This window comes from Prunus avium, chromosome 5 (genome assembly GCF_965620075.1).
Source record: "Prunus avium chromosome 5, drPruAviu1.hap1.1, whole genome shotgun sequence".
Lineage (NCBI taxonomy): Eukaryota > Viridiplantae > Streptophyta > Magnoliopsida > Rosales > Rosaceae > Prunus > Prunus avium.
The window spans coordinates 19,828,317-19,896,963 of NC_142288.1; the positions used below are offsets into that span (position 1 = coordinate 19,828,317).

At 36.9% G+C, this 68,647-nt stretch overlaps 10 protein-coding genes across 11 annotated transcripts in view; 8 read left to right on the forward strand and 2 right to left on the reverse strand.

Annotated features, from left to right (window-relative positions):
- Positions 1–4,643: 4,643 nt before the first annotated feature.
- Positions 4,644–7,996, forward strand: LOC110753659 (flavin-containing monooxygenase FMO GS-OX-like 4). The gene is made up of 7 exons (XM_021954599.2): positions 4,644–5,500; positions 5,879–5,949; positions 6,064–6,216; positions 6,358–6,440; positions 6,571–6,706; positions 6,806–6,979; positions 7,485–7,996. The coding sequence occupies exons 1-7, from the start codon at positions 4,951–4,953 to the stop codon at positions 7,719–7,721; spliced, it is 1,404 nt and encodes a 467-aa protein (XP_021810291.1). The 5' UTR covers positions 4,644–4,950; the 3' UTR covers positions 7,722–7,996.
- Positions 7,997–8,466: 470 nt separating this feature from the next.
- Positions 8,467–11,456, forward strand: LOC110753662 (flavin-containing monooxygenase FMO GS-OX-like 4). The gene is made up of 7 exons (XM_021954604.2): positions 8,467–9,044; positions 9,601–9,671; positions 9,806–9,958; positions 10,088–10,170; positions 10,295–10,430; positions 10,514–10,687; positions 11,061–11,456. The coding sequence occupies exons 1-7, from the start codon at positions 8,495–8,497 to the stop codon at positions 11,259–11,261; spliced, it is 1,368 nt and encodes a 455-aa protein (XP_021810296.2). The 5' UTR covers positions 8,467–8,494; the 3' UTR covers positions 11,262–11,456.
- Positions 11,457–11,646: 190 nt separating this feature from the next.
- LOC110753660 (PPR containing-like protein) lies at positions 11,647–14,599 on the reverse strand. 2 transcript variants are annotated; one of them, XM_021954602.2, is made up of 6 exons: positions 14,395–14,599; positions 13,703–13,822; positions 13,274–13,381; positions 12,968–13,111; positions 12,273–12,485; positions 11,647–12,120 (listed from the first exon to the last, which is right to left on the reverse strand). In XM_021954602.2, the coding sequence occupies exons 1-6, from the start codon at positions 14,512–14,514 to the stop codon at positions 11,920–11,922; spliced, it is 906 nt and encodes a 301-aa protein (XP_021810294.1). In that variant the 5' UTR covers positions 14,515–14,599; the 3' UTR covers positions 11,647–11,919. The 2 variants fall into 2 exon arrangements, with proteins under 2 accessions (XP_021810294.1, XP_021810292.1); XM_021954600.2 differs by having other exon boundaries at positions 13,265–13,381; positions 14,395–14,598.
- Positions 14,600–19,247: 4,648 nt separating this feature from the next.
- LOC110753665 (3-ketoacyl-acyl carrier protein synthase III) lies at positions 19,248–25,688 on the forward strand. Its single transcript, XM_021954607.2, has 8 exons — positions 19,248–19,905; positions 22,048–22,196; positions 22,727–22,863; positions 23,741–23,846; positions 23,930–24,048; positions 24,306–24,370; positions 24,526–24,745; positions 25,145–25,688. Exons 1-8 carry the CDS (start codon positions 19,709–19,711, stop codon positions 25,364–25,366), a joined length of 1,215 nt encoding a protein of 404 aa, XP_021810299.1. The 5' UTR covers positions 19,248–19,708; the 3' UTR covers positions 25,367–25,688.
- Positions 25,671–27,259, reverse strand: LOC110753664 (Exostosin family protein). Its single transcript, XM_021954606.2, has one exon. It carries the CDS (start codon positions 27,189–27,191, stop codon positions 25,803–25,805), a length of 1,389 nt encoding a protein of 462 aa, XP_021810298.1. The 5' UTR covers positions 27,192–27,259; the 3' UTR covers positions 25,671–25,802.
- Positions 27,260–28,648: 1,389 nt separating this feature from the next.
- On the forward strand, positions 28,649–30,039 carry INP1 (transcription factor). The gene is made up of 2 exons (XM_021954654.2): positions 28,649–28,840; positions 28,948–30,039. The coding sequence occupies exons 1-2, from the start codon at positions 28,825–28,827 to the stop codon at positions 29,772–29,774; spliced, it is 843 nt and encodes a 280-aa protein (XP_021810346.1). The 5' UTR covers positions 28,649–28,824; the 3' UTR covers positions 29,775–30,039.
- Positions 30,040–43,134: 13,095 nt separating this feature from the next.
- Positions 43,135–48,684, forward strand: TPPG (Haloacid dehalogenase-like hydrolase (HAD) superfamily protein). Its single transcript, XM_088252884.1, has 13 exons — positions 43,135–43,244; positions 43,385–43,423; positions 45,868–45,993; positions 46,093–46,607; positions 46,705–46,845; positions 46,933–47,004; positions 47,138–47,263; positions 47,353–47,511; positions 47,614–47,691; positions 47,811–47,880; positions 47,984–48,054; positions 48,146–48,241; positions 48,345–48,684. The coding sequence occupies exons 4-13, from the start codon at positions 46,314–46,316 to the stop codon at positions 48,402–48,404; spliced, it is 1,167 nt and encodes a 388-aa protein (XP_088109010.1). The 5' UTR covers positions 43,135–43,244; positions 43,385–43,423; positions 45,868–45,993; positions 46,093–46,313; the 3' UTR covers positions 48,405–48,684.
- A 917-nt stretch (positions 48,685–49,601) lies between these two features.
- Positions 49,602–55,070, forward strand: LOC110753706 (Aldolase superfamily protein). The gene is made up of 13 exons (XM_021954652.2): positions 49,602–49,761; positions 49,896–49,995; positions 50,108–50,186; positions 50,500–50,575; positions 50,700–50,783; positions 50,870–50,974; positions 51,513–51,593; positions 51,723–51,787; positions 52,423–52,492; positions 52,583–52,660; positions 53,043–53,140; positions 53,246–53,381; positions 54,721–55,070. Exons 1-13 carry the CDS (start codon positions 49,711–49,713, stop codon positions 54,865–54,867), a joined length of 1,170 nt encoding a protein of 389 aa, XP_021810344.2. The 5' UTR covers positions 49,602–49,710; the 3' UTR covers positions 54,868–55,070.
- A 2,310-nt stretch (positions 55,071–57,380) lies between these two features.
- Positions 57,381–61,237, forward strand: LOC110753678 (acid beta-fructofuranosidase 2, vacuolar-like). The gene is made up of 6 exons (XM_021954620.2): positions 57,381–58,011; positions 58,773–58,781; positions 59,180–60,036; positions 60,207–60,368; positions 60,464–60,699; positions 60,780–61,237. Exons 1-6 carry the CDS (start codon positions 57,588–57,590, stop codon positions 61,147–61,149), a joined length of 2,058 nt encoding a protein of 685 aa, XP_021810312.2. The 5' UTR covers positions 57,381–57,587; the 3' UTR covers positions 61,150–61,237.
- Positions 61,238–66,161: 4,924 nt separating this feature from the next.
- LOC110753683 (monocopper oxidase-like protein SKU5) overlaps positions 66,162–68,647 on the forward strand; it is a 4,314-nt gene continuing 1,828 nt past the window's right edge. Inside the window, exons 1-5 of the mRNA XM_021954626.2 lie at positions 66,162–66,645; positions 66,951–67,060; positions 67,150–67,420; positions 67,519–67,657; positions 68,265–68,631. Of these exons, the coding sequence (XP_021810318.2) occupies positions 66,505–66,645; positions 66,951–67,060; positions 67,150–67,420; positions 67,519–67,657; positions 68,265–68,631 (1,028 nt within the window). The 5' untranslated portion in view covers positions 66,162–66,504. The remainder of the gene's footprint in view (positions 66,646–66,950; positions 67,061–67,149; positions 67,421–67,518; positions 67,658–68,264; positions 68,632–68,647) is intronic.

The following is a 68,647-nucleotide window of genomic DNA, read 5'->3' on the forward strand; positions in this document are numbered from 1 at the left end:
TCTTGTCAAATGCCTCGCTAGCCGGCCGCATAGCGAATGTCATACGTTGACCTCACTCTTTACAACGATGCACAATACGAACGGCCCCGCGTGTTCGTACTGTCCTCGGGAAATCCTTGCCCTCGGAGACATAGATTATCCTTCAACAATCTTATGCCCGCCCTTATGACTACCTCCAATGTCATAATGATGCTCGCTTAGTGCCACAAGGGTGTAAGCACCAAGGGTGGTGGAGAGCATGACACCATGTCACCCCCTATATAGCATTTTATGTATTTAGCCTTCTGTGAGGAGGGAACATCACATATGGACGAGAAGTCATAATTGAGCATAACTAATTCATACGAACTCCGAATGGCGAACCGTCAGTTGAGTTACGTGTATCTTGACATCACGAACGTCCCAGTATTTTTAGCTTCCTCAGATTCCTCTCGTAACCTTCAAAAATCCCAAAAATACCCTTCAACCATGCAACCGGACCAACACAAACCATTCCAGCTCTTAAGCTCTCGCCCTTCCACACTTAGACTACCTCATAAGCGCATGGATGTCCCAATGGAGTCACGATAGCACACGCTCAAGTGCGATCCTTGACATTCTCCCTCACTAATAGTGTCGACGTCCTCGTCGCTGTGTGTTGCATTCCTAAGAGGACACAAATTAATGTGCAAACAACCAATTAAAAATACCCGCAAGTGCACGAATCTATTGAAGTATAGATTATGTAAGTACGGGGTCGATCCCACGAAGAACTTGTCGGCTTCCTATAAGTTCTAATTTGAGTACGTAAAGAACACTTAATTGACACACCACAAATGCACAAATGCAAAATGGAAACTAAAAATGAGTAAAGAAGTGTAAAAGAAATGAAACAACACAAGAAAACTAAACAAAAACACAAACAGCATTTTCTATCGCCATTTTATCACCACTTTATCACCTGTGCCGTGAACAGTGTTCACGACCGGTCGTTTTGGGCAGATTCGTTTCTCTGTTTTTCCAGTTTCGACCTTTGTCCAGTGTTTTGCCTATAACTTTCCAACCGCTTATCCAAATTTCACGTTCTTTATACGGTTGGATTCAGCACACAAAAACGAAGAACACAACGCGGACCAAAAGTCCAAAACAATTATGGAAACAAATAAAATCAGTGACAAAGACACATAACGTGTCAAACACGCACACACACACACACATTTGGGGGGGGGGAGGGGGGTTTGGTCTTGGTTCAAGTGACCTAATTCTAATGCATGAAAGTAAATGGACTTTGAAATTGAATAAGAAAGGCATAGATGAATTATCAAAGAGTGGAATCAAGATGTAACAAACACTAGGGTTTCGGAATCCACCCTAAACAATTCTACCAATGTTCATGGATACTCAAGTGATGAACTCTAAACGTGTTGTTGAAGATGTTCGCAATCAAGACCAGTACGAGTGGCTCAAGACGCATTGATTCTCTCTAATGTACGTAAAGTGCAGTACGAGTGCTACAATACTTGTGCCTTCCCTATAATCGAATCTAGGTGTGCTTAGTACTTTGATTCAATTACAAGAAAAACCCATTAAGTTCAAAGAGAATATGAACATCACAAGAACCCTAATAGCATGGTGTTTACATTAGGTATTCAAGAAACCAATTCACATGGATGATTCTTACTTCATCCATTTATTGCTTAGGATAACATGAAGATACACATAATCCCAACAATCTCAAGAAGCATGCTTTCAAAGGTGATCAATCAAAGAAGAACATACATCAAGGATAGATTAATTTGGTGAATTGGAATTCATCAACAATATCTAGAAATTCATACACTCAAGCATCAAAACAATAAGGTAATCATGTTTAGGCCTTCAACCTAAGCCCTAGCTATGGAGTTTAGTTCCTCATACTTATTTCAAATACAAACTCAAAACAAAACTAGAAAGAAGTTACAGATTTTGTGAACATGGGAGCTCAAGGTCTTCAATGGTGGAAATCTCTTCCACTTCTTGCTTTGTTGCCCTTGTCTTCCTCCTTGAGCTCCCTAGCTCCAAGCTTCATCTCCAGCTCCAAAATCTCTGCAAATTGTGGAATAAATAGAATGCCTTCAATGGCTGATGCTCTTTTCACTCCTCTCTCCTCCTTTCCAGCTTTTCCAAAATATCTTTTAATATAAAACAATTACTTTTGTTAAAGCCTTAAGCCTTGTCTCCTTGCCATGATGGGCTCTTTTGTTATTGTCTTCACCAAGATGCTCTTTGTTTCAGATAATATCTCTCAACCAAAGTAATTTCTTGTTACCAAGTGTTATGGTAACAAGAAGAATCAAGATAACATTATTGAGGTAAAAAACTGGCCTACTTCGGATTTCCAGAGCTGCTGTAACATATAGGATCAGTTGGATAGGCTAAACTTGTCCAATGGAGCTCAAATTTGGATATGTTGTAGTTAACATCCATTGGAACAAGTTTCATGAAGATCTTCACCTCATCCGAGCATTGGAGCATGCTGATCCAAGGCCAAGAAGTTGACCTACGAAAATGAACAAAAACAAAGTTTATAACCAATAATGCACTTTTAGCTCATTTTCATTCCAACCAAGGTAAAATCTAAGAAAACACAAAAAGGAAGTAAAAAGCTATAAAATGTCAAGAACTAACTCAAAATAGTGGGTGAATAACATGAAAAATCATGTGTAAAAATGAACCGAACACTGTGCCCACTGCACTGCCGCATAACAACACCATATAGGAATATCTTCTTTTCCTCGCTCCATGGACCACAATGCACCACTGTGTTCACCCTTTTCAACTTCTTTTCAAAGTTCCACATGTTTCCCTCTTTGGGCCGAGACCTCCGTCTCTTGTTGCACTCAACCATTGAACAGCCACATAGCTCGCTGGTCAAGTACTTCCACATTTTCCACATTGAAAGAGATGCACCTCACCTGGGTGTGACTCGTAAGCCAACCGTGTGTCCTCCACGGCACCTCCATTTGTTTGTGCATCTGCACTGCCAGACCTCCATGGCATTCGTAGGTTCTCCCCCCCTTATCTTGTCGACACATCCTCACATCAGTGTACCTTCAAGCAAAGTTCCCATGGAAGGTATTTCTCTTCTTTATATTATATGCCATATTTTTGTTGCATCTTTAGGTTCATTGTTTTTTTATGGTTGAAGTAAATCTTTGAATATCTCTGTGCCAGGTTGCTCCTTTCCCCATGTTTGAATTTAAAAGCAACTGGATAGCAGGTATTTTGTCTAACCGAATCACACTTCCATTGCGAGAGGAGATGCTGGAGGACATCAAAGCTTTCTACTCTTTACTCGAAGCTTCTGGCACCCCCAAGAGATACACTCATTTGTGAGAATGAGAAGGTAAAAAGTCCCACATTGGAAACTTGAGAAACCCAATAAAGGCTTATAAAGAGTTGGGCTACTCTCCTCATTACCAATTGGTTTTTGGGGTGAAACCTCAACTTCCTTCATGGTATCAGAGCCACGTTAGCCTACGTGTGAAAGCCACACGTGCTACACGTCACCCAAAATGTGTTGTCCACGTGTTAGTCTTGAAAATTCGCCACACGTGCAGGGGCGTGTGAGAATGTGAAGGGAAAAAGTCCTACATTGGAAAGTTGAGAAATAAGGAGTTGAGAGCACATATATCATGTCTAAACATCATATTTTAGGTCTTTAAAAACCAATCAATGTGATTCTTGGCCGTGGACAGAATGCCGTTTCATCTCTCTCTATTCTGTTGGGAGCCTTCAGTTGCATTAATTAAATCTGCATGTATATTCATTTTGGATATAAATGAAAATCCTAATGGGAAGAATAATATGATATTGGTTGCTGACGGTTCTCTTTATGGTTATTATCATCATCTCTTTCCTCTCACCATAAATTTTACTGATCTTCATACTTGTGTTTATGATGAACGAGATAAATATTGAAGTGTTGTTATTCTGCAGTCTGGATATGAGGATTGGCTTGCAACTGAGTGTGGCTGTCCAGCCCTTGAAGAATGGAGAAAGCAAATGTACTTTGCAGCTATAGAGAACTTGTTTGCGCGACCGGAGACATACCGGGACGAGTGGGAATATCACCATTTAGTATTGCAAGCTCATGAGGACTTCAGAAAATACACCTTAAATGGAGTTCAAGGTGAAACAAGCGACCACCTTGTTTCCTTTGAAGTTCATCTTAAATATCCCAGGAAATCTTGATGTGTTCCTGTCCCTTAGTAAGGGGATGTTTAAGTGGTTGGGAAATTTATTTTTTTGGTCAGAAGGGTTTGGGGTCTGGTTCGAATAACAAATGTATGTAATTTAGTAAGCAAATAAAAAATAATAATCTTATTGTGTTTTTATAAATAAGATGTGTAAAGTCGGTGTTTCATCCAAAACTAAAAGTGTAGTTAACTTGTCAATATAATTCAGCTCAATTCAAGTCTCAGTGTAGTTTGATTGTTGAATCTAACACAGTGAGTTTGGCATGTTATGTAAACTAGCTTTTTTTCGTACGCGTTTCTGTGCATGTGAGAGGCTTTTTTAAAAAATAAATTAAAAATAAATTATCGGTTGAAATTTGATAATATATTATCGGTTGAAAATAAATGAGATGCAAAGTGTTATATAGTTCGAAGAAAGTCCAAGTGTGAAATAGTCCCTTTTTTTTTCCTTGTTATTTCCCCTCTATCAATAAAACACTATCACCCTTTGAAATAGTCTGTTTACTAGTTTAGTCGCCGCCACCGCCCACCGGAAATGACGCGACGCACATCCTTCATAAGCTAACAAATGAGACAGCAATGTCACCAAACCAGTAGACTCAGTCTTGGTTTCCACTCTCAGTCTTAGTTTCCACTCTCACACTATTTTGTTTAGTGGTAAAAATGAATTTTCCATTTTTATTATTTAAATCCTCCACATTGTCTACACTTCAGACCCGTAACGCCAAATCCAATGCAACCCACACATCACCAACCGGCCTCTCGTAACGTGGCAGTGATCGGTGCCGGCGGCGGCGGCCTGGTCGCCGCACGTGAGCTCCGGAGAGAGGGTCACAAAGTCGTAGTCTTCGAGCGAGGAGACCAAGTAGGCGGCACGTGGGTCTACACTCCGAATGTGGAGTCTGACCCAATTGGGCTCGACCCGAATCGGACCAAGGTCCACTCGAGCATGTACCAGTCGCTCAGGACCAACCTCCCAAGAGAGGCCATGGGGTTTCGGGACTACCCATTTGTGGCCATAGAAGAAGATGAAGAGAGAGACCCGAGAAGGTATCCGAGTCACAGAGAGGTGTTGATGTATTTGAAGGACTTTGCGATTGAGTTTGGGGTCTCTGAGATTGTGAGGTTCGAGACTGAGGTGGTGTTTGTGGGTTTGGTGGAGGGTGGCAAGTGGAAGGTGAAGTCCAAGAGTAAGAGAGGTGAGGTTGTGGAGGATGAGATTTTTGATGCTGTGGTTGTGTGTAATGGGCATCATACTGAGCCCCGTGTTGCCCAAACTCCAGGTATCAATGCTAAAGCTCTGAACTTTGTATTGGGTTCTTTGAGATTTGTTCATGAGGAATTTGAATCGAATTGGGTTGTGATCCTTTGGATCTTTTTTATTTATTTAAGGCACAAAGTTTGGACCTTTAATATTGGTTTAGGTACCTGATTGATTCTGCCTTGTGTGAGTGTACAATTGTATTGGTTGAAGGAAGAAAATTACTTTTGGTAGAGTGCAATTTGAGAAGATCTTCATAAAAGGAACTTTTGAGGTTACGGAGTTGAACTTCTCAGCTAAAATTTATGGAATGAGATATTTTTCTTAATGCTGAGTTCAGGCTTGTGTTTTGGTTTTTACTTTTCTTCTTCCGCTTTATGCAATGTACACTGTTTTTCAGGCATCAATACATGGAAAGGGAAGCAAATCCACAGCCACAATTATCGTACCCCTGAGCCATTTCGAGATCAGGTCTGTGTTGCCACTTTCTGCATCCTGTAGGAATTTATAACCTACTTGTGTTTTTGTTTTCTTTTTACTCTATATAGTATGTAGCTTATTTTATCCATTTCTTGCTTTGCATAGGTAGTAATTTTGATAGGGAGCGCCACTAGTGCTATTGATATTTCACGAGACATAGCTGGAGTTGCAAAAGAAGTCCACATTGCATCTAGATCTGTTGCTGATGAAACCATTGAAAAGCAGCCGGGCTATAATAACATGTGGCTTCATTCTATGGTAAAAGACTTCAGCCATGGTTAAGAATTGGGTGGCTTTGATGGGAAGTTCATCCAGAGAATGTTCAACTTTGTTTGAGCCTGATGCTCGAAGGATGGTTGATCCAAAGTACTGATAATTTTTAAAGTTTAAACCATGCAGATCAAAAGTGTCCAGGAAGATGGTAGTGTTGTATTCCGAAATGGGAGTGTTGTCCTTGCGGATGTCATTCTTCACTGCACAGGGTATACTTGCTTTGGCTTGTTTTGGACTTCATGCTATGTTATAGTGTTCCATATTGACTGTCAAGTAATGGAAAGTGCCACAAAAATGAAAGAGCAAATTGGAATCCTTTTTTTTTTTTCCTATTTCAAGGTACAAATTTCATTTCCCTTTCCTTGAGACCAATGGCATCGTGACTGTGGATGACAACCGTGTTGGGCCTCTGTACAAGCATGTCTTCCCACCTGATTTGGCTCCGTCACTTTCCTTTGTTGGGTTACCATGGAAGGTATTTCTCTTCTTTATGTTATATGCCATATTTTTGTTGCATCTTTAGGTTCATTGTTTTTTTATGTTTGAAGTAAATCTTTGAATATCTCTGTGCCAGGTTGCCCCTTTGCCCATGTTTGAATTTCAAAGCAAATGGATAGCAGGTATTTTGTCCAACCGAATCACACTTCCGTCGCAAGAGGAGATGATGGAGGACGTCAAAGCTTTCTACTCTTTACTCAAAGCTTCTGGCACCCCCAAGAGATACACTCATAACATTGCTGATAATCAGGTAAATTCACTCTCTTTGGTTGACTGCCTATGTTGTTAGTTAGTCTCAACTCATATGACCATAGCACAAATTCATTCGTCATCTGGTTGAGAGCACTGGTACAATGTAATTGCTAAACAAAGTCTTGTTTCAGATATCCTTGACTGGATCCCCACATGATGAACTTATGCAAATAAGATAATTTAAGCAGATATATCATGTCTAAACATCTTATATTAGGTCTTTAAAAACCAATCAATGTGATTCTTGGCCGTGGACAGAATGCCGTTTCATCTCTCTCTAGTCTGTTGGGAGCCTTCAGTTGCACTAATTAAATCTGCATGTATATTCATTTTGGATATAAATGAAAATACTAATGGGAAGAATAATATGATATATGCTGCTGATGGCTCCCTTTATGGTTATTATCATTATCTGTTTCCTCTCACCATAAATTTTACTGATCTTCATACTTGTGTCTGTTTATGATGCACGAGATAAATATTGAAGTGTTGTTATTCTTCAGTTTGGATACGACGATTGGCTTGCAGCTGAGTGTGGCTGTCCAGCCTTTGAAGAATGGAGAAAGCAAATGTACTTTGTAGCTATAGAGAACTTGTTTGAGCGACCGGAGACATACCGGGACGAGTGGGAAGATCACCATTTAGTATTGCAAGCTCATGAGGACTTCAGAAAATACACCTTAAATGGAGTTGAAAATGGACACGTGACATCAAATGATGTCCCGCCCAGTTCAAGGTGAAACAAGCGACCACCTTGTTTCTTTTGAAGTTCATCTTAAATATCCCAGGAAATCTTGATGTGTTCCTATCCCTTAGTAAGGGGATGTTTAAGTGGTTGGAAATTTATTTTTTTTACGTCAGAAGGGTTTGTCTGGTTGGAATAACAAATGTATGTAATTTAGTAAGAAAAAAAAAAAAAAAAAATCTTAATGTGTTTTTATAAATAAGATGTGTAAAGTCGGTGTTTCATCCAAAACTAAAGGTGTCAATATAATTCAGCTCAATTCAAGTCTCAGTGTAGTTTGATTGTTGAATCTAATACAGTGAGTTTGGCATGTTATGTAAATTACCGCCTCTCAGGCCCCCCGAATAATCCTCCCGCACACAGCTTTCCCTCCCGCGCACACAGCTTACAACTTTTAAACACGGCAGTATTTTATTTGTTCATATGTGAGGTTTTTTTATTATAAATAAATGCGATTCAAAGTGTGAGGTTATAGGAAATTTGATAATATATTATCGGTTGAAAATAAATCAGATTCGAAGTGTTATATAGTTTGAAGAAAGTCCAAGTAGATGGTTTGATCAAATTCAAGGTGCGATCAGATTGAAAATTTACATTCGATCCAGCTTGGCTTTTGACTTTAGCATTAATCACATTTGTAATAAATAATTATGAAAATTTTCCAAAGAATTTTAGTAACTTCTTAAAACAGCATCACTCAATCACAATTCGCCAAACCCAAAACGCCAAGGTACCGTCTTCTGCCAAACTCTCGTCCACAACTCTACCATGCAGCTCGCTCTCGACCCACTGGCCTCCCGCCAAGTGGCAGTCATCGGCGCCGGCGCCGGAGGCCTGGTCGCAGCACGTGAGCTCAGGCGAGAAGGCCACAAAGTCGTGGTCTTTGAGCGAGGAGACCAAGTGGGTGGCACGTGGGTCTACACTCCGAAGGTAGAATCCGACCTACTTGGGCTCCACCCGGATCGGACCACGGTCCACTCGAGCATGTACCAGTCACTCCGGACGAACCTCCCGAGAGAGTCCATGGGTTTCAGGGACTTCCCATTTGTGGCCAAAGAAGAAGACGAAGAGAGAGACCCGAGAAGGTTTCCGGGTCACACAGAGGTGTTGAGGTATTTGAAGGACTTTGCGAGCGAGTTTGGGATATCTGAGATTGTGAGGTTCGAGACGGAGGTGATGGTTGTGGATTCGGTAGAGGGTGGCAAGTGGAAGGTTAAGTCTAAGAGCAAGGGAGGTGATGGTGTGGATGATGAGATTTATGATGCTGTTGTTGTCTGTAATGGGCATTATACTGAGCCCCGTATTGCCGAAATCCCAGGTATGAATATCATTTCTGGAGAAAGTTTAAATTTTTTTTGGTTGATGTTGATAATTGGATTTTGGGATTTTTGGGTTTGTGTTCATGTTCTGGATTTGAACATCTAGAGTACTGAACTCTATATTAGTTTTGAGATTTTGTTCATGGGAAATTGAATCGGTTTGGGTTTGGGTTGCTTGGGATGTGTAGAAGAATCTTTGTCTTTAAATTGAGTTCTGCATTGTGTGAGTATAAATTGTATGGGAAGTAAATTACTTTTGGTAGACTGCAATTGGGGAAGCTTTTCAAGAAAGGAGCTTTTGAGAATGCCAATTTAAATTGCAGCATTAACTTTTTAGAGTGAAATGGTGGGAAAGCTTGTAAATACATGATGGAAAAGAAAATATAATATCTGCCCTGATAACTATACCCAAATTAAAAGTAATAATTCTAAAGTACTAATGAAGTTTATCCAGACTTTTTTCTTTCTGAATTCATGCTTATGTAATGCATAACAAAAGCAAAGTTGGTTCTCACTTTGTCTCCCCCCCCCCCTATGCCATTATATACTTTTCAGGTATCATTTCATGGAAAGGAAAGCAATTTCACAGCCATAATTACCGCAATCCAGAACCATTTCGAGATCAGGTTTGTCCCACTTTTCTGCACTCTGTAGAAACTTCTAGATTGTGTTCTTCTAATGAAGCAGGACACGGTTAATAGGGTAGATTATTTTAATTCTTACTGGTTAGCTTCTCTTATCTACTTCCTGCTTTGCATAGGTTGTAATTTTAATAGGGGGTGCAGCTAGTTCTGCTGATATTTCTCGAGAACTAGCTGGAGTTGCCAAAGAAGTCCACATTGCATCTAGATCTGTTGCTGATGAAGCCTTTGGAAAGCAGCCTGGCTATGATAACATGTGGCTTCATTCTATGGTAAAAGAACTCACCCATGGTAAGAATTGGGTGGCCATATGATGAAAAGTTCATCAAGGGAATTATCTTTGACCCTGATGCTAGAAGATAGGTAGATCCTAAGTTTTGATATAATTTAAACCGCTGCAGATCAAAAGTGCCCATGATGATGGAAGTGTTGCTTTCCAAGATGGGAGTGTTGTCGTTGCTGACATCATTCTTCACTGCACAGGGTATAACTTGCTTTGGCTTGTTTTAGGAATTGATGTTATCATGTAATGTTCCATATTGAATTTGAATTGAATTGAAAGTGCAAGAAAAATGGAATATGAATGGTAATCTTTTTCCTTTTTCAAGGTACAAGTATCATTTCCCTTTTCTTGAAACCAATGGCATTGTGACTGTAGATGACAACCGTGTGGGGCCACTGTACAAGCATGTCTTCCCGCCAGCATTGGCTCCTTCACTTTCCTTTGTTGGGTTACCATGGAAGGTGTTTCTCCACTTTAAATCATATGCCATATTTGGTTCATTCTTTTGATGGTAGGAGTAAATCTTTGAATATTGTGGTGGCAGGTTGTTCCTTTCCCAGAGTTTGAATTTCAGAGCAAGTGGATAGCAGGTCTTTTGTCTAATCGAATTGCACTTCCATCCAAAGAAGAAATGATGGAGGATATCAAAGCTTTCTACTCGTTACTTGAAGCTTCTGGCATTCCTAAACGATACACTCATAACTTGGGTGATTGTCAGGTAAATTCAATTTCTATCGTTGCATGACCTTACCAGCTGTTCATTAATCAGAATTAGTTAAGAGCATTGGAATCAGAGTAATGGATTCAGAGTAATTGCTATCGTTGCCTCTTATACGATATATTAAAACATCAAAATGTTCACTATTATTTGCATCCCAAATCAGTAGCTTCGATTGTATAGCATGTCTCATTTTTCACACTCAATCTTGACAACCTGAGAGGTTACTCTTTTGAAAAGCTGCTTAATGTGTGTTTTTTTCAGTCACCATTCAATGCCTTTTAACCTTTTAGGCATCCACTGTTCCAGTTTATGTACTGGTATCTTTATATATGTCATGAACAGATTAAATAATTCAGTGTTGTGTTTGCAGTTTGAATATAATGACTGGCTTGCAGCTCTGTGTGGGTGTCCAGTCTCCGAAGAATGGAGAAAGAAAATGTACTTGGAAGTTTCAAAGAATAGGCATGCCCGGCCAGAGACTTATCGGGATGAGTGGGAAGATGACCATTTAGTACTGCAAGCTCATGAGGACTTCAAGAAATACACCTTAAATGGCATTACCAAAAAATGATTTAAGTTTATAATCTTTGAAGTGTGCCTGTTCCTAACCTTGTGATTGTTTCCCCTCTACAAGGTTTGGGTTCAACTCACAAATGTTGTGCTACGTAAAGTGTTGTTCCCCTTTAACTTGAATGATGTTGTCCCAAAATAAGATTTTGAATGATGAGTTAAAGATGGATGAATAAAATTTATGTTGGTTTCTTTATTTGATACTTGGAAAATAAATTTAAAGAAACTTGGAGCAGCCCCCCATCAAGTGCAATTTAAGTTTGGGTTCAAAGAATCCAAATAACACAAATCAATTTGGGCTCAGTTCCGAATTTTCCATCTTATGATGCATTTTGAATTGGATTTCACAACTCCTCGCCACATGATCAAAGATTGATGTCAAAAAATATTCAAATCAAGACAACATTGGATACAATAAAAATCAAACCAAATGAACTAAAACTGGGTAACTAGTTCAGATTGGTTGAACAGAAACAAAATCATGGAACAACATATACCAACAGAAGCTCAAACGCCCTAATTCTCAAAAGGATATTTCACTTAACAATTTATACAATTTTGTTTGCCTTCCCACTAGATATCAAAAACGCATATACAGAAATATTCATTTGTTGTAGTGGTTGACCGACTAGTTTAAATCATTAATCAGAAGTTCTATTCTAACCAAGTTTCTTCTTTTTCTTAGCCGAGGCCTCTCTAGATTTCTTGAGTGATGCATTTTCTGTGAAAAGATAGTTGTACTTCTGCAACACCCTCTCTTTTTCTTCAATCCTGCCTAACATCTCATATGCATCTGCCACTCTCTGGACTATTGATTTCACGGGAGGTTTGCGATCAAAAGCTTCTAGGCCCTCAAAGAGCTACCGAATAGAAGCACGATTACAATAGGTTAGGCTAGCAGAATATATAAAGTAATTCGAGCAAAAAATAAAAAATATTAAAAATTGAATGGGCCAAACATCAACCTATCATAGAAAACTGCATATCTAAGTATGAATGTTATAAGCCATACCTTTACAAGACTCTCCAACATGTTGTTTCGGTAGTATATACCTATCATACTTTTGCATAACTGCCACGGAACTGAATGCAGATCAATGCCAATCTTCTTGTCCCAAAACTTGTGTGCTTCTTCTGGTCTTTGGTCCATATCTAAAGCTCGTATTAGTTGCCCATATGTTCCCATTGTGTTTCCCTGTCCCTTGCTTAGCATCCATTTAATTACCTAGACGAGTTAAAGAAAACCATGGTTTATAGATCACAAAAGAAAATAATGAATAGGCCTCACTCATTCTTTCCAGGGTCAAGCGAAAGTTAAAAATAATTACATACTCAAAATTTCCTAGTCGCTACAAATTATTAGATAATTATGTTTTCAAATCTCTCCTGTTGGAAAAAGTAGTTTCCCCAAATACTTATGCACTCCAAAAAAAATGCAAATCCTCTTCTCATAGTTGGTTCTTTCCCATGATTTAAAGAAGTTTCTTTGCTACAAAGGATTGCAAGAATTTTGATAATGATGGAGAAGTCTAAGCCAAAACAGACATAAGTGCATAAAATAAAAGCTCCTCAAGGATTATTACATCACATTATTATGCTTCAAATTAAAATACTACTTTAAAGAAAAGTATTCCCAGATTGAGTACTTTCTATTTAAGTGTCCTCCAAGTTTTTAAGCCATGGTGAAAGACAAAGAATTGATTGTACCTGAACAATTCTATGCCACTGCTGTTCCTTCTCAAGAGAAGTCAATGCCATCCTAATTTTTCCAATGGGAAAGTCTTGCTCCCAAGCAACCCATCCATCAAGAGTACCATAAACAGCCTCCTTACTGTCATTGAGATCAAGAAGCTGCAAAAGTGGGGTTATTTAATCCATTATCAGCTTGCTACAAAAATTAACATCCACAAATTTTCACTCTATTAATAAAATTCGACTAAGATTAAAAAGCTCAATAGAAATAATTTATAAATAAAAAAGAAAGCTTGAGATATGTATACTTACGGTTCTTACAAGAAAGTTAACTTTATCCTTTCTAGAAACATTCCATCCAATTTGGTCCCTTTTCTCGCCTCCAGCATTTTTCTCTGGATAGTAACTGTTTTGGTGGTTGTGTTGATCCTAGACCATTATAGATGAATTACCCAACCAGTAAATGAACATCCAAGGCAAAAAGAAAATAACAGAAACCCATCAAAGACTGCCCACATGGGAGGTATGTCATCCTTACTACAACTTCACAAACGTTAGATGCAAGAGACAACACTGCCAGTATATTTTGTTCAATTCTAGAAATTTTGCCAAACAACGTCACAGTTTTGTTATTCATTAGGGACTAGAATAAATTTTGTAAACTTAAGTTTCAGGCATGGGATGACGAAATGGTTATATCACATTGCCAATGCATGTACACAAGCACTTTGATAAATAGCTCTAAGATACCTCCAATGAAACCATAGCTGTAGCAGTTATTTGGTTAGATATTTGAGCTTGCACCACTGTACTGTAAGTAGAATTCAGAATTTGGGCCCTGATAACTCCAAGCTGAGTTAATCGACCAACCTGGAGAAGATAACATATTATATTAGATACATCCGTTAATATCTAATTAAAACCTCCAACACTTTTGTGAAACAGCTAGATTCAATTGTCTTAAAAGCTGACGAAAGCCAACGGGTCTAACCGAGTGGAAAAGGGACTTGACTTACAGACCGAGGTCTCAAGTTCGAACCCCCATGGCATTGTGTGTGAGAAACCCCTCCCCTTATAATTTAGACTATTCCTTGCTTGTACTAAAAAAATAAATAAATAAATAAAAAGCTGATGAAAGGGGATAACCTTGTTTTGATTAAGAAAATGAATATAACATTGCCCCTAGCATATAAACAGGTTTTAAGTAAATTAAAAATTTTCAATTTTTTCAAGTAGTTTACTTTTTCATTGCTTTTTTCTTTCTAGATTAATTGATCGAGTTATAATTCTAAATTTATTAAGCCTAACTTATCCCATTAACATTATCAAGGCATTCACTCGGACACATTAAGGGTTTAGTTGCCTAATTCGCTCACCCCCCCTACGAATTTCGATCTGGAACGAAAGATTTAACGACTCAGTTCTAAAGGAGAGAACAGTACCTGACCGCCGACAGCAGACGAGCAATTGAGTGAGAGTATCGCTGGAGAAAGCCATGGACAAAGCACACGAGAGAGAGTGCTATAACTGATGAGCCCAAGTTTGATTCTTGCTCTTGGCATAAGGGGAAGATTTTAGGTTCGGAGAGGATTTTTTTGGACGATTGGATTCGAAGAGGTTAGGTCGGGTGGGTGATAAATGGAGCGTCTAAGGGGGGAAAATTTGTTTTTTATTAAAGGGTTTTTATCACAAATGGTCCTTGAAATTTGCCAAATTATCACTTTTGATCCTTTATGTTGCACCTTATACATCAATTTGGTCATACCGTTAGGTTCTGTTGAAATATCTGTTAAATTGATGATGTGGCATATATTCGGAGCCAACATATCTGATAATAAAATGTCATGTGGATTTGAATAAAAAATATATGTTTTGAAAATGAAAAACAGAAAACTAAATTTAAACCTTAAAAATAAAATATATAAAACTCCAATACAACTCCCCCTCCCCCTGTCACCCCCTCTGCTCTCTGCTTCCTCTTTTCATGCGTGCAGGGGTGGGTCTAGGGTTGGGTGGGGCTGAGTGGTTGCTATTGGTTCAATGGGGATTAGGTGGAGGATGGATCGGAGTGGGGGAGAAAGCAAGATTGAGAGAGAGAGAGGGGAGGGGGTGGCATAGGGAGGGGGATACGGAAGGGGAGAGAGGTGGAGGGAGGGGCTTAGTTTTTTTTTTGTATATAAATTTTTTTACAAGATTTTAAATGTTAAAACTATTTTTTTAAAAAAAAATTATTTATTTAGATCCGCATAACAATTTAACATAAATTTTTAACAAAATCTCACGGCATGACTAAATTGATGCGTAATGTGTAACATAAAGGACCAATAATGTCACAAAAAATCATAAAGGACCAAAGGTGATAATTTCACAAATCTCAGGGACCATTTGTGATAATAAAAAAACCCTTTATTAAATGGAGTCTTGGGCAACGTACTGGAGGTTGGGTGGTCTTTCAATATTCTTTCAATACATTGAACATTTAAAATAAATAACTTATTGAATAAATAAATAAATAACCACTTATTCATAAAATAAATAAACAAGTTCATAATTAAAATTTGTTGGCATAAACAAAAGATTAATTTTATTGTTCACAACTTCAAACTTCAAACCAAACAAAATGAAAAATGAAAAAACTTAAAAATAAAAATATTAACTTTAGGTAACGGGTTGTTTTCCCTTCGCTTTTGCATTAATGCTTGAGCTTGAGCTCCCTCCAAGGGCAAATTGATTGGGCATAGGAGACTGTGAGGATGATGTTTGGCCAGGAACACCTATATAATCGCCCTCCAAGCCTTTCCATCTCATTTTCTCCAATTTCTATCATCCAAAAAATGGGATTCTGGATCAATATCTCATTTCTTGAAAGGCTCATCTTTGTAGCTCTCACTAAAACATGATTGGAGACAGATATTGGAATGGATATAAACCAATTGATCAGCTCTTGCAAAATTTAGCCTGTTTCTATTAACATTATGGATGTACGAATACGTGCTCCAAATTCTTTCAGCCGATGAACTTTGTATCGGTTGAGCCAACACCTTTGTCATTTGTAAAGAAATATTTAAAAATATTGAAATTAAATTTATACCTTTTTAGCCACCGCTGCTAATTTTGATGTTTCTGCACTGTATGTTCACCACTAATCAATGGGATCCATAACCACAGCATCTGCTTGGGCCCGTAGTGAACCAGAAAAACCTTTTTGTTGATGGAAGCAAGTGAATTGTTCTTGTAGCAGACATGCCTCACCTTTACTTTCTGTTATCGCATCAAAGGCTTTCACAACATTTTCCATCACTTCTATGTCTTCATTAGGGCTTTTTCTAGCCACACCCCTAGTGTTATTTGACTTAAATAAACTTTATCATAAAACCTCAATGTTAAGGCAAATGCAAGGCAGTACATGAGAATATTCATTTTTTCCCACCTACGAAGCATAATTTCTTCAACATTAAGAAAATATTCGGCATATATTTCACTTGCCATAATATCCTTTATGTCGCCGAGCATATTGTCCATTTTCATAAATTTCACCCATGTTTTGGCCATCACCATCTGCAAATTTCACCGCAAGATAAATTGACTTTGTGAAATCTAATATTGCCTTAACATGTTCCCAAAAATTATCATCTTGTACGGTATTTTGAAACAAAGTAGCTAAATTCCTTTTGCCTTGATCTACATTTTTCAACAAATCTTTACATGCTCTTTGAATAATAGTAGTTGTAGTGCTTCTCTACAATCAATTAGCCTCTTTAATACGATATAATTTGACGCAAATCTTGTTTTAGCTACTTTCAGTAACTCCAAATGTGACACACTCTTCAAAATTGCCAAAGCATGTGTGTGGTTTAGAAAAAATTGGACAATTGACTTTCTAGTTTTATAAATATTTATAAGCCACTTAGATTTTTGTGCATGATCTTTAAAAATGAGATTTAAGGTATGAACAACAAATGATGTAGAATCTACAACTGAGAGGAACATGGAAAGGAATAGGAGATAGGGCAAAAAGAGGAAAACCACAATGGATATGTACAAAGGAGAATAAGAACCTCCACAAATGAGCATAAAGCCCAGGCAAAATCACCAATAAAGGGTAAGGGCACTCTCAAACAGAGAGGGAGCAAACCTAAAAAGAGGATAGAGAAAAGAGAGAAAAGTTGAAAGAGCCGACTCCCATTGAATTGAAGAAACTTTAAAAAAGTATATATGACTTGTACATGAAATAAAACCCAAAAGTTGAGAACAATTTTAGTTCATTTTCTTTTCAAAATCTTTGTTTCTACTTCATTCGTTCTCTCTTCCCTCAATCTTTGTTCGTCTCTAATTTATCTCATGTAGTTTCTCTCTATCTGTAGCAAAAATATATATAATTTCTCTCTATCTGTAGCAAAAATATTTTAGTTTCTGATTGATAACCTATTTTTTTGAAGGGTTTATATATATTTATTTTACTTCTCAATGTTGGAAGACAATTTACATTTGAATTCCCGTTCTCCTTAATATTAAAAAAAAAACATTGGGTGTTATATTTCAACAAAAGCAAACTCGCTTATTTTGAGTTTTTCTATTTAAACATCACACTTTTCTTTGTTCACCCTAATACTTAAATTATTAAGTTCTTAAATTTTATTATTGTGTAAAAAGACAAAAAAGGTCATCCAACTTAATACTTAACCCACACACCCCACACCTCACCACTCTTCTTATTGGCGCATCACAACTAACCATGTGATGTGCCAATATAATTAGTAAAAGAAGATGAGAATTGGACTGCATGCATAACATTTTTCATTCCACAATATTTTGGTTAAACAAGGAGAGAACTATACCCAGAAAGAAGCTTTGCAGTGTCTCTTTGAGTTCCAAACTTTGTACAGTAAGTGAGATGCATTGGTTACATACATTAACAGGAGAAAATGTATAGATGCATTGCCTACATATTGAATTATCCTCATGATAGCCACTAATAATGGGATAATCAAAATTATAAGAACACTTGTATAATATTTTCATGATCTAATATGGTTTAGCCTCAACAAAGACCAATATTTATTACTCCCTTTTGCCACTGAATTTCGGCATGAAAATCTTTTCTGCATTGTGTGTGGTAAATTAATTGCTTCTACACTATTGGAATTCAGGGGGACCATCTTGCATCTGGTAGCAAAGTTGGCTCCTCTTCCCCAACTCTCATCTGTATCCAGTGCAGCTCTATAAATGCAAAGAGAGTTTGGTAAATGTGTTTTTATCTAGGAAAGAAATAATAATAAAGTAATGCTGCTACACATTTGACAACAGTGTTGTTATCCCTTTAAGTAATGTGAGATTGAAGTGGGTGTTGGGTGTTGGATGTGGGGTGTGGGGTGTGAGGTTGATAAGTTTTTATTTATTTATTTTCTGCTGGGTGTATATTTAGGGGTAGCTTGGGAAGATAGTGAGGTTTTCTTAGAAATTGTGAAAATTTGAATTATAAGTTGGGATGAACTTAGAATATGGGGTGAACAAAGAGACGTGCGGGGTTTAAATAGAAAAACTCCTTATTTTTTGACCCCCAAAACTTAAATTTCTATGGGTGACATGTGTATATATATCATCCTAGTTTACTTCAAAAGTCATAACTAGAAAACCTATATTTACCAAATTGACAGTTGAATTTTGAAAACGATCAACCTACTAACACATAATCAACACATTTGGTGAAGTAATAAGTTAGCCTGATTGTAAATGGAAACAATGGTTCACCTTTCACACAGGTCTTGGTCCCCTTGGACTCTCTACTCCTTCAACCTTATTGCTCCTTAAACCTTATTTAGAGGTTAGTGTACTTCACTCGAATAATAATAATATTATTATCACTAACGCGGACGGAGTTAGGATTTGAAAAACGGGGCGGGCTTGATCTCTAAGCTAACTCTTTTGTTTCTTGAGTGAAAACTCTTGCAACTAATTTAATCCCCAAATTAAGCTACAAATTGAACTTGAGATTAACTCCTAATTGAACTCTCATAATACGTAATCTAGAAGTAGCTAAACAAATTGGTTTTTTGTTTTGTTTGAGAAACTAGTTTTAACTTATGTCGTGGAGGCAGAGAGAAGTTAGGAGTTGGGACTTTAGGAGTTAAATGCCTTGAAGAATCCAAAAGGCGCACACGCATGATACATCATGTGGATTTGGAGCTGTCACTCTCTACATTCCAACACATTCAATTGTCAAAGATGGACCAATCATATTAAGCCACATAAACAATGAAAAGGGAAATAAATGCCGCAGTTTCTTTGGTTGTGTCGAACCTTTTTCACTACTCCCCCTTTCCTCCAAACCCACCCATTGAATTGAATTGTTGTAGAACATCTCTAGGAAAGGAGCAAGCATAGCATGGTGGCCTGGCATGACTGTCTCTCTCTCTCTCTCTCTCCTCTGCACCAGCTTATAACTTATTGAGAGAAATTGGAAGCATTAGAGTTTGCTCAAATTTGGTTTGACATAATCGCCCATATTTATTGTTATTTTTAATTCCTCTTTCCTATCTCACATTGGACCCTCCGAAGAAAGAAGGGTCTTCAAAGCCCGTGTCTCTCTGTCTCCGCCAAACGTATTTGATCTTTTCCTCTCATGGGTTTCGTTTACTCCATTCATTGCATGCTTCTGGTGTCATATATTAGCTGAAGCTCTTGGCTTTCAATCTCTCTGGGTTGGCATACTTTGTGGGTCTGAAGTTTTACTTGGGTTTAGAGTTGTGGGTGTAAATGGCCACCAATGCATCTGGGTTGTTTACTACTCCTACAGTTCCAAGCCTGAGGGGGAAGATTAAGCCTTCAATACGCATTTTTGGATCTGGGTTTCGCTCCCCTGATGGAATCTCCAAGAGGGTATTCTGCTCCAGTACCTTTGAAGGCGCAGAGAAGCACGTTGGAGCTTCCCCTTCTGAATCTAGAGCACCCAGGTGAGTTCAGTTCCATTTTTTCCAGTTGATTTAGCCCCTTATTGTTTCATATGTTGGATTATATGGTATAGCTGTATTTTCTGTTAGAATATTATTGAACTTTGTTTGAAGAATACTCTATGGATTTTGATTCATGACCCTTTTTTTTTAAAGCCTTATGATGTGCATGCAATCAAAGAGTTATTTGTTTTATGGATTTACTTGTGCTGCTCGATTTGTTTTGATAATATGATTATTGTTTCATAGGCATGGATGACATAACATTGCATGTGCATATTCTGTTTGAAGGGATGGAGATTAAATTCATATATGTAAGCTTTTGGTGTGCAAATTCTATAAATTTCATTTCTTTCTTACTTTGAAGCTTGTCATGAGCTGGAATTTTGTGGTGCCTGCTTTCCCATATAGAGATATGCAAGTATTTTTGGGGTTGCGATGAAAAAGAGGTTATGTGAACTTTGAGTTGTGAAGACATTGGATATGAGTCTCTAATTTGTTAGCAATTACAGTTCGTACTGGCTGCTGGACTTGAACTGGAAGGACGTTGTATTTAATTCAAACACAATTGTAATTGTTTGTAGAGCTAAATTTCACCAAGGAGTAAAACTGAGTTCAATGCAAAATCACTTTACCTCGTTTGCCAGTTTGTTAGACATGTATAAACTGACTTTTGTATGCAAGAACAAATAGTCTAGCAGCAACCGCTTAGTATTGGTTATGGTTCTACTGAAGTAATTTTTGGAGTCAGAAATGATCAATTGTATATGATTTGTGAAATGTAAGGTGTATCACTTCCCTGGTTAGTAAGTGAAGTTTATTTTGGATACTTCCGTTACTTAAAAGTTGAGAATTATATGATCTTATTCATCTCCATCGTAGGTATAAATAGAATTTACAAGGCGTAATCAACTTAGCCAATTACAATCAATTTGAACAAACCAAGCCGACTTTCTAGTAATTACAAACAATTTTAGTGTAAGATTAGGTAAACTATCTGTATATATATTATGCGTGTGTGCGAGGCTTAGATTAAGGCACAACTAAGGGGATTGTCTAACAAAGCATGTTTATGACTAACTTGAGGGTAAAATTAACTTAAGAGTCTTTCTCTTATGTATATCAGTTTGTGGGCATGTGCATCAGTATCTGGCAAAACTATTAGATCTCCCTTTGATGATACTTCTGGATGAGGTTACAAGGATCATATTGATCATTTGAGGTTGCTTGTATCAGTGTTCTTCCAATGGCTACTTCATCTGTCCTCTCTCTCTCTCTCTCTTCAAGGAGGAGAAGGAAGGGAAACGAATGCAATAATCATGAAGAGACTAAAGGTTTAACATATCAGTTTATTCTCTTTTGTAGACTGGCTGAAGTTGAAAAAGACTTTTCTTGCCTATTGTCATCTGGTTATCTTATGAACCCCTTGTATCAGTGTTCTTCCAATGGCTACTTCATCTGTCCTCTCTCTCTCTCTTCAAGTAGGAGAATGTTTTAGATGAAGGAAGGGAAACAAATGCAATAATCATGAAGAGACTATAGGTTTAACATATCAGTTTATTCTCTTTTGTAGACTGGCTGAAGTTGAAAAAGACTTTTCTTGCCTATTGTCGTCTGGTTATCTTATGAACCCCTACATGTTTTCTTGAAGGATTTCACATTGCCTTTAGGAATAAGTTGGTGATGCATCCATCAGTCTTTGCTTCTATCTAGTTACCAGTAGTGGCCTTTTATAATCGAATTAATGTTTTTTTTTTCTTGCATTTGGATTCTCTTTGTGCTCAGTAGCCATCTTCTTTAATGGCTTGGAAAAGGGTGCTAAATGTAGAATATAACCAAATTACTGTAACCCTTTATTAAATGCCTGGTCTGTTGGTTGAATTCTGTCCTGAATGAGTTGGTTATCTGTTTTCTTTAACTAAAGTTTGATTTTTGTAAATGGATTTTAATATTGTCTCCCACATCAAATTATAATTTTGCTAGGTAAAAATTAGACAGAGTTGGACCTTGGCTGATTCTATGTGTTTTAGTACTGAGGTTGCATTTTGGTTTAAATGCAGTAAGAGTTCAAGTTGGTAAATGATAATCTGACTGATCTTAAATTTCATCTCTTGTTCCTATGCTTGAAAATATATATTATTACAGGCTTGTTAGTAAAGGCTGCAAGTTAATTGGATGTGGCTCGGCGGTACCCTCCCTTAAGATTTCAAATGATGATCTTGCAAAAGTAGTAGACACTAACGATGAATGGATATCTGTTCGCACTGGCATTCGTAATCGACGAATTCTTTCAGGTTTGTTCATACTTGCTGTGCATGATAATGTCATAAAGTTAGTAACTGTAAACAGTTTGAGGTGGCTTGGCATGCGTTGACCTTAACTTAAGGAATTCAGCTTCATAATTTCATATTTGCAGTGCATGTGCACTGCATGACAAGAGGAAACTATCTGATGGGCCACTCAGCTTGATGAGTCTGAGCTTACCTGGGATTAGGTTGGTTAGCTAGCTGCTTTTATGACCCTTTTTCTCTGCCCCTATTGAACAAATCTGTTACATAGTTACCTTGGCTTCACCATTCTATTCAGACAGCTAAAATGATATGGATATTGGGAAATTTTACCTGGTTGATGTTGCTAGTGTCAGATGTGTAAGAGGCTAAGAGGGGCTTTCTTGTGGTTGTGTTGGATATTTTAATGTTTTTACCTTTTATCTCAACTCATATTTTATACAACTATGTGTCTCTTTCTGGTCCTCTTGTCAAGATGTGATGGATATTTTATTGTACCCTTTCTATATACTGACATCCTTCTTGTAAAATATCAGGCAAAGAGAGTCTGACAACGTTAGCGGTAGAGGCAGCACTTAAAGCTCTTGAGATGGCACAAGTTGATGTTGATGATGTGGACCTAATCTTGATGTGCACATCTTCACCTGATGATCTTTTTGGCAGTGCTCCTCAGGTATATTGATCATTGGATGGTATATCCCATATCTGGATTCAGGTCAAAAAATTAGGGGTTGAGCTTCTTAGTGGTTTATTATGTGATAGTTTTGTCAATATTGATCCCTTTTATATTTTATTATCTATGCTTTGATGGTGCATAAATCTCTAGGTAAAATGTTTTCATTTATCTAGGTGTGTATTTGGAAGTTATCTTAAGATGAACAATGAAAAGACCATTTCTTATAAGAGAAAAAAGAAAAAGAAAAAAACAAACAAACGTTCACTGCTTAGCTTTCCTTATTTTATATAGGGGTTCTATTTGGGACAAAGTAGATCCTTGCCTCCTAATGGGCATCTTTGACTAAGCACTTTAGAATAGTACCCTTTAGTGATTCATCTTGACTGGACTGGAGTTTTGTACTAACTGTGGCATGTTTTTTTAAAAATCCGCTTTGTTTGGTTTCTTCCAAGTGTGGCTTAGCTTATTTTGTTTCAGTTTTCTCTGTATAGATGGAATTCTTATCCATCCGCTCTTATAATTTGTTTTCTTTCTTTCTTTAGAATTTTCTTTTAGCATAAATTTTTTTCCAGTAGGTTATTTTGTTGATTGAGCTTGTTGTGCTTATTTAGTTTTATGCTTTTTCCGTGGTATGGGCCTTTGACCAAATACTGAACTATATTGATCACACATGATATAATGAATGAACGACTGAGTAATTCCTTATTTTGCATGTTAGAAACCATTGTAGTGTAAGAACAGCTAAATATTGACTAATTGAGCTTGTCATTTTAATAAATTCACTAACAAAATTTTACTGTCTGAGTGTTTATGCTGTTTTATTCAATATGGTAGCTTCTTAAGTTCTTAAATTTGTTTTATATTGTAATTTCAGGTTCAGAAAGCACTTGGCTGCAAAAGGAACCCTTTGGCTTATGATATTACAGCTGCCTGTAGCGGATTTGTTATGGGTCTAGTATCAGCTGCTTGTCACATTAGGGGTAACGACTTGGTTTACTTTGCTGTAAGGAGGCCACTGTTACTTTCATGTTTAATTGATTAAACTATAATGCGCAAACTACAGGAGGTGGATTCAAAAATGTTCTCGTTATTGGAGCTGATGCTCTTTCTCGGTTTGTTGACTGGACCGATAGAGGAACGTGTATTCTTTTTGGGGATGCTGCTGGTGCTGTATTAGTACAGGTGTGTTTATGTGTCTTATTGAAGTTTTGACATATCTAACATGCCCTAGTTTTCTAGATAAGGGTGGTGGGTTCCCTGTCGCCTAGTGACTTTGAACTTTGCTTTATTTGGCAGCAAATTCTGTTTCCAATTTTTTAGAAACTCATATCATACTATCTTAATTTCGCCATTTCCAAAATTGATGAGTTAAGTTGTTAGTGGAGATCTAGTTGCGAAACATTTCATTCCACTTATTTGAAATTGCCATAATTATGTAGGCCTGCGATAGTGAGGACGATTCTTTGCTTGCTTTTGATTTGCATAGTGATGGTGACGGAAACAGGTTTGTGTTTTCTCGATTTCTGTTTTTGTTTTTTCTTTTGACCTTTTTATCGAGTGCAATATCTTAAGGTGTTCATGTTGATTATGACTGGGGGCACTTATCATTTTTTCCTCTCTGATACATGACTGCTCGACTCTCTCTCCCTCTCTCTGCAGACATCTAAATGCTGCCTTCAAAGAAAGTGAAACAGATGAGTTGGGTTCTAATGGTTCAGTCTTAGGTTTCCCTCCAAGACGCGCCTCATTTTCCTGCCTTCAAATGAATGGTAAAGAGGTCTTTCGCTTTGCTGTGCGCGTTGTGCCACAGTCAGTTGAGGCTGCCCTTGCCAAGGCTGGTCTCCCGGCATCTAGCATTGATTGGTTACTGCTCCATCAGGTATGAAGCATGATTTCTTTGGACAGTCCGCCTGGGGCTTTGCATATAATTCATCATTTGACTATTATATTTTTCTCGCATCATGTCGAATTTCTAGAAAAAATATTTTAGGGTGGAAAATAGACATATCTAAGGCAATTAACATCAGCCTAATAATTCTTGATTTCCAAAACTATACCAGCCTGTCATGTATGTTAAGTGAATGAAACTGGTACAGTTCTGAGAATAATGCTTTGTTTTTTTCTTCATAAAAAATATAAGTTTGCAGGAAAATAGTTCTTAAAGTTAGCTTCTTAATCACCTAAGGGTTTCGGAGTAAACAAGCGACATTGTATTTATTGTTCTGATAATGGTCAAAGGTGATGGGTAATGGGTTATAACGAAGATAAATCAATGCAGGCAAACCAGAGGATCCTTGATGGAGTTTCTTCTCGCATGCAAATCCCATCAGAACAGGTGATTTCAAATTTGGCAAACTATGGTAACACAAGTGCTGCTTCGATTCCTTTGGCATTGGATGAAGCTGTGAGAAGCGGGAAGGTGAAACCAGGCCATACGATTGCAGCTGCCGGCTTTGGAGCAGGTCTGACTTGGGGTTCTACTATTTTCAGATGGGGTTGAAACTTGATCCCTCCTTCCCAGATAGAGAACATCCTAATCCTATGAAGCACAGTTTTGCAATTCTTGCTTCACATTCCAAATGTGTTGGATGTTGGGGGACGTTTCAGTGTCATAATCTCCATCAGCTCCCTTTTGTTTCCTTTCTTTCCATACTTTTTTTTTGTAGCTTTGGTACCCTCAATAAAAAGGTATTCTTTCTTCCTCAGTCCAATAATTTTATTTATTTTTGTTTTTTGAATCACAATTCTGTATCTTTAACTCATTTGTGTAATGAACATTTTCCGAAACCAGAGTAGAGAGAACAGAGTTCAAATTTATCTTATACTGCTGAATTGGTTTATCAAGTGGCATACATAAATAACTAAGTACAAAGACAAACAAATTAATAATTACAATTACAGAATGACAAGAAGAAAAAGGCAAAATCTCAGGTAGGTCACTGAGCAAAAACTTGACCTCTAGATTTAATCTTCTGCAAGACACCTTCAATTGCAATGTCAAAAGCATCTTTCTTGGCTCTCAAACCGATTGAACTTCCATGCTTCCTATACATAATTCTTGGTATCATCTCCAACACTCTCTCCCTCATTCTCCTGACTTTCCCTCTTGGTATGCTCCTAAGCACATCCAAAATCCTTGTCTTCTTGAACACCACATCCTCCTTGGCTATAAACACCGAAAACTCCCCGAACTGATCCTCTGGCAGGTACCACCGGTACTGAGCCCTAGCCGACGATTCCTCAAAAAACACGGGAATGCAGCCAGCAACAATGCTGTCGAAGGTGGACCGCCTGGTCGGGGTGTCCCCGGGAGGCTGCAAACAAAAACTTGCCTGCAACATTGGCCTCATGAACCGAATGGGATCATGCTCACAAATCCCATTGGAGCAATCTACAACGTCACAGAGCTTTGAAAACCCACCAACACCACTTCCATACATGCCCGCATTGTTAACATTTGTGACATTTTTGTTCATGGTGTTATTTTCACACTCATTTCTAATGCTCCTCCTAATGGTGGGATTACGTCCAACCCCTCCACCGCCGGCAAACATCATAAGCGTGGTGCGCCGAGACCTCCTCACCCTCTGCACCCAGCTCTCCAACAGAGACAAATTGGGCGGATGAAATGACGTCGGGTAAGGCACGGCGTGCTCCTGCCAGGGCCAGGCGCGAGTTTCGACCGTCAAAGCCGTCACATTGTAAAACTGCGGCAATTCGAGCAACGAAGTGCCCCAAAGAGGCGGGTCGTTTCCCAGCGGCTGAGAGAAATCCCAAGCGGGTCGGGCGAGAACCATGAAATGGTCATGACCCATTTTCCGATTCCACGACTCGGGCGAGTCGGTGGTCAAGAACTCGAACAGATTGAGGCCCTGCTCGGAGCTGGAGTTGTAATCTGGGCCGTACAGGTAGCGGAGGGCGTCGATGCCGGCGTAGTACGGGACGTAGATGGCGTCGGCGGCCTGGGGATCTGCGGTGAGGCATGGGTATTCGAGCATCCGACGGTGGAAAATGAGCTCCAGCATTAACGGGTCGGTCCGGTACCAGCTGTGGGAGAGGTTGTGGGTTTTCTGGCCCAGGCCATGGTTGGCCAAGTACGGGCAGAAGTCGTAAAACAATGGGTAGCCGGAGCAGTTTGAGAGGAGATCGAGGTTGAAGACGGGCGGCAGCCGTCTGATATGGATCCAACGGTTGGTGCAGTCCGAGTCTGATTGCTGATGATCAGGATTGGTGGGGATTGAGGTGGAGCTTGTTTTTGTTGGGAATTGTATGGTTATGGAGATGGAGAAGAAGAGGATTAGTAAAGTGGACTTGTTGGAGGCCATAGAGAGATGCAGAGAGAGAAATATGGGGGAGGAGGGAGAGAGAGAGATTGGAGAAAATGGGTTATTAATTTTATTTATGGTGGATATTTTAGAGTGAGATTTTTTTTTAAAAAAAAATGTTTTTAATGGTGGAGTGTGCTGTGTGTGTTTGGTTGTTTTATCTTTCCCTTTTCAACCTCATTTCACACCACACCATTCACAAAAAGCCACAAAGGAGTTGGTTTTTGTGTTTGTTGTTTGTTTTTCTCTATTTTTCACTGTTTTTTGTTTTGAGAAAATAGTTGTTGTCTTGTCTGCAGACAGAGAAAGAGAGAGAAAGGAGGTTGTTTTTTTTTATTTTAACTGCATGAGATGAGTGCATGGTACGTGGGGTTTGACCCGTCAATGTCGGTGAGGTGGATATAACGGCTCCGGTAATACGGCGGCGTTTCCTGCTTCGGTGGATTTTGGCTTGTTTTCGGCGCTTTACAATACAAGTTGTATTCATTTGTGGATTTTAAATTGGGGGGTGGAAGTCTTCTTGTAAGTCAAATGGGCAAATAATAATACGTGAAGTTCGTGAGAAGAGCAAACTAGAAAGAAGTTGCAAGACTTGTTCTAGTCAATATCACATTTGGTAAGTCCCTACTAATACAGCTTAATGTTCCTTAAACTCATGATTAATTAAACAGAAAACTAGATCCCCAAATTTATTTGAGCCTAATCTCATCAAACATAAAGAACCCTAAGCTTAATTGGGTTTGAGCTAAATGGATTGCATCTATTAAAAATCAAATCTAATTTATATGTTACAATTAATGTGAGCAGAAATCTGGAGAACTGGATAAACCCTCAAAAGACTTGGCAAAGCAGGAATCAGCCCTTGGCGGCTAAGACTTGTTGCCAAGGTCGAGTATGAGGGGGGCTCTGCCCTCCTTTGGCCTTTGGCAGTTGCAAATCCATCTTGTCTTTAACTGACTTGGTTTCAAACTCAATAGAAAGAGTCCAAGTGCAAATGTTAAATAATTGAATTGCAATTGTTAGTGAGATATAGCTCAGTTGGTTGAGCTATTCCACCTCAACTTATGTGGACAAATTCAAAACCACAGACACCCATATGAATATTTGTGTAAAACCCCCTACTCAAATAATTGAATTGAAATTTGATGCAGAGTGCTATCCCATGAATATTTGTTTTTTATTTTTTAAATTTGTTTTGGATTTTGAAAATATAAACAATAAAAAATTAAAAAGACACTTTTATAAAAAATGATTATTTAGGAAATTTATCCACTTATTAATCCCCAAAAAAAAATCAAAATAGAAAACTCCCTAGTTCGAATTTAATTGAGGTTGCTATAAAAAAGGAAAGATTTTACTTGGGCTGTCACTAGATTTTTCTTCTTATTCCTCAATTTAAGTGTACTTTTTCAGCCCAATAAAGTTTTTGGTTTGTCAAAATTAAAAACCCAGCCACCCTTTAAATGCCCTTTTCCCTCCACAAACTCCACCTCATCACCAAACTTCCCAAAATCAAAATCATCATCCTCTTCCTTTCTTCTTCCTTACAAGAACACCACAAGAACCCAAAAACAGAATCAAACAAAAAAACCCAAGAATTCCCACCAAGAATCTGAAAAACCCATCTCCAAAGATGCTCAAAGCAGTAGGTAATTTTCTCAATCTCACTCTTACATTTCTCTAATCGTCTCAAAAATCCACCTTAATTAATCTCCTAATCTCCATTTTCAATTAACCCAATTCCTTAATCTTGCAGGTCTCTTTGGCCGGAAGAAGACAACTCGTCAATTCAAAGACTTCTACGCAGAATGGTTCAACACCCTCAAGAACACGCTCCTCCCTTCTCTCCGAAGCTCAATGTCCGAGTCAGACTCGTCCCTGACTCGGCTCTCGACTCAGATGGAAGCCCTCCACCTCCACTTCCAGTCCTACTACGACGCCCTCGACCTTGCCGCCCAGAACGACGTTGCTCAGCTCCTCTGCCCCACCTGGCGCAACCCTCTCGAGAAGCCCTTCCTCTTCCTCGGCGACTTCCACCCCTACCTCTTCACCAACCTCCTCCGCTCCTTCCTCACCCAAAACGACACCGACTCCGACAACGAAAACGACGGCGACAGCATGGTCGTTCATTGCGCCAGAGACAGAGGAGACAGGGACTCCTTCGACCGGCCTTGGCACATCGCGACAGCGTGGAGGAGCCCGTCGTACAATTTGATGGAGAGGGTCGAGCAGGTGGAGCGCGGGCTGCGGCTGATGGTGCCGGCGCTTGCGGGGCGTGCGAGGGACGCGCAGGTCGGTTTCTTGGAGCACGTGGCGAGGAATTGGGCTTTTGGGACCCACAAGCCCGCGGTGGAGGATGCGATGGCGGAGCAGAATGAGGAGATGGTGGGGGTTTTTGTGGATGCCAATAGGTTGAGGAAGAGTGTTCTTGTGGAGATTATGGGCGCAACTAACGTTTACCAGGGTGCTCTGTTTCTTGAAGGGTTGGCCCAATTTCTTGTTGGGTTCAGAGACCCTGAGCTGCTTGCTCAGTTTGAGCTCTGCAAGACGCCTCTCAGCAAGCAGAGTCGGTTGGGGATTTGATTGGGTTTTCTACAATGTTCTTGCATATCTTGGCGCCTTTGGAGTAATTCAAGTTTTGGTTTTGTGAATGGTTTGATTTAGAGTCATTATTATGTGCTGTGTGTATTTTCTGATTTGGTGCTGATTTTGTTCATGATCTGCCATGCTTAAGGCTTAAAGGATGCAATTCTTTCATGGGTAGTGGGCAAATTGTATGTCCAATTCTGTGATGTGTGATTTGATTTGCACAAGATGTAAAGACTGGAATTTTGTGAATGTTGTTGTTTTGAACCCAATTCCTTTTTTTTTTGGGTCAGAGTTTGAACCCAATTTATTTATATTGGGTTTGATACTAAAATCAGGCCTGTCCACACAATCATCTTATAACAGTTACATACAGCCTGATTGTGTGTAATAATTATGGCCCAAAGCCCATATAAAAACCTTTCTCGGCCCTTCAATCAGTCCTGTTTTAAGTTTTGTACCTACCCATTTTCTTTCTTTCCAAATCTTATTGTTGGAGATTTTTGATGTGTGGCCTGCCACTTTGCACTTTCATAGCTCAGTTTGTTTATAAACAAAACTATGGGGTTTAATTTGATCAGATTTTCTCCCATATGGATGTTCAGACGTTATTACTGTACGAACGTCATATGTTTTCTACTATCCCTCCATGTTTATAATAGCATCTGCAAGGTAATAATATCCGCATAGGACAAGAACTGTTAATTTGATTTCCATGTTAGTCTCTTCTCTTCCGTGCCTTGCTGAATTATGCAACTATGCCTTTATTTTATTTTCTTAAAATGATGATGATAAGGATTTCAATTGAGAATGAAAAGGACAACAACAACAATAATATTGGTTGGAAATTGTGGACTTGTGTATAGCAACAGTTCAAGACTAAATAAGAAGGTATAACCTGCGAAACTGCAACCCCCCAGATGGCATATATTCAATAATAATATTAGTTTTGAAAACATGGAAAACAGATCAAGTGCCTTGTCTTCCGTTGGAGCATGTGGTCCTCTTAATGCCAAGGGATACAACAAAATCCACATATTTCCCCTGTTATTATATCTAATATATATCTTACTCATCTCAACTTATCATCACCTGAACTGCATGGAGACTCATATATTCTAAAATATATATACTCTGCATAGCACACAGAGAGAGAGTGAGAGAGAGAGAGAGAGGGGGAGAGAGGAATTACAGTGTATAAAACAGAAGAGCATAGAAAACTGCATGCTAATCTGAAAAAGGAGTAAGTTAATTTTGATTGTTTGTATTAACTATTAACTAGAGAAAAGGAAATCTAGGAGAACACTGACTGACCAGTGACAGCATCGATCAGAAGCATGGATTATGAATTTATGATGTGATTTGTTGGTTGCCTTATCCATTTGATCAATGCTACCTTGATCAATTAACTGTCAGCAAAAATATGAATAAAAACTGTTCCCCAGGTTTTTATATATGTACTAGATTCCTGGTAGCTTAACTGGGGAAGGGATTATTAGTTAAGAAACTTATGCGCTGTCACTTTGTAAATTAGTACGTGCACATATGTAGGAAACTTATGTTTAGTTTTCAATTTGATTTTAATTGGGTTTTGTGAGAAGTTGAGGGACATGAAAACAGGCCACGCTTCAGATTCTGCAGCACAACAGCTGTCCAGAGTCAACTTAAATTCATGAAATTGAAAACTTGATTGCACGTTGTGGATGGTCATATCATATGTAACGTGAATTCCAACTCATTAAGATATATAAAGAGATACCTGAGATGCTTATTGTTTCATAGGATTAGTTATATATATCAATGTTCGATCCGCCCCTGCAGAATCATGAGGGTCAACTTTGGCCTTAGCAACTTCTCTAACCTATGCAACTTGCCTTTTTAGGTCTTTGTTTTTGCTCAATTTGGTAATTTGAAAATGTGACACAGATCTCTCTCTTCTGCAAATGATGAAAAGTTCAGAGCTTTTCGTCTTTTTAATGTTGTTTTAAAGGTTATCTTCCACCCCAAATTGATCATATTTATCATTCCTCTCTCTCTCTCTCTCTCACAAAAAAGACAGGAACACTTACTATTATTGCAAATCTGTTTGATCTTGTTCAAGGAAGTACCTGTCCTTTTTTAAATCTTATCCTCTCTCTCTCTCTCTCTCTCTCTCTCTCTCTACAGTGTTTAACATATTCCTAGCTGCTAGATCTATATACACTTGTGCTGCTCTGCTGCATTAGTTATATAATCCTTATCTTCTTCTCAAATATAAATCAGAAACCTTTGCATGGATATGGAAATTCAATGACCAATAGTGCAACATGTTAATACTTAAATGTACCTAGTAAATAATTAATGGAGTGGATATATATATGCATGTCATTGCCCCATGGGAACCATACTAATAATTAAAGATATATATATTTATATATCAAACACTAATGCTATAGTTTGTTCTACTAGCCAATTAGGCAATTGCTAATTAAAGATATTAAATACTAATTATACTAAAGGTAAGTATTGATTGTAGGAATGATCAAAAGCCAAAAATGTTTTGTTTAGCGGTTGATTAAAGATATATATACACTAATCATTACTCTTAGTCAGGAGGAGTGGTGTTTGGCATCAGTAAAGTAAGCGATCGCACAGAGCCCCCCACATTAAATATTAATTTACATTATTATGTTGTTTTAGCTTAGTTGCAATGTAAGGTATGCAATTTGCTTTGGGTCTAGGATTTTATGGTGTAATCTTGGAAATGGATGCAAGGGAGGTTATCAAAGCTCTTTGTTCGGGGGACGAAAGTTATGAGGCAGAGACGGTGCATTGGTTGAAGAAGTGAACATGGCCAATGCAATAGAGTAGCTCATTTTCTTGCGCGGTTTGCGTTAAGCTGCACAAATTATGTAACATGGATTGAGGAGGAGCCTGCTTGGCTGACCCCTCTTCTTGCTGCTGGTGTTTCTTTTTCATGATTAATGAATGAATTTCTTTCTTTCTTTATTTTTTTAATTTTAAAAATTATAAATAAAAATTAAAAAAAAATATTTAAAAAATAAAAACAAAAAACTAGGACCCTCTCACTCATTCACTCACATGAGCATATGACATAATTAGCATCTAGTGGCCGACACCACGATGTTCAAATAATTCAATGATTTTTGTCCATAGCAAAAGCTACAACCAAATTGCCAATTTCCCAATATTATCTTTCTACCAGTCATTGTATGCATATATTATTGCTTATTGGATTGCATTATATAATTAATTTGTGGCTGCGAAATTGAGTTTTTCAATCGAGAACTTGGCAGATGCATGCATGCATGCAATAATAATGTTGTTATAAATATATAAATTAAAGCACATGACTAAGACTGAGCTTTATCTAAAACAAAATTGGCTAAGCTTAATTTCATGGTGTGGGGACCCTATACCATATAAGTAACACTTCATTTATGCAAATAATAGAGCCTTTGTTGCCAATCCTAACATGACAATTCATAAGGCTTGTTAACTATTGTAATTAAGAAAACAAAGACCTACCAACTAGTTTTTGGGTTAATGGTATATCTACCTTCACTTGATTTGAGGAGATTTCAGGTTCGACTCACATGAATAATGTCAACAACAATATATATTTGTGATAAGTTCGATACCTACTTATAGTTAATCTCATTGTAATGGTATAACTTTGATGTGAATGTGTTGGATCGTTGTAAAAGTATCTTATATACAAACGAATATATTATTATTGGCATTGTTTGAACAGGGGAACTGTCTTTCTTTATCAAACAACGCCATTAATTTTCATGATAAATTGACAATGCACTTTGTGTCACTATATATATGTGTCACTTTTGATCCTTTTAGACTTTGTCAAAAATCCCAATTACCTTCACGGGAAGCAACCCTAGTGACGTGGAAATTTCAATTATATCTAGACTTTGTCTATTTGTACATCAAGAAACCAATTAGTGAGCTAAGATTAGACTAACTAAAGGGCAAGTCTTTTTCTCATACGAAGATTCAAACTGATTTAGATTTTGTCTTCATCAAGAAACCATTTGGTGAATATTGTAAATTATTAGACATATGACTTGCTTCCATGTATGTACCTAACTTTACTTTGAAGTAGCAATCGGGGTCGTATTTTGAAAATGTTTATAATAATATTACGTAGTAAAATTAAACAAATTAAAAGTAGATATACTTAGTGTGCAAGATTAACCAGCTTATGAAGTCATTGATGATATCAATTGATCCCATGTTTTACTGATAGTAAGATTTAATATCGTGCACGTAGTGTTATCATCTTATATTCTTTGTTAATAATAATAATAAACCACCATTACTGATAAGAATAATGTTATTGTCAATTCGAACAATGAATTGCATGGCAGGTAAACCTAATTAATCATCCCGCATATTCGCACTCAATTGATGGATCATTGATCGGAGTTTTAAATTTATAATTAGAGACCTAATAACTTGCTGCATTGGAATTAATTAGACCAAGAGACATTGTACGTAGAATAAAATTATCTTATGGTTCAAGGGAGAGCTTTCTACCATCAATCACAGCCATCGATCCCAATCATTTTTACTTTTAAGCTCCTTGATGGGTCGGTCTTGGAATATATCAAGTTTGATTTTCTTTTTCAATAACTATCAAAAAGTTCGAACTCATCATGTATCTCAATCCTAACATTATTCTTGTTCTCGTTTCTTTCTCATCCCCACCTAAGGTAGCTTTAGAAGCTGAATTTCTTTTCCTTAGGTATTAAGTTACAAAGGAGTGGAGTTACGTGTGAGCCTAAAGTGACCATGACGCTTCTGCTAATACGTGCTAATTCCGCCGCTGATGCTATACTAATATGTGCTAGTGAGCCTGAAATGATGAAAATGAAATGCGTGACATCGATATTACTTATAGTGCATATTTACCAACCCAATAATGAAGGGAATAGAATGAGACATTCCCATCAAGGTATTACTAATTGTCTAGGATAAAAAAGAGTGCTCGATTCTCATCAAAGATGCTTACATGTTCTTGCGAATATTAGAACCAAAACCCAGAAAAGATTAATAAAAATGAGTGACAAGACAATTTATATTTTTATGTTATACTTTGTAATTATTCAAACCCACCTAACCAATATTATTGGCTAATTATAATTAATGACCAACTGAAATTATAATAAACAACAACAAATATGAAGTCAAACATCTCCGCCGATATATCAAATTTACTAATTAATTAAACATGTTTTTTAAAAATGCTTCACTGTCCTTAGTCACTCAAATTACACATTAAATATTTAAAAAGAAATAATAATAAACAAATAAATAAGAAAACGAAAAAAGAAAGAGCTAAGCAACTTCACAAAAAAGCAGCTTTTGTTTTGTTTTACAGCTTCCACTCCACGTCCCAAACTGCTGGAGGTTTTGTGTACTTTCCTCACAAAGTCTTGAGTCGGCCTAAATTTCCCGTCAGCTCCGAGTCAGCTGCTGGCCCCTGCTGCCGTGTCATCGCCACGTCACCCACTCACTTTCCTCGACTTTCGTGCGTGGTGGTGGCCCACATACGGAACGTACCGAGAATCACCCCCCAGCTATTGGATGGGCAGTCACAGTCAGCTTCCGCCCCCGCCCAAAGCATCTCGCCACGTCAGCAAGTGAACTTCAAATTCAATTATTTGGATTTTCTGGAGGAGGAGAGGGGGAGCAAGGAGCAACGTACTTTGGTTGGTGGGGGCCCAGCAGGGATTGTCGTTTACATTGAGGACAAGGTTTTGCCCAGTGTAACCGAGGTGGATCAGTTGACCCCAGGGTCCTGCGGTTCTACGTGAACTAGTTATTTGTAGTTCTGGACTTTTTTTATTTTTTATTTTTTTTGGGTACATTCATGAACACATTTAAATACCACATTGATTGATCATCATGACTTATTAAGTGATATATTTGACCCTTCAAATGGTGTAACGACGTTGACGACTTAAACGAGTGTGACATTTTCATATGTTTGTACTTATAATGTAGTGGTGTAAACACATTTTGTATTCGCGGCTACGTTAAATATCTATATGGCGATGTTCTTTCATATGTCGATTAGGTGAATTCAATGAAGATATTTCAGTTGGTAGTTTCTTTGTGTGTTGGTTGCACAAGAAAATTCATCATTCTTATGCAAACTTTTTAACCAATTACTTGATTGGTATTCCAACTAAGCAAGAACAATTTGCATCTTGTCCCGAACAATAGCATGATGATTGTTGAATTCTGTTAAAGTGAGTAAAGCTAGTAGTAACAAAATAGACTTTGAAAAATATGAGGAAATATATATATATAAAAGGAGAGGATCCCAATCAACCAAACTATTTACAATCAATCATTTTACCTGAACAATATATTATTTTAGGTTGCCTTACAGTCAAATAGTCTCCTAATTACGGTTTGACTGTGGATTTCTTTTCACACCGTCAAGGTAGCCGACGTATGCTCATTTACACGTGCACAGTGTGCATAACGGAAAAAACATTCAGCTCCTAAGTTGCTGAATTTATAAAATTTCTTCCCAATTTTGAAAGAAGTACGTACCTCGAATTATCCCTCCTCACTAATAAAGGAAAAATTAACAAATTTTTAGTTTCCTTTACTTTTTCATGATATATCCCAAGCTCCTTTTTCCGCTTGCGATTAAGAATGTAGACTATTTGATTGAACCGACAACCAAATCCTTATATGTAGAAATTCTAGCCTAATCCTTTACGACATAATCCGCTTTTTATACTTTATTCCCTTTCTTTCATCGATAAAATTCTATCGTTATTTCTATAAAACAGGGAGAAGAAAAAAAATGTAACGCCAGCAGCACAGAAATTTGGGGCCACAGCATTTAATAAAACAGATAGTAAAAATTGTAAAAGATGGGTAGGAATTAAGAAGAAAAATAAAGGGTAGCACGTGTTGTGTGGTAGGTGCTCTCTTCTCTGCCAATAAGTCAAGCTTGCATGCATTGCATACCGCCGCTTGATCCAATGCACTAATGGTGTCGTAGTTGCCTTTGACTTTCCGGCAGTTGAAGTTGTAACAAAAGGTAACAAAACCACTTCTGGGTGGCTGCTAGAGAGAGAGACAGACAGCTACAAAGATTAACAAAACCACTGCAGTTTAAAATAATCCCCATGTTTACAATTATATATATTTTTCAAAGGTTTGAGAAAAATGAGGAAGAATTTGAAAAACGTGGTGGGGATTAGTTCCCTTCAAGATCAAGTCTTTCGGCTTTTGATATGTCTCTTCAAGATTAAGAGAGGGTTTTTTATACAGCAAACCCTAATATGGTCCACAGCTTCCACGACATATTGGAGGGAATAAATACTTTGTCGAATTATCATTGTAGTTCTTAGCTTCGAGTTAAAAAGAGTTCATGTTTCAACTATCGCTCTTTACTTAACCTTCCTATTGCTCATTTTTCGCGACTTTATGTAGAAATCATCTTTATATTTAGGGGCGAAGTCATCTTAGGCCCAAGAATCACGTGACCCCTAATTTAAGATGGTGCTCACGATTTCTTATTTTATTTTAATACAAATGATATTATGTTTCAATAACTCTGAAGCGACTCTGGTTAGGAATCCTCTAAAACGTTCCGAGTACTACCATACCATAACGACCTTTTATAAACTTTAGTATTCTTTTTAATTTTGTAACATATTTGGTCTAGAAACAATGTATCAACTATATTTAGTATATATCCAATGTACCAAGCACCTATAAAAACTATAACAACTTATAACCCTGTATTGAACAAATCTCTTTAGCTTTTTCAAAGATATCTTTTTGTCTACTTACTTTTTATAGTTAATTAGATATATGTATTAACAATTTTGTACTTTGATTATGTTCTAACAATATATGATGCATCACGATGATGTGTATTTGTCAAATTTCAGATATTTAGTGAAATATCTCACAAAAAATAAACTTTGCATTTGTATAGAAAGAAATTTATATATATATATATATATATATATATATATATATATATATATATATAAAATACATGTGTTATTTCATCAAATACTGCCACCTCCAGTTGGCGAGCTACCTAGTGCCTCAATGGCAGGGGTTCGAAACCCGTTGGAAGCACATTGTGACTAGGGATAGGAACAAGCCAAACTCCGAGCGGGGATTAATTCCACCCTTCGGGTGTGGGGATAACTTGTGGTATTTACCGGGAAAAAAACATCTATTAAATAAAAGAAGAAGAAGAAGAAGAAGAAAGAGCTCCTCACCCAATTCTGTTTTGCATTTGCCTTCTCAACATGTTGAAAGGTTAACTTTGTTAGAGGAATTCAAGTCACATATTTAGCAACGTGTACTTGCTTGGCCATGCAAGCATGAATATAAATTAAGGACTTTTATTTAATTTATTGCCATTGACCATAAAGGATGTGAATTGCTCTTAAAGAATATCCAACATAAATATTTGGTTCTTTCTCATCATTCCTCGTAGAGAAATACTAGTAGACCACAAACTAGTTGGTATCTTACATATATGTATATTAAAGAAACCGTATATGGCCAAATCATTTTTAACTTGTTGCTTATTTTATTTCCTTACCGACCTCATCATATTTCTACTCCTAAAATAACATTCTCTTTCCACCCACCATTATTCCTAAGATAACCCAACTTTGTTGTGTAATATTTTGCATAAAAAAATTGTAAAGTATGATGAAAGATGACAAGATCTTGATAGGAAAGTCCATTCCAACATCCATTTTGTTATCTATTGCCCAAAAACATGCCATCAAAGGATTGAATGATATGAGAAATGTGAGAAAATAATTATAGGGAATAGTGAGTTTAGATGGGTATGTAGATAAGTGGGTGGAGAAAGAAGGATAACTTTTATAAATAAATAAAATCTAGGTCCTTAGATGTCTATTTGCAAAATGGTAAACTTGTCATCAACAATTCCATTAAAAAATGAATGGAAAAATACAAACAATCTTGAAGGAGGGAGGGAAAAATAAGAAAGGGAGGTGAAAATAGCATCATTTTTTTTAAATAAATAAAAATATAAGCAATAATTTAAATTACTATAATTTTCGGGAAGGATATTCAAACTCGATGCAAGAGGGCAAATTTATTGCATGACCAACTAACCTAAACCATATATGCAAGATCACTCTTTTTGTACAAGATGAGTTTATGGTCCAATCCAATTCAATTAACACAAATTCAAAGACAATCCGTCACCTTGTAATTCTTGTCCATGCCCCAATTCAACTCAAGCTATATGTTATTATGACAAATCAAACAGACGCAAAATCACCACGTGAAATTGCACAGACGCAAAATAGCTAAGAATAATAAAATCAATTAATTATTGGTGATATCAAATGTAAAGGTAAATGTTTTTAACCATTTGAATTATAAGTTTCTTGTAATAATCTATATATATACAGGAAAATGCAGAAAATGGTGAAACATTCAAAATACCATAAAATGTCATTGGTTAATGCAAACATTAATAATTAAAATTAATAATTAAATGAGGATAATATAGTAAATTCACACCTTTTCATATAAAAAATTTTAAAATTAAAAGAAAAATCAGATAATGGATCATATTTTTATGGAACACAACTACCTATTATTATTTTTAATTATAAAATAAGTTTAAAATTTTTATAAAAAGAGGCTATATATAATTGCAACAGTGGAAAATTCCATCGTGATCGCTGAGAAAAAGCAACCGGCAGTAGTTCAGACCCAAAAAAAAAAAAAAAAAGCAACCGGCAGTAATTGGACCGCAGCTGCCTCTCTCTTTTCATAAAACACAGAATCCCAGTTTTACCCCCATCCTCCACATCCCTCAGTTTAATTTTCCTTTTTTTGTTTTTGTCATTTTCCATTTTCAGCTTTATAAATTATTACCTTTAAAAGTTGAAAAAGAAGCACATACGGGAAAAAAAAAGGAAGCAGCTTTTTAAAAAATTATTATTATTCAAGGGTCCCAACCCCGAGGCCGATTTTGACAGGGGGGATGGTGGGCCACGTGACGAGTCACACGAGCTTCGTGCGGCTCCAGCTGTGAAAAAACAAAAACAAAAAAGCGGGCTCGCTTTACACGCGAGTACCGAGAGAGAGAGGGCCTCTCGCGCGTTGGTTTGTCACCATAATTTTGCAGCCTTGTAACGCCACACACTGGCCTCATCAGATTGCAGCCACTTTCTCACGTGACACTCTCCCACCTCCTCCTCTCCACACATGTATACATATATATTTTCTGCATACTAAATATTAAATACCATTTTAGTCACTGAATTTTACACGAAAATTCAATTTGATTACTTAAATAAATAAAAAATAGCTAAATTGATCACTGTATTTCTCAAAAGTTTACAATTTATAGGCATTCCATTATCTCTCATTAAGTGCAGTTTTTATTTTTAATTTTTGGATTTTTGTAAAAATGTTACCCGAACTTATACCAAAGTTTCAATTTGTCACCTTAAAGAAAAATTTAAGAGAAATTTCATCTTAATTTTTCAAAACTCATGATTTGTCATCCGACTTTAACACAATCCAATTTTCCATCCATTTTAGGGGTATTTTAGTCTTTCCATTTCAAGGAAAAAAAGAGAGACATCTCTCTCCCTTTGTCCCCCACCCGCTCCCAAAATACATTGCACATGACCCCCCCTCCCTCTATTCTCTCTCTCCCTCTCACTTTATGAACATGTATATATTTTTTTTATGGTGTTCATTGAGCAAGTCTAAAATTTTCAAATACCAAATTTAAAACTACTTAAGCTTCCCACCCAAAATCCAATCATTTCTTGTCTTCATAGTTTCATTAACTTACGCCATTGTGTTTCTGTTGAAGGATCAAAAGTTTGCTTGGTCACCATCTATTACATAAGCTACCGAGTTGTTGGTTTCCTTCCACAAATTTTCAATATGCGAATGGAAAAATACCGAAATGAAAAAGGAAGAAGAAAAAGGTGGACTCAATTTGAGTGGGTTGAGGGAATATGTGTGTGGAGGGTAGGTGTTCCATGGTAGAGAGAGAGAGAGAAGGAGGAAGAGGAAGAGGGAAGGGTTAATGGAGGTGGGCGGGTTTGGTTGGAGCCGTCGGTGGTGCTCACAGAATGGAATGTGAGATTTGTTTTTTCAATTTTAATTGTTTAAAAGATATACAGTTTTATATATTGATTTTTCCATTTTTAAAATACCCTTGAAAATAGAAAGACTAAAATACTCTTTAAAATGGATGGAAAATTGGATGGTGTTAAAGTCATATGACAAATCATGAATTTTGAAAAATTAAGGTAACATTTCTCTTAAATTTTTCTTTAAATTGACAAATTGAAGCTGATGTATAAGTTCATGTGACCTTTCTACAAAAACCTCTTTAGTTTTCTAGGAAGCACGTTTAATCTTGTTCCTCTATTTTATTTTGGTGCTCTATATTGAAGCCTGAATCGATTAAGTGAGAACCCTATTGGGACTTCAGATGACAATGAGATGTAATAAAGGTGATAGAACACCAAACTATATTGATAAGTTGTTGATTTCATTTTAATTTGGTTTAGATTTTTTATTTTCCTTATACCTCTCCAAAATTTCCCTCAATTTTGATTCCAATCCAAAATTTCCCTCAATTTGTTCAACTATAATAGCACAATATACCCCAACTAGTTGAGTTAGAGGAAGAAGACTGAAGGTGCTTTCTAAAAAAAATAAAAATAAAAATACACTTAACGGAAGATAACAGAATCTCCATAAATTATAAACTTTAGGAAACACAGTGACCAATTTTGCTAAAATTTTTTTCTTAGTGGCCAAGTTGAATTTTTGTGTAAAACCTAATGACAAAAAAGTATTTAACCCTTATTATTGTATGAATTTATAAATAATTTGCTGGCAACATAAATTTGTATTGATGACTAGACCGAGGGACTTACCTCAGTGTTTAGGTACCTCCCCCTTCCTCCCTTGGTCATCAGGTCGAATGCCAGGAAAAGTGATCCCCTCCCCAATAGAAAACAAAATTTGTATCGATGACTTAAAATTTTGACATTAACAAACTTTTTATGAATCAAATGATGCATCAAGTAATTAAACTACTACACATGTCGAATTTTGTGTGTGTGTAAATATATATAAATTAAAGCAGTTATTAACTGGATAGTTAGCTTTAGGTGCAAACCTGCCTATACGATTTTTTACATAGCCGATTGATTTAGCAATTGAGAATGTTCTTAGTAAATTTTAGATAATAAATTCGTACAACAAATACTATAATATGTGCTATACAACATAATACACTTGTTGGGAACTTTTATTTTGAGAAAGATGAAAACGTCTCGTCGGTGAAATTTGTTTCTTCTGTCGCTCTCAAGACAGTTATACTGACACATAATTATGTCACAGGTAAACATTCACAAAAGAGAATATTTCAATAACACAATTTTATCTATTCTGTCGTTAGAGTGATAATTAACATAGGTAAATAGTTATGAGAGATATACATTCACTTTACATTTCATTAACTTAAATTTGTCTCTTCCACCATTTGAATGACGATTACAGTGACACATAATTATGTCAAATATATACATTACATTTCAATAACTTAAAATTGCCTCTCCTCGTCGCTTGAGTGATGATTACACTGACATAGTCATGCCACATGTATACATTCATAGAAAACAACACTTCGATAATCACAAGTATATTATGTATCTACGTAACATGTAAAGACATTTCAGTTAATGCTGAAGTCAGATGCACACATTGCATCTTTTTAACGTTGACACATAACAAGTGTTTCTATGTTAAAGATGTCTTTATTTTCATAAAAAGTACACACATCTTTATAGGACTACCCCACAATGCAATCCTCATTCAAGAATTATCCTAGACTAAAAGGTGTTGGTAATTTAAAATGGGAAAAAAGTACCGTTCGATAAATTAAACAGAAACAAAAAATATGGATAATCAAATAACTAAACCGTTATAATTCAGTTGATTCTTTTTCATGAATAATACTTATTTTAAGGAAACTACGGACATTGTACCGAAAAAAGCCTCGAAACAGAACTAAATCACACGTACGTTGGATTTCTTCAAATGAAATACAAGCAGTAATCAAAACACAAAGGCCGCACACATGTTTAGCGGACTTTTTTTATTGCTTAATTGATTAAATTAAGGTACCTAATACGGTAAATTATTTGGTGTGGTGTTTCCTAATTCAACAACCAAATAGGTTTCCTTGTTAAACACGTCTACTAATTGTTAATTGGCCTCTCAGAACTCTATAAATACCCAAACTTTCGGCCTTGAGATCCTTCCTTCCCTTTCTCTCTGATTTTTCTCTCTTTCTGTTGCATTCCGTATCTTTGCCTCCCTCTCTCTCCTCCCCTCGCCATTTTTAGGGTTTCCAGCTACTTTCTCTCCCAGGCGGGTGATCATTCCTCTCTCTCTCTCTCTCTCTCTCTCTCTCTCTCTCTCTCTCTCTCTCTCTCTCTCTCTCTCTCTTATTTCCCTTCCAATTATTTGGCCTGTGAATGCTTGTTTATGTGAGGTTCTTTCGTTTCCAGGTTAATTCAGTCTCTTCTTCATCGACTATTAAAGATCAGGTTATACAATTTTCCTTCTCTTTAATTTTCTTTTCTGTTTTCGTTGATATCATATAAAAGCAAATGCTGTTTGGATCCACATAAATCATTTTACCTTTCTTCCGAGTTTTTCTTCTCAGATCTTTACACAAAGTCGCTCGATTTAGCGTTTTTAGAGATTATAAAGCAAACCCTTTTGTTTTTGTCATCCAATTATGGCAAAGATGAAGCCTTTTTCATGGATTCATGAGCCCCTAGGCCTTTTGGATAGCTTCATCAGTTTTGTTGCTGTTAAATCCATGACATATATGGTTGGCTTCAGGACCATATGATATATTAATTTATGGATGTGTGTTGCTGTCAACATTTATATATACATGGTTTTGGGACCATTTTATTCATTATATATATACATATGCTGCTAGTTTTTGTTTGATGGATCAATCATTTTTCCCTTTTTTTTTTCCCAAATCTTGGTGTTTTGAATAATGGGATTTGTTGATGGGTGGAAATCTGATATGATGTGTATTGAAGAAAATGACTTGACAGCACATATGTTCATTTTACCTTATTTTAGTACCAATTTCTATTTTGTCGGTTGCTGTGAACTGAGGAAAATATGTTGAAATTTCCACAACGTGCCTTAATCACCTCCCTTGATGTAGCTTATAAAACAAAAGCCTCATGGACTTTGAATTAGAAGCTTTATTTGCTTTTATGGGTTCAATTTTTCAATCGAAAGTTCTTTTTTATTATTTATTTGTTTATTATCTGTTCTTTTTTTGGATCACGAGCTTGATAAATTTTTCACGTGACAGTCTATGTTCTTTTTCTGCTTGTGATGGCTTCAGAAAGTGTTTACGTTTTGAATACTTTGTATTATTTTTTTTTTCTGGTGGGGATTAAATATTACGTTCGTTGTGGTAGTTGTGATGTCTTGTCGCAGCACGGGGAATTGTTTTGTTTTGAACTTTATATATATATATATATATATATATATATATATATATAATTTATATTATTTTTAATTTAATCAATTCTGAAGGTAATGAATTCTTAGATCTATGGCTCCTTCCGATTCAGCTTCAGCTTTTCGTGAATTACTATGGAGAAAAAAACATTACACTTTTTTTTTAAAAAAATTTTATTCTAGAAGAAAATCATTTGCATAGAGTGATTTTTGTTCTGAATGATTGGCCCACAATAGGAGTTGTGCATTATGTCTTGGTATGGTTGAATTTTTATTTATATGCATGCGATAATGCTTTTCATTTAAGTGCTTTTGGGGGACTAGACAAATCAGTTGAGCCCAACTTATATTTTGCTTCTGTAAAGTAACTAGATGATGATATATAGCATTATATGCATACATAAAATACAAATATAGTTAGAATATTATACTCTATATATAGGTTGTGAACATTTAACTTCAAGTGTATATTTTAATGGTTTATATCTTGTGTGTGTATTTTATTATCTGATTGCATATATGATTCATTTTTAATGCTATTTCTTATTTTATCAATAGCTGTTTGGGTTGATTTTTTTTTCTTTCTCCATTGTTATTTTATCTATATTTACTAGAGCTAAGTAGTCAATGATCTTGGTTGTTTGAAGCTTAATTTTGGGAAAGAATACTAATGCTATCTTTTTGGAAAATTAAATTGAACAGTACACCCACCGGTTTACACCCGCATTGGTTTGATTTTGATTTCAATTCTTAGCAAACCGAGGCTATTGGTTCGGTATCCTGGTTGGACCCAAAACCAAACCAATTCAAACCGAACCCACCCCTAATACTGTGTAGATAGCAACTTATATGATTTCTGCTCAATTTCAATAACATAAGTTGATAGAATGCCAAGAAAACTTGTATTTGTGGTATAGTTTATTTCCAGCATTCAATGGTGGGGTCTTTCAGAAAAGGCCTAATATATACTACACGTGACCATCCCTTTGCCCTGCATGCAGTAATTATTGTCTTTCGTTTAAACTCAAAAATTAGGTAGCCTCTATGTCCAAATCTTTCGTAAGAATTTTTTTAACTATGACTAATTATGTTTATGAAAGGAATCTATGTATTAATTGATTGTGCATTGTGCCCCTTCTTTTCTGCATCAATAAATTATCAAATTAGTTTGACTTTGTTTTTGTTTGGGGTGGTTGTAACTTGTAAAGAGTCACATGTGTTTTCTGTCAATATATATGGATCTCATGAGTCCTATAGAGTATTACCTTCCCTTCAAAGTCTCTTGTTCCTGCAACTCTTAAGCACCGTATATTTTCATTTGCTTCTGGATTGTTTTGAGTGCCAACACTATTTTAACCGCCCTTTGATATGCTTTAAGTTCACCCTGGCAAAAGTGATTGCAATTTGCAAGTGTTGTAGTTGAAACTTGAAGCAAATGTTCATTTACATGTGCATGTACACCAATACTTAAGCCACTTATTTTATGGTTCTGCAGGAAGAGGCTTAGTACAACTTGCTGCAATTTGAAACCATATACCTATATCCTTTCCTCCCGAAGACCCTTGTACGAAGAATGTTTGACCGCCTTTTATGAATGCAGTGTTGTTCTGGGGATGAGAAGGTGTGACTCTGAACACTTGGTGTGAATTTGGTTTGGACATTGATGTTCTGAAGCTGGTTGTTTTTTATCTTTCCATTTGACGCTTTAATGTCATGACAGTTTTGAGGAACTCCGTGCTTAATGGACTGCTCACCCAACAGCAGTGACAAGAAAACGTTGAAGAGGTGGTTTTTCATTGACAAAAGGGTCGGCTAAAACAAGTATATTTCTTGAACTTAGGAGCATACTCTGTGTTGTTGACAGAGCGCCATTCATATTAAACACTACAAACTACAAAACTTTGTCACTTTGATTAGCACTTGGCAACGAAACTGGATCCGATGGAGTTGAAGACAAATCATGCTGCTCCGGTCCTCACTGACCCTCCATCGATAAGTAAGTCAAGACTAGGCCTCCATTCTAGTTTGTTGCCATACTCACAGCAAGGAGCATCATTCTCCTCTGGCAAGTACATTAACATCCCAAGGAAAAAGCCAGGAAAGCTCGATGATGTTCGGTCCAATGGTTGGCTTGATGCCATGAAATCCTCTTCACCTCCCCGGAAGAAGCTCAATAAGGATTTCAATATTGAGGTTGCTTCAGATGATGTTGATAATGCTTACTGCTCTTGGATGGTATATATGCTTCTCTTTTAATAACTTTGCAGTTTATATCTATTTGTTCTTGGATGACTTCAAACTTATTCGTCTTGTGCTTTCTGTGATGATGCAGCTTAAGCATCCATCAGCGCTGAATTCATTCGAGCGGATTACAAATTTTGCAAGGAACAAGAAGATAGCAATATTTCTAGATTATGATGGGACTCTTTCCCCGATAGTTGATGACCCTGACCGTGCAATAATGTCTAATGCTGTAAGAATTGTGTTTTGTTGTTTTATGCTTATAAATTTCGACTTTTATTTCTCTTCTGTGTCTGAAACCAAAAGAAACTGTTGCCAGATGCGTTCTGCTGTAAGAAATGTTGCGAAGCATTTTCCAACTGCTATTATTAGTGGAAGAAGCCGCGATAAGGTAGGTAGCTGCAGCATTTCCCCCTCTTATTTTTCCGACTCATAGTTTAATTTCATCTTGTCTATTTGGTCCTTGTGTGGATGCCATTCGAATGCCGGTCATTAGGGCCGTCTGATGAGCGGATTTGTTTCAGGTATATGATTTGGTAGGACTAACAGAACTTTACTATGCTGGTAGTCATGGAATGGACATAATGGGTCCTGTCACTAATACAGACTCCAATGACCATCCAAATTGTGTGAAATCTACTGACCAACAGGTAACTTGACAATAAAATTCTACAAGTCCTTTGCACTCTTGTATAATATTTTTCAATTGAGTTCTCATTATCTGTCTTTGATATGGCAGGGTAAGGAGGTAAACCTCTTCCAGCCAGCTAGGGAGTTTATACCTATGATCAACGAGGTTTTTAGAACCCTCGTTGAGAATACTAAAGGGATCAAAGGTGCAAAAGTTGAAAATCACAAGTTTTGCGCCTCTGTACATTACCGTAATGTAGATGAGAAGGTAAGCATTTACTTAAAGAAGAATAGAAGAAAGCTTACAATTGCATCTGCAAGAGTTTGTCTGACTTGTTTTGGTTATTTTTGGCATGTGTTCTGACTTCAGAATTGGTCTACAATTGCACAAATTGTTCATGATATTCTCAAAGATTACCCTCGTTTACGATTAACTCATGGGCGGAAGGTAATTAATCTCACTAGTTTGCCTTAATCTTGTTGTTTTTCATCTTATTATCATTTGCATTAATAAGCCAAATTCTTTCCATCTAACATATAAATTTGGACATTGTTTTTTTCTTGCAGGTTTTAGAGGTCCGTCCTGTTATTGACTGGAACAAGGGAAAAGCAGTTGAATTTCTGCTTGAATCTCTTGGTAGTGAACCAAACCTCTACCTCTCTCTCTCTCTCTCTCTCTCTTCTTTTTCTCTCTTAAATGATACATATTCACACTATGAGAACCTGGACAAATGGTGCAGGGCTAAATGGTAGGGATGATGTGCTCCCAATTTATATTGGTGATGATAGGACCGATGAAGATGCATTCAAGGTGACACTACCATCTCTGCATTTTTACTAATCTTACTCCCAAGAGTTTGTAACATTGACACTAAATATAAAATCTCCATACATTGTTTCAGTTCTTGAAGAAGAAGAAGAAGCGTGGTTATGGAATTCTGGTGTCGCCGGGTCCAAAAGAAACCAGTGCCTTCTACTCTCTCAAGGACCCATCAGAGGTTTTACTCTCATCCTTAATATGTATAATGTATTATATGTGAGGGATGTTAGCTGTGTTATTTTTAATTTCATCTCAAAAAATCCATTGCAATTTTTATGCAGGTCATGGAATTTCTCAAGTCCTTAGTGAGATGGAAGGAGGAGGAGGAAGAAGCCAATTAAATGCTAAGGGAGCACTTAGTTTATCTGAAATATAGTATAATAGGCATTTAGTTTTTTTTATAAGTTTTGTACTCCACAAGAACTCAAGGCTGCTAAAAGCAGCTGCTTTTATTTTACAACCTCAGTTGTCAGTTCAGAGCTTCTCAGTCATTTTGTTATTTCATGTCTTTGGCTTATAAAAAAATAAGTATTTTCTCCCCGTTTTCACCTTTCAAAGCTTTCCTTACCAAGATGGTTCCTTTTAATCTTGTAAGACTTTATGGAATGTCACAAACTGTTTCAGTGTACTGCACAAAAACTTCTCAATTCTATTTCACTTTGGATATCCTGCACTTCTGGGATTTAAAATTCGACAACTTACACGTCAAAACCGTATGTCGAAAAGATATTATTGGGGTTAAATTACGTACAACTACATCGAAACCAATCAATTTTCAACCAAGCAAAGTGAACAAAACTTGAAGATTAGCAGAAGAAGAACAGTTTTTTTTGTTAGAAAGATCAGCAAGGCAGCAATCCAATGTCTCAGTTTTGTAAATTTGTACCACACTTGGTTGGCATTTTGGACTTGATCACTTAACCCAATAAATAACTTGGAAGCTTTGCAAAGGCCCATTGTACTTCATAAAAAACAATCAAATGGGGTCTTAAAAAACAAAACACAAGCTCCCAATACTTGCCTAGCGGAGAATACAATAGGACTTGTCTTGTCCCTATATCCGGTCTCTCTCTCTCAACTAAAAAATACCTCAAATGATCGTCCTTGTTATTATCCATCTATATCCATTATCCGACTTCTTATGAAGTACTTTTTTATATATATTATCTTCAAAACTATTTATTAAAGCATACTTCTCGACATCATTTACCCCAATTCAAAGCTTGATTTTGAAATTGTGCAAGGGGTAACGCTATTTACACAATGTAACATACAATATCCATGTGATAATATATATAAATTTATTACATCACGTAGTATATCGATAATAACATAACGCGTGTCTTAAATGGATTCCACAATTTTTTTTTTTTCCTTTCCCTATATCAATAGAGATGGATACTTCCAACTTAGGACAGTCTTCTTTCTAAGAAGACAAGGTTGTAAAACATTTTCCTTGCATGTAACATGTTTTTACATAGACAAAGTGAAAATGTCCATAACAAAAAAGAAAAGCATCATTAAAATTCAGAGGATGAGGTGTTTTTGTTTTGGAAACAGAGGATGAGGTGTGTACATATAAAAACATGCCTCACTGATCCGCCCAAATAACTTCCAACTGCTACCGATTTCGAGCGAAGCCCAAAAATGTCAGTCTCTTTGCAATCTCCGCCCTCCTCAGCTGTCTCCTCTTTCCAGGTTTACTCAATACTCTCTATCTCTCTCTCCTCTCTCTCCTCTCTCTCACCTCTGCTTCGCTAACTATTGCTGTACGAGCTGTAAACTTTGAATTTTTTTAAAATTTGTTTTACATTCAAAATTAATCATAGCAGGGAACAAGGCTGAGGTTTTCCAATGGATCTCCAGCTTCCAATCTGCTCTTCAACTTCCAGCGATCATTTCCTGTCATTCGGGCCTCCTCTCTCGACACCGGTCAGTGAGCTTTCTGTCTCAGTGTCTCAATGCTCAGCTCTGCTTCTTGTTTTATTTTATTTTATTTTTTTCATTTTCATTTTTTACGTTTTTGGTTGAATTGGATTTTCAGGTTCAACCACTGAATTGGACCTCGTCTCTAGCTTCAGTGAGATCGTTCCAGACACCGTCATTTTCGATGACTTCGAGAGGTATCTAAATATATTATCTTTTTCTTTTGCTTGTTTTTGTAAAAGTGGAATTTGAAATTTTCATGATCATGCTGTAAATTATGAATCAGAATTTCTTCTGAACTGATAATAATGTCTTTGCTTAATGATCAGAATTGCTCTAATCTTCATTTACTTTTTTTAGATTTTAGTTTGGTAGCAACAGAAACTCAGAATAATAAAGTAGCATATCCATATTGTTTAAAATTTCATTTATTTCATATTTGTGCACGGTTTCATGAAGGATTATTTCTAAATTTTTACTTTTGGCTGTTTACTGATTATTTATGAATAGGTTTCCTCCAACCGCTGCTACAGTGAGCTCTTCCCTGCTCTTGGGTATATGTAGCCTCCCTGACACCATATTCAGAGTAAGCGCTCAATCTTCCATTGGGGAAGAAATCTTTCGAAAAATAAATAAGAAATTACATGTGCTTTCCAATTTCAATATGGGACTACATGTTGTGTTTTCTGATTAATTTTTCTTTGGTGTAGAATGCTGTGGATATGGCATTGGCGGATTCAGAGTGCAATAAGCATGAAAACTCCGAATTGAGATTGTCATGTTTCAGTAACAAGGTTGGTTTTCTTGTATCTTATCGTTAGAAATACCTATGCCTTGTTAGATTGATCATATTGTTCAAAATTTAGTTATGCGTGTGTAGGCTTTAGTGAATGTTGGTGGTGATTTGGCGAAACTAGTTCCTGGCCGAGTGTCTACTGAGGTGGATGCACGTCTTGCTTATGACACGCATGGCATTATCAGAAAGGTATTCGTTTCTACCTGGTAATCCTGTCTTATATTTTCTAGTTAAAGAAAATGCTAATACATTACACGAAAATTAAACATACTGTAAATGCTGATGTTCAAGAACAATTTATTGGTTTCTATCTTAACTGTGTATGCATTCATCTTATTCTTGATTGTTTTTCAAGCAACTATATGACTTTTGTTAATGATAATCTTGATAAGTTTTGTCATGTTGTTTATTTTATTGAGCTATACTTGTCATGGCTGGTGTAATAGTTTTGCATTAAAGTTCTAAAACGCCTATAATATGACTAAATTTGACAGTTTGTAACTAAATTTAATAGTCTTGCAGAAAATGTGTGAGAAAAAAATGATACTGAAATTTTGTTGCATTTTCTTACGGTTGTGTACTTTATTAATTTTAGTGCCCACAAATTTTAAGTGCCAGTATTTTTTTGCTAATTTTCCTAAGGTATATCGTTTTCTCCCTGATATCACTAGATTATTTGCTATCTCTTTCGTTGCAGTCTGATACAATTGGTTTATCTAATATGCAGGTGCATGACTTGCTGAAGTTGTACAATGAAGTTAATGTTCCTCCTGAGCGTTTGTTGTTCAAAATTCCTTCAACTTGGCAAGTAAGTGTCAGAGATAATTAGGCCTGTTGTGAATATTCTGAGTGGACTTGATGACAATTTCTCAGGCCTGTTGTGAGGCGATTGTTTTGCATCATTTTGTTGCTCACCGATTGTTGGTTTTCTGTTCAGGGAATTGAAGCTTCAAGATTACTAGAATCTGAGGGCATACAGACACATTTGACATTTGTGTACAGGTAAAGCTCTTGTAATTAACTGGTGTAAGCTTGACAAACCTGTTTGAAATCTTAGACTTGATGTTGTACTACTAACTTCTATAAGGGCACAGTTTTATACAGTTGTAATAGAGGATAAAGTTTTACGATACCCACTCCCTCCCTCTCCCTCTCCCTCTCCCTCTCCCTCTCCCTCTCCCTTTCCCATTCCCCCTTCCTTCTTGGTTTGGCAATACAATTGTTTCTCATGAATTGTAAAACTTTGTTGATTTAGCTTGCTTTTGTTTTGAAAGTTCAAATCCATGATCCTGCCGATGTCTAAAGGAGCCATTGTAGTTAGAATTACATGTTTTCTTATTGTGGCATTGAAATTTGCTTGTATATCAATCTAAAATGCTGAGGCAGAAGCTATTAGGTTTTGATTTATGAACAACAAATCAGAATGCTGCTTTGTGATTTTGGTCATCTGTGATTTATGAACATTACTTTGCCATTATATCTGCTGTTCAAGTTCAACTTTGTACTTCTCATGACTCCCTCTCTCTTTTTTCTCTCTATATGTGTCTCCACACACACACACACACAATGCTGTTCTAAGACAAATTCATTTTAATTTTTTAGTTGTGTTTGGTGATGGTTTGAACATTTTTCTTCAGCTTTGCTCAAGCTGCAGCTGCAGCCCAAGCCGGCGCTTCTGTTATTCAGATTTTTGTTGGCCGTCTTAGGGTAATGTATTTTCACATTCGTAATAATGGAATTTTTATTTAGTTCAACTTCAGTTTATTGTAACCGCTAAAGGTCAAATTTATCATTCAGGATTGGTCTCGCAACCATTCTGGTGACCCTGAGATAGAAGCTGCTCTCAAGAGAGGGGAGGATCCTGGGTTAGCCTTGGTAAGTTGGAAAGTTCTCATCTTGTGGTTTTGTGATTATGTACTGTTGTTTGTTGTGGTCCTTGAACAGGACCACTCTGTTTTGAGTTTTGATTTTTGATTTTTGACCTCTAGATGCATCTCAGTTGCAAGCAATTACGAAATATAAACTGGTTTTTACTTTTTGTTTTTCCAGTATTGTTTTATATCCTAAAATCTGACAACCATTAGGAATGAGCCTAAATAATTTATTCTAACATTTTCTTTCCCCATCACTGACTAGAGTCTGTTAGATGCTTTAACTTCTGGCTATGCCTTGAATTTCTCAGGTGACACTAGAGCTTTCGTAAAGGATAGTAATGAATATAAAATGTTCCCGTATGAGATGCTTTTTGACATTACAGGTGACAAAGGCATATAACTACATCCACAAATATGGACATAAATCAAAGTTAATGGCAGCAGCAGTTCGGAATAAGCAGGATTTGTTCAGTCTCTTGGGGTAAATTCATATGACTCACCTTTTAATCTTATGTATCTGGGAATTTCCAACAAGACTCAACTCAAGGAACGATCTTCCTGCTTATGTTGTCTGGTACATGTTCAGGGTTGACTACATCATTGCACCACTGAAGGTATTGCAGTCACTCAAAGAATCAATCACTACCCCTGAAGAGAAGTATTCTTTCGTCAGGAGGCTATCTCCACAATCTGCTGCCATCTACAAGTTCGGTGAAGAAGAGGTCTGCTTTCTGTCCTGTGCTCAATATATTTTATTCTGCATCAGGAATGAAAAAAATAAAATGAAATTTCAAATAAAATGAAAAAATAATACATGAAGCAAAATGATTACTCAGGTTAACAGGTTCACCTGCATGTTGTGTGTAGTGCTGTTCGTACTTAAATTTTAATCTCTTATTTCATGTGGCAAGGACAAAAGGGTGCCAGTTTTGATAGAGCTATGTGAAAAGCCAAATAGTTGTAAAATAATGAGTGCCTCTATTTTTTGAGAAGTAGACATGTTGAGTGCCAAAAGAAAAAAGAAAAGAAAAAGGAAGAATGCCAAAAGGACTAAATATTTAAGTATTAACCCTTTTTTTTCTCAGCTATTAGTATTAATAAAACCTGCCAACTTGTGATGAGCGTGCTTAGTTACTCATGACAGTATCGTAAAGTTTGAAAGTCTTTCATTTTGGAAGCAAAGCTTAATAGTTTAGGCGTCATCATTATTACTAGAACTTCAATGAATCGTGGAGATGGAATTCCTTCAAACCTCTAGAATCACCAATATGGCTGCACCATCATTGTCTATCCCGTTGATAGGAGTGTCACTACCTCTCATCAGAAAATAAAAATCATATCCATGTTTGGCACCAGGCACATCACTACTTCCATCATCTGCCTTGTCATGCATTAGCATACAACCATCTGGCCACTACAACCACTTCAACAGATGTCTCGTTTTTTATGCCTTGGTTTCCAAGTCACCACCCAATACCATTGGCCTTTTAGTATAATCACCATACTTTTCATGCTAAAGGCCATGTGTGTGCATGCTTTCTGATTTCATGTAGGAGGAAATTCTCTTCGATGCATTGTTAGGCCTAGACCCTCTATAGATGTACAGTCCGCATGGGACTGATATTGGACTCATGCTCCACACACTCGCTCGCGCACGCACACACTACGTAGGTGGTCCATGTGGTAATCACAATCACCAAAATCAGAGACTCTGCTCCCTAGTATGAGAAGTATTGTGTTTCTTTTTTTGCCCAGTATTGTACCAAGCACGGTTTTGTTATAGCCTTTCTGAAAAAGTAAAATTGGTGAATAAGAAAGCTTCTTTTGCTGTGTGTCAAGAGTAATTTCTCATTGCTCAACCAAACAGGGATGGCTATGATTGGAATTGAAGTTGTAGAATGATTGGGTTTAAGACTAATTTAAATCAGTTATATACATATGCCTGTCCAAAATAGTTATTGGTTCAAATTGACAGACCTCTCTGATGTAAATCCATTCTGAAAAGATGATCAAAATGTTTTTGGTTTTAGATTTGTTAACCAATCTTCTCCTTGTGTCCAGCTTGTCAAGTGGGACCAATTAAGCTTTGCATCGGCTGTGGGACCTGCAGCCGTGGAGCTTCTGGCCAGTGGACTGGATGGTTATGCTAATCAAGCAAATCGAGTTGAGGAATTATTTGAGAAAATTTGGCCACCTCCAAATGTATGAAGTGCTGTCTTCTGTTGCTAAGCTGATCTTGCCTTGCCTTGCCTTTCATGGAATAAGAAGGAAATACTGGTTTGGCTTTCGTTTTTCCGTCTCTCTCTCCTTTTTTTCTCTCTTGTAATGTTTATCTCCAGCAACACTTGATCTCAGCAAAGAACTTTATGTTGTCATAAAAACGTGCAGCTAATCTGAATTTTGTTAATACACACGTGAGATGAGAATGCCTATGCCGTGATTCGGAAAGGGAAAAAAAAAACACCATATAATTTCTAAAACAATTAATAAAGCCATATACAAAAATTTCTTCAGATATAAACACCAAAGTTCTGCCGCTTGGTTAAATAAATATTTAATTAAAAAAAAAATAGCGGCTCCTACATGTTTCTCACTTAAATTCGCATTCCAATCCAATGGGATATAACTCAGTTGGTTGAGGGCTTCCACCTTCATTTATGTGGGCAAAAGGTTCGAAATTCTGAGGCATCCAATCAATATTTGTGTAAACTCCTCTTCCTCATTTGCTTGTATTTAAAATAAAATAAAAATCGCATTCCAAAACCGTGTTATTCATGTCCTCCGTGTTTCTCGCCTATTTTGGTTGCCTCTCTTTGAATGAAAAGTTGCCTTTGACAAAAAAGAAAATCATATTATTCATGTGGTCACCCATACTGTCCATTTATGCTACCAGCAAAGAAATTTGAACGCAATCAAGTTGATGAATATTTAAGAAAATATGCTACCAACCTGTAAAGCTCCTTCTTTGTATGAATATTTAAGAAAATATGCTACCAACCTGTAAAGCTCCTTCTTTGTATTCAACTGCTCTCACGGGGGTGTGACAATTAGTGTAAGAACAGTGTTTGACACGTACAAAAATAATTCATAGAAAACACAAAAAGAAAAACTTATATATATCATATTGACATTAGCAAGAATGTAGAAGCTCATACGGGGAAATGAGAGAAGTATTTTTCTTTGTGTAATAAGTTAGTGTCTAAATTTGACCAAAAATTCAATGTGTAAAAATAGTTATATGTATTTGTACTCGAACTACTAAGTCGAGATATGTTACGGTGAAATGAGTGAACGGTTCCTTCCACTTAATACGTGTAGAACTCACAACGTTTTGACGGTTAGATTTCGTCTAGACACGCATGGACGATTTCGCCTAGACAAGTGTGGACGATTGACGCTAGTAAAATTCAGATTTCGTCTAGACACGCATGGACGATTTCGCCTAGACAAGTGTGGACGATTGACGCTAGTAAAATTCAACTGCTTGTGCTTTTCAAAGCTTCATGGGCAAATGGTAGGTGTGCTTTCGTTACAAAAGGAATTTTATTAGCAGTCCTCGGGTTATTGAGAGCTGAAATCAAGTGTTTTTGCCATTTGGAAGAAGAAAAAATAGCAAAAGAAATGATGAATGGTCCAATCAATCTTCCAATCTAACCCTACGTAGTGATTCTGTCGATTGCATTATTGCATGTGGTGGAGGCTGCAAGAGAGCATATGGGGGGTTAGGCTGCAGGCATGTGGAAACATGCAGAATCAACTGGATTAATTATCAATCTCACAAAATTAAGAGTTAGAAAACAAAAGGGTCCTGATCTGGTTTAGGTGGTTTGTCTTGTTCATTTCGGTTTTTTCCACAATAATGCTAATTATTAGTGGGAGACAAAACATTATAATGGGCTTCTTGACAATGGCCAAGGAAACGGGGATCTCAGGCAAGCTGAGTCATCATTTGCTGTCCAATAATTTATTGGATAGGTACGAATTATTAAGGCCACGCCAGGTAGCTGTCACCTTCTAAATCTGAATCTACAAGACTTATATGCATCCATGTTAACCTGAAAACTGCTCAACCAGGTCTTTGGAGCTACCAGTTTAACCAACCAATGGTAAACCTTAATTAGACCTCTCAATAGTTAATTTTAATTAACCCACCCCAACCCAAAAACCAGTAAATTAGATGATCACTCAACTCAATGATACTCTCCCAAAACTTACTAATAACTCACTTTCTGATTTTGATTGAAGAATTATGTATTTATCAATGGCTTACAGTAACTCACACAAATGCGTGATTTGAAAGTAAAATTATACTATCATTCAATACACCAGAAAGAAAAAATCGATTTTAATTCCTTGATTCTCGATTAAAATATCCGATTTATGTGATATGTACTTGACAAGGAATGGGAAACAAAGTCGTGAAATTTTTCTTGGAAAATCACATAGATGAGAGAAATAAAAACTAGGGTAAACTCTAATTGATTGAAAACACTGTGCCACAACAGATTTACCACGTGAGTTACTGCTACTTCACGTTTATTATCCCTAATTAAACATCCCACAAACGCCATTTGCATTGTGAAACAAAGTAACAAAAATGAATCATTATTATTATTAAATAAAAAAAAGTAGCAATTAGAACAAACACCACGAGACTCGCTTCAAACTCTGTTGTCCACTTCTTCAGCACAAAAACAACTCTTTTGTCCACTTGTCCTCTCATGTTCTCCCTTCATGCACATACGCATATAAATAATTAACACAGAACACACATTATTCACTTGTCTGAAAACTCATTACCCAAATCTCAATCTCTCTGTTTTTTCTTTTCTTTTCTGCCAAACGACCCAATTTGAAATGAACAAAACCCATTCCAGTTTGTAGCCAATAATACATCAAGAGCTCAAGCTTAACCCATTCAATCTCATATGGCAGACCCAAGACCTTTTCTTCCATCAGATCCCAATACCCTGCCCTGCACCTACACCCCTCTGTCAAATGGAGCCAACCCGGATGGAGCCCCGGAGACCCGGAAGAGGCACTTGAAGGAGCTCCTAGCAATCTTTTCTGGGTTGCTTATGGTTTCTCTGTTGGTGGTCATTATAAGTGGCAAGGAACCAAATTCCCATAATGCAAGCAACAAACATGAGCCCTTGTTTTTGGCTAAACAACCTCATACAGCAAGCCCCCAGAAATTGAGGCCGGTTTCTCGGGGCGTGCCGGCCGGAGTGTCTGAGAAGATGAACCGGTTAGCCGGGGACGTGGAAGCGCCGGTGTTTCCATGGAACAATAGCATGTTGTCATGGCAGAGAACTGCCTTCCATTTTCAGCCTGAAAAGAATTGGATGAATGGTACGTGCATTTTTTTTTCTTTTTTTCTTTTGATTGGACAAAATGATTGCTTGGTTTTTTATTTTTATTTTTATTTTTTATTTGTGGTTTTAACTTTTGGTCCATAAATGAAATGAAATGGACCATCAAAACACGTGGGTTTGATTGATAAAGGAGAACCTTTCTAGTTGACCCAAAAAAAAAGGGTGAACATTACTTATTATTTTATTTATTTTCTCTATTCATTTGGTTGCAAAAAAGTGATTTTCCACTTTTGTTTAAATTTTTATCTTATGAATAAAGTGATTGTACTTTATTGAAGCACAATTGAAATGAACTTCACGCGCACATCTATACAAATTAGTATGATTTTTGCAGCCAATTTTAAGAATTAGACAAAATAATTATTATGTTACTTTTTTTGATTTGTTATTATGTTACTTTTTAATAATTTAATAACAACTGATAACTTACGACACTTTAGTTTTATTTTTTGAGTATGAGCGATGATCTAAACTATAAAGAGAGAGCGATGATCTAAACTATAAGGAGAGGAGGTTTCTTTGCTTTAACTCCACGAACTTCAATTTTGATAAAATGAACTTTGATAGAAGTTTTTCTTTGCAAGTAATTGTTGCTAAGAAAGTTGTTGCGTGGGTCTATCTAACACTCTCTTCATCTTGTTATTTATTATAATTAAATTACATGTTAACATTTTATTGATTCATTTTTCTTTCTTTATGGTTGGCTTTGACTGGTGACTCTTCTTCGGGCTGCTTCAGATCCCAACGGTAAGCAATCTCTAATTTTCTGTTTATTTACCTGTCAAACTTGTATTCTTCTGACCGTTTGGATTATAATTGCATGATTTAGCCAAATAGTCCGCAGTTAATTTGATCCATTTACACCTCAAATAGTTTGAAGTTTCCATTTTAAAAAATATATACAAAAAAAGTTGCCACCCAACTTTGTAGGACGTATTTGACATTTCAAGAGGCCATGTCAACAAAAGTTGCGTGACACTTTTGCAATCAAACTTTGCCAACTCCATGATGCTGCCATGAACTTCACATGAAAAACAAGAAAATCAAATTAATCAATCCTTGACTTTTTCAATACTAACAACTAAAATAAAATAAAATTATAAACAGTAATTTGTAATTTGTGATTTTTGTTGTTGTTTATACAGGTCCATTATTTTACAAGGGTTGGTACCATTTCTTCTACCAGTACAATCCCAACAAAGCAGTATGGGGAGACATAGTTTGGGGCCATGCTGTGTCCAAGGACTTGATCCATTGGCTTCACCTTCCTCTGGCCATGGTGGCTGATCAGTGGTATGACATCAATGGCGTTTGGACTGGCTCAGCCACCATTCTCCCTGATGGTAAAATTGTCATGCTCTACACTGGTTCAACCAATGAGTCTGTCCAGGTCCAAAACCTTGCATATCCTGCTGATCACTCTGACCCTCTCCTCCTCAACTGGGTCAAGTACTCAGGCAACCCGGTCTTAGTCCCACCCCCGGGCATCGGGTACAAGGACTTCCGGGACCCTACCACGGCATGGTTCACGTCACAGGGCAAATGGCGGATCACCATTGGGTCCAAGCTTAACAAAACTGGGATATCTTTGGTTTATGACACTAAGGACTTCAAAACCTATGAGCTTCTGAATGGGGTGCTTCATGCTGTCCCTGGGACTGGAATGTGGGAGTGTGTGGATTTTTATCCAGTGTCGAAAACCAGTGACAAGGGATTGGATACTTCTGTGAACGGGCCTGATGTGAAGCATGTGGTCAAGGCTAGCCTTGATGATGATAGGAATGATTACTATGCGTTCGGGACTTATGATGAGAAGACTGGCAAATGGGTTCCTGATAACCAAAAGATTGATGTTGGTATTGGAATTAGGTATGATTATGGCAAATTCTATGCCTCCAAGACTTTCTATGACCAAAACAAGGGAAGGAGAGTGTTGTGGGGTTGGATTGGAGAGTCTGATAGTGAAAATGCTGATGTCCAAAAGGGATGGGCCTCTCTTCAGGTACATTTGGTCAATTATATGAATTTACAGTATCTGATACATTGTCAATATTGCGAACACCATATCGAACAATTGTTGTGATAGATTGGTACTCGGTACCAAACACTCTTTTCTCTTTGCACATGTATCTTTAGTTGGAGTTACAATGTTTGTGGAATAACTATATGCAGGGAATTCCAAGAACAGTTTTGTTTGACCAGAAGACTGGAAGTAACCTACTTCAATGGCCGGTGGAGGAGATTGAGACGTTGAGATTGAGCAGCAAGGATTTCAACAAGGTAGAGGTCAAGGCAGGGTCTGTGGTGCCACTTCAAGTTGGCCCAGCCACACAGGTTTGTGCATTCTCCGTTCTTATTTATATTTTATGCTAATATTGGCACATTTTGGAGGGCATTTCTCAGAAGAAAAATGCATGTCAATGTAACAGTTGGACATTGTTGCTGAGTTTGAGTTGGACAAGAAGGTTTTAGAGAGCGTAGCTGAATCGAATGAAGCCTTCAGTTGCAATACCAGCGGCGGGGCTGCCAAACGCGGTGCTTTGGGACCCTTTGGTCTTCTTGTTCTTGCAGATGAGAGCCTCACAGAGCAGACTCCTGTCTACTTCTATGTTGCCAAAGGACCTGGTGGCATTGTCGACACTTTCTTCTGTGCTGATCAAACAAGGTAAGCTTTTCATCAGAAAACATTCTTGTGTAAATGCGGAGTTCAAATTCACAGTCTGACAACGTACGCATATGTTACAGGTCTTCTGTGGCAAATGATGTTCGTAAAGAAATTACTGGTAGCTATATTCCAGTACTAAAGGATGAGAAATTATCAGTGAGGATACTGGTTGACCATTCGATTGTGGAAAGCTTTGCTCAAGGTGGAAGAACAACCATCACAAATCGGATTTACCCAACCAAGGCAATTTATGGGGCTGCTAGGCTATTTGTGTTCAACAACGCCACAGAGACCAGTGTTACAGCATCCATCAAAGTATGGCAGTTGAACTCTGCTTTCATACGCCCATACTACCAGGACGAAACCAGCCTCGCAAGCTTCAACCATGTTACATTTATCAAATTGATTGCCCCATTCTTCATTTTTTTTACTTTATTTTTTGTTAGATAGGGAAGCTATTCGATTTCAATTTCGTCCATGGAATCACATTTATTTTTATTCTTTTCCAGAGTTCAATTTCAATACCAGTTTCCTACAATTGAATTGCTGATAACTTGATGTCAACAAGTTCAGAACTCTATTGGTTTGTTTTTGGTGAGAATGGAGGCCTAGATCTCTGTTCAATGTTCATTCTACAGGCGCAAGAGTAGGATCCAACGGCCATTGGCGTTCAATTCATTTATCAACTATGCCAAATCAATCCACCACATTAGGAGATTAATTATGGGGAAAATGTAATGATATAGTGGGGCTACACTATATTATTTAATTTATCTAATCAAATGTTCTCTTGTTAGACAATCCAACTGTTCTAATGTTCCGTTAGAACTCACAGACTGACAACATAACACTTTGTAAACTTTAACTCAAGTGACATGAGATTCAAACTCGGAGTCTGACAACATAACACTCCGTACATTTTAACTCAAGTGTCACGAAGAAGAAATTGGTAATGAGGGCCATGTTGGGCTCCAATATAATCACAGAGGAGGACTTGAGGCTTGAAAGCCCAATTTGAAAACTGGGTTGTTATACCTGATTGATGGGCCCAGGTCCCAAAGAAAGACCAGGAATATGATCTTCTCATCAACATTTAGCAACATTGAAAATCGTGGCTGTAGACAAGGTCATATCATATCCATAGCACAGATTTCTTCTCTGCAAAATGAGGGACCACAAGGATTAAATTTCCTTTGTGGTCCAAGAACCTTGAATTTTTTTGGCGTGAAAGACGTCAAATAAAAGGTATAATCCAACTGCATATGATGTTGTTTGACCAATTTACTGTAATCCTAAATGGTGCCAATTCTTTATACGAACATCCATGATGAAAAAAAACACACTTATGCCTTTCTCTTTACATTTTCTTTGTATATTACACCCTCTATTATATTTTGAACTATAATTTTTCAGTCTTTGTTAGAGCATTTCCACTCATTTGCCATAATAATAGGTAAGGGGAGGTAAGGGTTGTTACCATTCACATGAATGGTATATGTCCTAGCAATTTTTTTTGTTGGTTTTCCACCCATTGCCATTGCAACCACTATTCACATGAGATATGAGAAGATGAATTTGTATAGAGTTTTGGTATGGGAAGTGAAGAATATGGCTAGGTATTTATAAATTTTTGGTATTTTTTTCAAATTTTTTGTTATTTAAATTGGCTGCTAATGTCAACATTAGGTTAGCATGCCCATGCAAATCTTGCCTTTAGACTTGCCCAAGTTGGTGGAGCCCAGCTCTTGCCCTGGCAAAGACTCAGGCGCTGGAAACACATTTGGGGGCCTAAAGGGCCTCTTGTCCGAGCTGGGGCCTCTCGGTGGAAATGTTCTTAGATTGTAAATATCCATGTTGGATAAACAATATTGATTTTTACATACCAAATCTTTAATTTGGACACTTGTAGTCAACATAGAAAACCAAAAAAAATTGAATTTTCACCAATTTTCTTTTGAGTAAACATCTTGACTTGGCTATGCAATTTATGTTTAATAAATTTTTAGTGGCTTATTGTATGTTATGGGTTGTTTATTGGTGGCTCTTTTTATGCACATGTTGTAGTTTATAAGTTCTACTTGTGAATCAACATCTTAATTAGAATATGAACTCACGAATACCTTGTTTCCAAGACGAGTTCTACTCGTGAGTTTTTAACAATGTATTCGTTGCTTTGAATTAAGGAGACCGCATTATTGTACGGCATGCCACTTATATTAGAAAAATGAGACATAATATGGTACAATAATGTGATCCCCTATAATTTTCCTTTCACATTTTGCCTAGCTTATGCATACTCTTGTTCTTTTCATAGTTGATCATAATAACTTAATACTCAAAAAAACTGGCCTAATTATTGATGGGGGGGCCTGTTAGAACCAAATCCAGCTGGATTTCACATTGTGCCTAGCCGATCATAATAATTCATTACCCAAATCACCACGTCTCTTTAATTAGTATATCTTTCTAAAACAATATATATTCCATCATTCTGGTTGGACCATTGCCTTTCAAACTGTCCCTTCATTTCATCATATCCTTGTTTTCTTTTTGTGACACATAATCTTTCGTTTTAGAAACCAACCCACTTCTATATAAATATTCTAGCGTGCATGCATGAGCAGCTAGCTTATTATACAAGTCAAATACCTCCAAGACCAAGAGAAAGTTTTCTTGTCTAATATAATCAGGGACGGACCCAGGATTTGAAAATAAGGTGGGTTAAATTTATCTTATATACAAACTTAGAAAACTTGACAGTACGAGTGAATTTCATTGAAGTATGAATTTTAAGGTCATTTAGTAATTACATGATAAACTTCTCCATGAAAGGAAAAAACTGAAAGCATTTATTATTCATTACAAAAGAAGAAAAAAAAAACTAAATCATTTTAATTCATCCAAGCCAACTTGGAAAATAAAAATGAGAAGAAGTAGCCAAAACTTATATATAAAAAAATGAATTGATGTTTTATGTACAGTGGAAGGTAAATGGTTTTTTTTTTGGACAGAAAAAAGTAAAGGATGTTTGCTAGGAATGTGTGTTTTATGAAAAAGATTGAGTAATAAATATTAATTAACTAAAGAAAAAAAACAAGGAGATTTTCTGTGGGTGGGGATCACATCAAGTTGCCTGGACTATAGCCAATGTTAGCATGGACGTAGGTCCGTCCTTGAATATAATTATATACATATAAACAAAGCTTTATATAAATATAATTTGCTTGATCTTGTTTTCTCTTTTAAAAAGGAATGCTGGTGGTGGATATTGTTTGGTCCCTACCTGCCAGAATGCGGTTTCGCCCTCCGTTTTCGTCTTCCTCTCTATTCATTGCTTTGAGCATGAGGAGGAGATCCCACACAGCTCATGCCCATTAACAAAGTATATCTTTCGCGTTGGAATTTTGCTGCAGCATCATTTTCCCATTGGTGTTTTTCGGGTATGTAGGGTTCTTCATTTGTCATCGTCCTGGGCCTTGAAAAACTCAGAACCGGTTATAACACTAGATTGGAGCAAGAATTTCAAATGGCATAAATAGGAGTTCTTGATGAAAGTTAATTGTGTAGATATGCATTATTATTTGTTAGATCAAACACTACCTAAACTCGTAATTAAATTAATAGGACTAGCACTTATTTTGCAATTACATTGCCTGCATAATTAGGTGATGCTATGCTTATACTTATTTGGCATAACCCTACTGGTTCTATTTTTTTTTTAAAAAGCCCTTATTAGGTTGGGTCTCATCGCACGTGGCAATCCAAGTGGGTGATAAAAGTACCCCTAACCTAAGGCCCCTGCCCCAACCACAACTTCAAGGACCAGAGCCACTTTTTTATATATTTTATTTTATATATTTATGCTTATACTCACTCTGCTGCTGGGCCCAGTTTTTTTTCTTTTCTTTTCCACGCTCAAAAAGCCCAAAACGAATTTGGCATCTCGAGGTAAATCCACTGGACAAATTTCAGGTTTCAAATTTAAAAGCGCATACAATATTATTATTTTTGGGTAGATAAGAAGTTGACTCTATTTCTACAACTTCAATGTTTTTGGTTTTACTGCCACCTCTAACTGGTGAGCTACCTAATGTCTTAATGGTAGGATTTCAAAACCCGTTGGAAGCACTTTGTGGTTAAGGGCAAACCGAATCCCGAGCGAGAATTAAACCCAGCCTTCAAATGTGGGGACACCTCGTAATATTTACAAAAAAAAAACACTGATAATTTAATTTAATTACATTATTGTGAATTGTATCCTTTGATTTTTTTTATTTTTTTTAAAAGAAACAAGTATCTTTCGAAATGAAGATGTTAAATAACACTATCAAAAGGCGACACGCATATTATCAAGAGAATTTTCTTTGTAATTAGTCTCAATCAAAATAAGAGAATTAGTCCCATATTATTTTGATTGAGCCTAAGTTTAATTGGTTAGACCAATTATTTTATTTTGCCATCAATCAAAACGCCAATTAGAATTTCTGCTTCCAAACAAAAGAAAGAACCTACATTAGAATTAAATGACTATTGTGAAGAGATCTCAAATTAAAATAGAAAGTGCAGTCAAACCATATGAAGAATCTCTTTGAGTTGGTAACAAAAATCATTTGAGTTCAGATAGCCCATATTAGATCAGATCAAGAGCTCTGATATCAAATGACAGAACCCTAAAGCAGATAAGAAAAAAAAATTGAAATCAAAGGAAATTAACTCAATTCATTTCATCCATAATTCCTCCAATAAAGACTCATAACTAGATGAAAACAAAAAGTAACAAGAAGCTTCTCAGAAACTCCCAACAAATAACCTACAAGCTTATCCATATGTTTCTTGTCAAGAGATATGCAGGGCCTCCATAATTACTTGTCACCACCACCCATATAAAGGAAACACTTCTCCTCATAAGCGTTTTTAGTAATATCATTTTCATTAAAAATGTTGAAATTTTCATACGAAATTCAAGTGCTTTTACTTCTAGTAAGTACTTCTATGACCCAAAAGCCCTTCTAAATTTTTTCGTCGAGCATGATCAAGAGTGCTTTTAGTTATCAAAAATCACTTTTAACCTCTCTTAAAGCGCTCTCAATCAACCCCTAAGTAGAAGTTGCTATTCTTGAAAACGTATTAAGAATCAAACGGTCATCAGCTGTTGTAATCCTACCAGCACTACCCCACCCTACATTGAAAGGAGGCCCCATTTGTGGGCAGTGGCTCATGGCTGGCAATCATGTGGCGCTTTCACAGAGAGATCTAAACGTTGTAACCATTTCTGATTTTTTATTTGTTCAAGAGAGACAAGAGTCAAAAATGAATGTGGGTGTTAGTTGGTTATGGGGTGAGAGAGCGTGAGAAGTTCAAACTGTGAACTGGCTACTGGCTGTCACTCCCTCTTTCCTCACATACTTTCTGTCTCTAAAAATGCTTACTTTTATCTCTCTTGCTCGCATGGATGATGACTGGTTACCGACAAAAGCTTAGCTTGGGATCAGACCTCAAAACCAACCAATCTTCTCTGTCTCTCTCTCTCTCTCTCTCTCTTACTCTTTTATTTTAACTAAACCCATAAACCAGCACTACCCAACACACTCACACAAGGTAAAGAAAAAAGAGCCGTTCTCTCTGTTTCTCCTCTGTCTCACACTCTCTCTCTACTCTCCACCGTTTTTCTCTCTAGAGGCTTTGCTTTGTCCTTGTTCCTGTTCCTGTTCCTTCTTTCTCTTTGTGATAATGTAAATCAAACAAAAGCTAAGGAAAAAAATATTGGCTTTTGATTTGTGAAAAAAACAGTCTAAAGTCCTGGAAATGGCTTCTTTGAGCTTCTTAGTTGTGTTTCTTGTCCACATTTGCTTATTTGCGAGCTTTTCTTCTGCTGAGGATCCAAATATTTACCACCAGTTTGAGGTCTCTTACATCACTGCTTCTCCTCTGGGTGTCCCTCAACAGGTATGTTCCTCTTAATTCTTATATCTCTCTCCTTCTACTTCTGTAGCTGCATTCTGTCTCTAGATTATGCACTTTCTCTTGCTACTTTTAGCTAATCTTTTTGTTGTGGATGTGGGTCTGCTCGTTTTTCATGAATGGCAAATGGGTTTGCTTTAGATTTCATAAAGTTGGAATCTTTATCTTCAGATCTGTTAAATCTGAGCTTAGTGTATTAGTTGTATAAACTTACAGTGATGTCAAGTGCTGAGGTTAGACTGAGTATTAAAGGTTTTAGTAATTCTTTCTAAATTTGCATTGCCTTGCAGGTTATTGCCATTAATGGAAAGTTTCCAGGTCCTACTATCAATGTAACTACTAACAACAATGTCATTGTCAATGTTCGGAACAAATTGGACGAGAATCTCCTCATTACTTGGTAGGATTTACTGTAATGTGCACATGAATTTCAAGCAGATAACTTATTATACATGGATTCCGTTATCTGAATTTGGATTTGTTCAACAGGGCTGGAATTCAGCAACGCCGTAGTTCATGGCAAGATGGGGTTCCTGGAACCAATTGTCCAATTCCGCCAAAGTGGAATTGGACTTACAATTTTCAGGTTAAGGATCAGATTGGGAGCTTCTTTTACTTTCCTTCTCTTAATCTTCAGAGAGCATCTGGAGGATTTGGTGGCTTTATTATAAATAACCGGGCTATAATTCCCATTCCTTTTGCAACCCCAGATGGGGATATAACCATTTTGATTGGTGACTGGTACACAAGAAACCATACGGTTAGTACTTAGTGAAATTTTGTACTTCCTTCCTAAGTACAGGTTTGAGATTAGTGTGTAACATGTTTAATGATGATGGTTCCTTTTCTGGAATGTAGGCTTTGAGAAAGGCCCTTGATGCCGGGAAAGACCTCGGGATACCAGATGGTGTTCTTATCAATGGGAAAGGCCCTTACCAATACAACAATACACTTGTTCCGGACGGCATCGATTATGAAACATTTGAAGTAAAACCAGGTAAACAATTTTAGCAAACTATTTATGTAAAATCATGTGCTAAAAAATGTTCAACTTTTGAATGTTGTAAGTCAGAATTTGGAATTGATCTGCGCATGTCATTTCAAATGAATATGTCGTGAGCTGCCAGACACAGATAAATATGTTAATTATACCATGCTATGCAGGCTGTTCGATTTTATTTTGGAGTAGTAATCATACTCATACTAGCATTTAAAACCGTATCTGGAAAATTAGTCAGAATAGATAATGTTCGTTCCATACACATGAAACGATTGCTTTTGCACCGCAGTTTGCTTCATTTACTCGTTGGTATGAGATCATTGCCAATTGGTGTCAGGTGTGAAAGCATAAGACTTGCTCGTCAATAATAATTAGGTTATTAGTGGGAAAGGATTCATGACTTTATATATGTTTTTTTTTGGAGTTGCATAGCATTTCACTGAATATAACATGATGGGGCTTTATAATTCACATCTAAGGATAAAGAGTTGGCAAGTCATTTCTTATGGCAATAAGTCATTTCGATAATGTTGTTTCTGTGAACTTGTGGACTTTTAGCTGAATTCCTCCATACTTCCAATGACCATGACGTAATATTGGACAGGTAAAACCTACCGTCTTCGTGTCCACAATGTTGGGGTGTCAAGTACTCTAAATTTCAGGATCCAGAACCATAATCTTCTTCTAGCAGAGTCAGAGGGATCATATACAGTGCAACAAAATTATACAAGCTTAGATATACACGTCGGGCAATCTTTTTCTTTTCTGGTAACCATGGATCAGAATGCAAGTTCTGATTATTACGTTGTAGCAAGTGCTAGATTTGTGAATGAGACACACTGGAAAAAAGTTACTGGAGTTGCAATCCTGCACTATACTAATTCTAAAGGAAAAGCAGCTGGCCCCCTTCCAGAGGCACCAAATGATGAATTTGACAAAACCTACTCAATGAACCAGGCAAGATCAATCAGGTTTGTTCTCTGTTCA

Bases quoted from the DNA above. Each gene is read 5' to 3' on its own strand.
- LOC110753659 (XM_021954599.2), top strand. From the start codon at position 4,951: ATGCAACCCACACATCACCAACCGGCCTCTCGTAACGTGGCAGTGATC. The intron at 5,950-6,063 runs GTCTGTGTTGCC...TGCTTTGCATAG, and splicing joins CTGAGCCATTTCGAGATCAG to GTAGTAATTTTGATAGGGAG. The intron at 6,217-6,357 runs GTAAAAGACTTC...TAAACCATGCAG, and splicing joins ACATGTGGCTTCATTCTATG to ATCAAAAGTGTCCAGGAAGA.
- LOC110753662 (XM_021954604.2), top strand. From the start codon at position 8,495: ATGCAGCTCGCTCTCGACCCACTGGCCTCCCGCCAAGTGGCAGTCATC. The intron at 9,672-9,805 runs GTTTGTCCCACT...TGCTTTGCATAG, and splicing joins CAGAACCATTTCGAGATCAG to GTTGTAATTTTAATAGGGGG. The intron at 9,959-10,087 runs GTAAAAGAACTC...AAACCGCTGCAG, and splicing joins ACATGTGGCTTCATTCTATG to ATCAAAAGTGCCCATGATGA.
- LOC110753660 (XM_021954600.2), bottom strand. From the start codon at position 14,514: ATGCCAAGAGCAAGAATCAAACTTGGGCTCATCAGTTATAGCACTCTC. The intron at 12,486-12,967 runs GTACAATCAATT...TAACTCGTCTAG, and splicing joins AGTGGCATAGAATTGTTCAG to GTAATTAAATGGATGCTAAG. The intron at 12,121-12,272 runs GTATGGCTTATA...TCTATTCGGTAG, and splicing joins TGTTGGAGAGTCTTGTAAAG to CTCTTTGAGGGCCTAGAAGC.
- LOC110753665 (XM_021954607.2), top strand. From the start codon at position 19,709: ATGGCCACCAATGCATCTGGGTTGTTTACTACTCCTACAGTTCCAAGC. The intron at 22,197-22,726 runs GTTTGTTCATAC...GTAAAATATCAG, and splicing joins TAATCGACGAATTCTTTCAG to GCAAAGAGAGTCTGACAACG. The intron at 24,746-25,144 runs GTATGAAGCATG...AAATCAATGCAG, and splicing joins ATTGGTTACTGCTCCATCAG to GCAAACCAGAGGATCCTTGA.
- LOC110753664 (XM_021954606.2), bottom strand. From the start codon at position 27,191: ATGGCCTCCAACAAGTCCACTTTACTAATCCTCTTCTTCTCCATCTCC.
- TPPG (XM_088252884.1), top strand. From the start codon at position 46,314: ATGGAGTTGAAGACAAATCATGCTGCTCCGGTCCTCACTGACCCTCCA. The intron at 46,608-46,704 runs GTATATATGCTT...GTGATGATGCAG, and splicing joins ATGCTTACTGCTCTTGGATG to CTTAAGCATCCATCAGCGCT. The intron at 47,264-47,352 runs GTAACTTGACAA...TTGATATGGCAG, and splicing joins TGAAATCTACTGACCAACAG to GGTAAGGAGGTAAACCTCTT.
- LOC110753706 (XM_021954652.2), top strand. From the start codon at position 49,711: ATGTCAGTCTCTTTGCAATCTCCGCCCTCCTCAGCTGTCTCCTCTTTC. The intron at 50,784-50,869 runs GTTGGTTTTCTT...ATGCGTGTGTAG, and splicing joins TGTCATGTTTCAGTAACAAG to GCTTTAGTGAATGTTGGTGG. The intron at 53,141-53,245 runs GTAAATTCATAT...GTACATGTTCAG, and splicing joins GATTTGTTCAGTCTCTTGGG to GGTTGACTACATCATTGCAC.
- LOC110753678 (XM_021954620.2), top strand. From the start codon at position 57,588: ATGGCAGACCCAAGACCTTTTCTTCCATCAGATCCCAATACCCTGCCC. The intron at 60,369-60,463 runs GTTTGTGCATTC...TCAATGTAACAG, and splicing joins AAGTTGGCCCAGCCACACAG to TTGGACATTGTTGCTGAGTT. The intron at 60,700-60,779 runs GTAAGCTTTTCA...CATATGTTACAG, and splicing joins TTCTGTGCTGATCAAACAAG to GTCTTCTGTGGCAAATGATG.